Source organism: Dasypus novemcinctus, chromosome 2 (assembly GCF_030445035.2).
Source record: "Dasypus novemcinctus isolate mDasNov1 chromosome 2, mDasNov1.1.hap2, whole genome shotgun sequence".
NCBI classification, from domain to species: Eukaryota; Metazoa; Chordata; class Mammalia; order Cingulata; family Dasypodidae; genus Dasypus; species Dasypus novemcinctus.
In genome coordinates this window covers 197,689,687-197,761,775 of record NC_080674.1, presented here as the reverse complement: position 1 = coordinate 197,761,775, position 72,089 = coordinate 197,689,687, and the positions used below count along the sequence as shown (strand labels likewise).

General features: G+C 42.0%; 1 protein-coding gene across 4 annotated transcripts; it reads left to right on the top strand.

The window, feature by feature from the left end:
* The first annotated feature begins 27,990 nt into the window (after window positions 1-27,990).
* ZNF678 (zinc finger protein 678) lies at window positions 27,991-60,087 on the top strand. 4 transcript variants are annotated; one of them, XM_004458094.5, is made up of 7 exons: window positions 27,991-28,079; window positions 41,010-41,097; window positions 42,752-42,878; window positions 50,499-50,594; window positions 51,111-51,193; window positions 51,649-52,955; window positions 59,964-60,087. In XM_004458094.5, exons 2-6 carry the CDS (start codon window positions 41,086-41,088, stop codon window positions 52,951-52,953), a joined length of 1,623 nt encoding a protein of 540 aa, XP_004458151.1. In that variant the 5' UTR covers window positions 27,991-28,079; window positions 41,010-41,085; the 3' UTR covers window positions 52,954-52,955; window positions 59,964-60,087. The 4 variants fall into 4 exon arrangements, with proteins under 4 accessions (XP_004458151.1, XP_004458153.1, XP_004458152.1 ...); XM_004458096.5 differs by lacking the exon at window positions 59,964-60,087 and adding an exon at window positions 54,870-56,977; XM_004458095.5 differs by lacking the exon at window positions 59,964-60,087 and adding an exon at window positions 55,457-55,590.
* Window positions 60,088-72,089: the final 12,002 nt, after the last annotated feature.

Here is a 72,089-nt window from a genome sequence, read left to right as displayed (position 1 = left end):
TTTTATTGATTTTGTAAAAATATTACATTAAAAAAAAATATGAGGTCCCATTCAACCCCACCACCCCCACCCCACCACTCCCCCCCCCCCCCCCAGCAACATTCACTCCCATCATCATGACACATCCATTGCATTTGATAAGTATATCTTTGGGAATCTCTGCACCTCATGGTCAATGGTCCACATCATGGCCCATACTCTCCCCCATTCCATCCAGTGGGCCCTGGGAGGATTTACAATGTCCGGTGATTGCCCCTGAAGCACCATCCAGGGCAACTCCAAGTCCCAAAGGCGCCTCCACATCTCATCTCTTCCTGCCATTCCCCATACCCATCAGCCACCATGTCCACTTTTCCCACTCCAATGCCACCTTTTCTCTGTGGACCTTGGATTGGTTGTGTCTGTTGCACCTCTATGTCAAGAGGAGGCTCAGATTCCACATGGATACTGGATGCAATCCTCCTGCTTTCAGTTGTAGGCACTCTAGGCTCCATGGTGTGGTGGTTGTCCTTCTTCAACTCCATCTTAGCTGAGTGAGGTAAGTCCAATAAATCAGATTGTAGGAGCTGAAGTCTGTTGAGGTCAGGGCCTGGCTATCACACTGTCAGTCCAGAGATTCAAATCCCCTAAATATATCTTAAACCCCAACACCAACTACAATTCCAGTAAAGTAGCATGAAAGTCTTATGAAAAGAGATCCCATCTGAGTCCAGTTTCATCACACAGAAACACCAGCTCCAAAGAAGGGCCATCTGACATGGCAGTGAACCCCATCTGCCATGACCATAGAGCCCATGGGTCTCTTTAGTCCTCAAAGGAACCAATACCTGGGGTTGTATCTACTTTATCTGTCTCTTAGACTCTGCTCAGTTGTGCATAAGGGCAATCCTTCTGACAGCCATCTAATATATTTTTAATCTCACTCATTGTGTCTTTCATCTCCATAAGCTCTGTTATTTTTCTATCTGAGGTTTCAAATTTTTCTTTGTACTTGCCCAGTATCTTCTTACTGTCTTTTATTTCTTTCACCATGTTGTCCTTCAACTCCATGATTTGATTTAGGAGATTTGTATGAACATCACTGATGAATTGTTTCAAGTCCTGTGTCTCATCTGGAGCTTTGATTTATTTCTTTGCCTGAGTCATATCTTACTTTTCCTTAGATGCCTTGTGGTTTTTTGCTGATGTCTGGACATCTGATTATGATACTGAATTTACTCTGATTTTCAGTTCCTCTTTCTTGTCTAGGGATTTACTATTAGGTAGCTGTGTGCTACAACCGTTCTTTAATTCTTGGTTCAACTTGTTCTACATCTTTAGGATTGCCCCTGTTTAATTCTCAAACTTTAGCTAAGGACCCAGTAATGGGGTGCAGGTCAGTTTCCAAGGGCCTTGGAGAGGGGGGCAGTAAAGGCACCCAATTGCCCCTTTTATTTATTTCTTACTATAGCTCCCTTCTTTACCTACACTTTTTGGTCTGCCAGCAGATGGCATTTTGTTGCAAACCTCAGCTCAGACACTAGGGGGAAATGGACTCATCATAACGCTGCCCATTTCACAAGTAATGTCCTCAGGGCAGGTCAAGCCTCCCAAACTTTCTTAGAAGCTGCTCACATCCCTTGCCTGGCCACACCCTCCCACTCTCTGAGTTTTCAGCAACCAGCCCAAGGCAGTAGGTCCAGAGGGTGTTTGAGAAAGCAAATTATCTTTAGCTCCCTGCTGGCTCTCAGGGCAAACAATGACACAGTCCCACCCAGTCTGAAAGTGTGTGACCCCTCCAAAGCAGCAGACCAAGTTCTTTGGCCAAAACATGAATTTCTTGTAGGCTGTGTCCCTCCCTCTCCCCTTAGTTGGGGAAGATGACCCTTAGTCTGCCAGGGGCTGGAAGACCCGATGCTGTTTGCTCTGAAGAAGGTGGGGATAGGTACCCACAGCTCCTGCTGCAGTTTAACTCATGGGATTTTTCCAGCCAGCCAAGGCTGCTTTCCTTTATACCTCTCCCTTCTCTAGATGGTATCTAGCTTTCCCCTGGTATCCTAAGCCCTACTACAGTTTTCCAGAGAGTTTTTGCTTGTCTTGTAGCTACTTTTCTGGGAGAGAAGTGAGCTCTCTGCATCTCTAATCCTCCATCTTCCCAGAAGTCTCTGTTGAATTTATCTTGTTTCTTTGAATGGGCCATCATTTACTGTTTATTTGTCTTTTAAATTTTTGCTGCACACTATACAACAAAGACTGAAAAAAGCTTTCCATTTTTCACCATTGAGTATAATACTAGTTACTGGTTTTTCATGCACTTTACCATGTTGAGAAATCTTCCTTCTATTACTATCCTTTGGAGTATTTGTACCAGGAAAGGATGCTGTATTTTGTCAAATGCCATTTCTGCATCAATCAAGAGGATCATGTGATTTTTCTTCTTCAATTTATTAATGTGGTTTATAAAACTAATTGATTTTCTTGTGTTGGATCATCCTTGCAAACCTGGGATAAAACCCATGATATTATGGTGTACAATTCTTTTAATGTGCTTTTGGATTCCCTTTGCAGTATTTTGAGGATTTTTGCACTTACATTCATTAGAGAAATTGTTCTGTAATTTTCTTTTTTCATAACATCTTTATCTGGTTTTGGTATTAGTGTGATTTTGGCTTCATAGAATGAGTTTGGTAACATTCATTCCTGTTTGATTTTTTGGAAGAGATCTTCTTCAAATAATTGGTAGAATTCACCTGTGAAGCCCTCTGGTTCTGGGCTTTTCATCTTTGGGAGGTTTTTGATGACTGTTTCAATCTCTTTATTTGTGATTGGTTTGTTGAGGTCTTCTATTTCTTCTAGGGTCAGTGTAGGTAGTTTGTGTGTTTCTAGGAATTTGTCCATCTCCTCTACATTGTCTAGTTTTTTGGCATACAGTTGTTCATAGTATCCCTTTATGATCTCTCTCTTATTTCTGTGAGGTCATTGGTAATGTCCCCTCTCTCATTTCTAATTGTATTTATTTGCCTCTTCTCTTTTCTTTGTCAGTCTAGCTAAAGGTTTGTTGATTTTGTTTATCTTCTGAAAGAACCATCTTCTGTTTTTTTAAATTCTTTCTATTGTTTTTTTGTTCTCAATTTCATTTCAACTTTTTTGATTTGAAAAAGAGGATTGTGAAGGCAAGAAGAAAAAAGCAATGCATCACAGCATCACATACAATGGAACCTCAATAGGACTAACTGCTGATCTCTCATCAGAAATCATGGAGGCAAGAAGAAAGTGGTATGATATATTTAAGATACTGAAAGAGATAAACTGCCAGTCAACAATTCTTTATCTGGCAAAACTGCCCTTCAAAAATGAGGGCAAGGGAAGCGGACTTGGCCCAATGGATAGGGCATCCGTCTACCACATGGGAGGTCCACGGTTCAAACCCCGGGCCTCCTTGACCTGTGTGGAGCTGACCCATGTGCAGTGCTGATGCGTACAAGGAGTGCCCTGCCACCCAGGGGTGTCCCCCATGTAAGGGGAGCCCCACACACAAGGAGTGTGCCCTGTAAGGAGAGCTGCCTGGCACAAAAGAAAGTGCAGCCTGCCCAAGAATGGCACCACACACACACAGAGCTGACACAACAAGATGACGCAAAAAAAAAGAAACACAGATTCCCGGTGCCACTGATAAGGATGGAAGCGGTCACAGAAGAACACACAGCGAATGGACACAGAGAGCAGGCAACTTGGGTGGGGAGAAAAATAAATAAATTTTTAAAATGAGGGAAAAAAAAAAAAACAAAGAAAGAAAAAACACAGAAACAAAAAATAAAAATTTTAAAAGTGGAGGAGGTATAACTAAGTGGTTGTATACCTGCTTCACATGTATGAGGTCTCAGGTTCAATACATGTTACATCCTGAAAAATGTTTTAAAAATAAAAACAAGAAATAAAAGAAACTAATACAAAGTCTTCACAAACAAAAACTGAGAGTATGTTACCAAAACACCGCATTTACAAGAGATATTAATTTCTTTGGTTCAACTCATTCTAAGTCTTTAAAATTACCCAGCATAAGTTATCAAAATAGGTCAGGGAGTCCCTAATGGGGTGCAAATCTGCTCCAGGTTGTCTGGAATGAGATACTCCTAAAAGCAATTTTTCTCCTTGCAGTTTCCCAGCTGACCAGAAGCTGTGCCCTTTGGTGAACCCTTCCATAGAGGTTTCTCTTTCAACCTCCAATTGCCCATGATTCTGGTCTGGCCAGAGCCGAGATTAAAGTGGGCTCTGCTGTCCAAATTCACGGAAGAGAACCCACTCTCCACCTCCTTCTGTACCCTCCCTCTTCCCAGGGAGGAAGACATCTGTTTCCCTCTCACTTGGCTTCAGCGAGCCATAGGTTTTATCAAGGCTGCTCACCTTGAGGATGGGGGATAGTTGCCTTTCCCTGCTGTAGGGGAGAGCACGTTACAGTTTTCATTTCAGCTTCTTTGTCTCTCTGTCCATTGCCCTACTGGAGGATGCACAGCACTCTGCTGATCTGCAGATTCCCAAAGCAGCTCCCTCAGAGAGATTTTTGCTCTTCCTTCATTGTTTTTGGGAGAGACTTGAGTTCTGTTTACCTACTCTGACAACATCTTCCCAGATGTCCCTCTTTTTACAGAATCTTAACCAGGAGTAAATTACATATCAAGAGACTGCTTTCTTTCACATCCATTAGAAGAAACTCCTCATCCATTTAAATTTCATCATGAGATTGCAGCACTTCAGTCACATCTTCAGTCTCTACTTCTAATTCTAGTCCTCTTGCTATTTCCACCACATCTGCAGTTACTTTCTTCACTGAAGTCTTGAACCCTTCAATGTCATCCACGAGGGTTCAAGTAAACTTCTTCCAAACTCCTGTGAATGTTGATATTTTGTCCTCCTCCCATGAGTCACAAATATTCTTAATGGCATCTAGAATGATAAATCCTTTCTTGAAGGTTTTCAATTGACTTTGCCCAGATTCATCAATGGAATAATTATCTATGGCAGCTATAGCCTTACAAAATTATTTCTAAAATAATAAAACTTAAAAAGTCAAAATGACTCTGATTTAGTCAGCCAAAAGAGTTCTGATGCAAAGTACCAGAAATATGTTGACTTTTATAAAGGGTATATATTTGGTGTAAAAGTTTACCACTTTTTAAAAGAGTCCAATTCAATGTTGCTTTCTCACCAAAGTCAGTTGCCATGTGTTGAAGCAAGACGGTCGCTGATCTCTGCCTGGTCTCTCCAATGTAGGCTATTGGTAAAATTGCTCATCTCTCCCCATGGCTTTAGCTATTTGAGCCTTCTCCTTTCTGTCACATGAGAAAGGTCTCTCCTCTGGCACCAATGGAGATCTCTCTCTTCCTGTATGTCTTCTTGAGTGAGTATCTGTTTCTATCAACCCACCAAGGGTTTGGGAACTCAACCTCATGCCCTACTGAATCAAAAGCCCTATATTGATTTTATCAAGTAAATGTAAATCCTTTGCATTTAATACAGTCAAAGGATATCACACCCAGAGGAACAGATTAGTTAACAAGCATAATCTTTCTTTTTTGGGAATTCACATAAATAATCTAAAACTGTCAGACTCCTTGGTCCATGGGCTGTAGAATGAATTTTACATTAGCAGGCATGAAAACGACATTCATCTCGTTTTACATCTCCATCAGAACTCTTAGCTGACCAGATGCATTGTCAATGAGCAGCAATATTTCAAAAGGACTTTTTTTTTCTGAGCAAGTCTCAACAGTGGGCTTAAAATAACCAGTAAACCATGTTGTAAACAGATGTGTTGCCATTCAGGCTTTGTTGTTCCACTTATAAAGCATACACAGTGACACTTCACATTACTCTTTAAGGATGAGTATTGGCTTCAACTTAAAGTCACCAGCTGCATTAGCCCCTAACAAGAGAGTCAGCTGACCCTTTGAAATTTTGAAGCCAGGTATTAACTTCTCTTCTCTAGTTATGTAAGTCCTAGATGACATCTTCTTCCAATATATGCTAGATTTTCTGGATAACTTGCTGAGGCATCTATATCAACACTTGCTCCTTCACCTCACACTTTTATATTATGGAGATTGCTTCTTTCCCGAAACCTCATGAACCAACCACTGCTTGCCTCACTTTCCTTCTGTAGCTTCCTCACTTCTTTCAGCCTACATAGAATTAAAGACAGTTGGGGCCTTGCTGTGGATTAGGTTTTGGCTTAAGGGAATGTTGTGACTAGCTTGATCTTCCATGCAGACCACTCAAACCTTCTCCATGTCAACAATAAATATTGTTTTTGCTTTATTTTCATTCATGCATTCACTGGAGTAGCACTCTTAATTTCCTTCAAGAAGTTTTCCTTTGCGTTCTTAACTTGGCTGAACTTTTGGTGCAAGAGACCTAGCTTTTGGCTTAATTTTGTTTCTGACATGCCTTCCACACTAAGTTTAATCATTTCTAGCTTCCGATTTAAAGTGAGAGACATGAGGCTCTTCCTTTCACTTGAACATTTAGAGGCCATTGTAGGGATATAAATTGGTTTAATTTAAATATTGTTGTGTCTCAGGGAAAAGGAAGGCCTGAGGATAGGCACTGATCACAAATCACCATAACAGATATAAAAATAATGAAAACATTTAAAATATTGTGAAAATTGCCAAAATGTCACAGAGACATGAAGTGAGCACATGCTGTTGGAAAAATGGTTGGTGCTAATAGACTTGCTCAACACAGGGTTGCCACAAACCTTCAGTTTGTAAAAAAATGCTTTTGTCTACTAAGTGCAGTAAAGTGAAGCCAAATAAAACACGTGTACCTAGATATGTAATAAGGCTTACAGCGTTCCATTTTGTTACATATATTAATGAGGCCCAGCATTTTCTTCCTCTAAATCATGTACTATATTCCAGGTCACTTATTATTTATTTAATCATAAGTTAACCACTTCTTTTTTTCTCCTTATGGTAGCATATATGTAACAGAAAATTTCCCATTTTAACCATAAGTGTACAATTTCATGTCATTAATTGCTTTTACAATGTCTTGCTGACATTCCCACCTTCCCTTACCAAAATTTTTTTATCACCCAAACTAGAAATTATTTACCCATTAAGCAATAACTCCCTCTTCTGCCTTGCTCCAGCTCCTGATAACCTCTAACCTACTCTCTTTTCCTCATATGAATTTCCTTTTTCTTATATTTCATATAATTGTAATCATACAATATTTTTCCTTTGAGTCTGGCTTATTCTACTTAGCATGATGTTTTCATGGTTCATACATGTTGTATCATGTACTGTAACTTTATTTCTTTTTGTGGCTGAATTATATTCTAATGTGTGGTAGTTTGAGTCTGTATGTACCCCAGAAAATCATGTTCTTAAAGCTGGTCCATACCTGTGGGTGTGAATGTATTGTGAGTAAGACCTTTTGCTTAGTTGCTTCAGTAAGGCATGGCCCAAAAGGGTCTTATCCTCTTACTGGTGTCTTTTATAAACAGATCGAATATGGAAAGAGAGACAGAGAGAAGCCCACAGATGCAGAGAGAGAAAGCCCCAGAAGTCAGCACTGGAAGCAATGCGACCTGGAAGAGAGGGGAGAGGCCAGGAGTGCCTCCATGTGTCTTGCCATATGACAGTGTCCAGGGTCACATAGTCAGTCTTCAGGAAGAAAGCATTGCCTAATGATGCCTTGATTTGGACATTTTCACATCCTCAGACCTGTAAGCTTGAAAACTAATAAATCCCTACTGTTAAAGGCCGGCCCATTTCAGGTATACTGCAATTTGGCAGCCTAGCAAAATAAAGCACATTATATAGATATACTACATTTAGTAACTTAATTGTGCCTTCAGGGTCTTATTGAGCAGGATCTCATGTATACTGCTTTTCATGCCCAGCTTTATGGCGTTTTTGATAACTCAGTAAATGGGCTGTAGTAGTAATCCCAAATAAAGGATATGTTTCCTTGAAAAACTAGAGAGTTTAACTAGGCATAATGCCTTGTTTTTAGTTGTAGAAGGCACCAGATGCAAAAGCTTTATCCTTTATCTTAGAAAGGAAATGTTGATGTGCTCCATACCACTGGATGCCTAGAAATTTCACAGAGATGAATTTTTGTTGGATTTGTTTCCCATCCTCTGACATGTAAATGTCTTACCAATAAAATTAGGGTAGTTGCTACTTTTTGGTCACTAGGTCCAGTCAGCATAATATTCTCAATGTAATGGACCAGGGCAATGTCTTTTGGAAAGGTGATCATGGTCACTATTGACTAGATTATGAAATAGGGCTGAAGAGTTTATATATCCCAGAGGTAGGTCATTGAAGATATACTAGTGGGATTTCCAGGTGAAACCTGAGTGTTTCTAGTGGTCTTTACTAACAGATATGGGAGAAAAATTTTTTGCGAAATCAATAGCTGAATACTGGGTTCCCGTGAATGTGTTGATTTGCTAAAGCAATGCTGTCACATCTAGAACAGCAACTGCAATTGGAGTCACCACAAGGCTAAATTTATGATAATCCACTGTCATCCTTCAAGATCCATCTGTTTTCTACACAGGCTAAATAGTAGTTGAATGGGCATGTGTTGGGGGATCACTACCCCTGCATCCTTCTATTCCTTGCTTTTGGTACTAATCTCTGTAATCCCTCCAGGAATGTGGTATTGCTTTTAGTTTACTATTTTACCAGGTAGATCCAGTTCTAGAGGCTTCGACTTGGCTTTCCTACCATAATAACCCTCACTCCCGAGGTCAGGAACCAATACGAGGATTTTGCTACTTGCTAAGTATGTCTATTCCAATTTTGCATTCTGTAACTGGGGAAAGAACCACAGAATATGTTTGGGGACCTACTGGACCCACTATGAGATGAATCTGAGCTAAAACTCCATTTATCACTTGACCTCTATAAGCCCCTACTCTGACTGGTGGACCATAGTGATGGTTGGGATCTCCTAGAGGTAGTGTCAGATTAGAGCCCCTGTCCAGTAATCATGAAGTATGTGATCATTTTCTTTTTCCAAATGCACATGGTAAAAGGCCATAGCCGCAGAGCTCCTCTGGGGAGATAGTGCAGCTCTAATAAATTTCTTCCTCATATTTGTGGTGAAAGGTTTATCATCTGGACACTCTCAGTGTGGGTATATGTATTTTCACATGTCCCTAAGCTTTTCTACTTCTTCCTTTGTATTATGCTGGCATTTCCACTTCATTCAGGGTAGTCCACCTTTTGGTTCATGTTTCAACTAACCAAAGTTGGTTGAGCTACAACACTGAATCCAAAATCTCTCATAGTGGGCCTGTATCAATAAACACAGTGAATTCAACCTTATGTTCCTTCCACCATTTTACTACATGCTTAATATGCATTCCTATGCATAGTCCCCTGATTTCTTTCTGTATAAATCAGAAAACTTATGCAGTTCTTTTGGACTATAGTATACCTCCTCATGGATCACACTTTGTACCTTACTATTCAGGTCCTATTGGGACTTAAGTGTAATTAGAGTTCTGGAAGCATGGAGGGGTGGTGGATGGATCAGGAGAGGAATTAGCAGTGTCTTGTGAATAATCTCTCTCAGGGAACTCCATTACAGTTTCTTCTGGTATAACAGGGTTAATCTTAGAGATGTGAGGGTCATTTTCTCAGGGCAGTCAACTGATATTTACATGGCAATCAGTTGTGGCGGCTTGAAGTTATGTTTCCAGAAAAGTATGTTCTTACTCTTAATTCATTCCTGTGTGTGTGATCTCATTGTAAATAGGACCTTTTGATGCGGTTACTGCAGTTGTGTGGTCCAACTGAATCAGACTGGGCTTTAATTCAGATTACTAGAGTCTTTCATAAACAAAGTGACAGTCAGATGGAAAGAGAAGCCACAGGGAGCAACCAGAAGCTGGAGTTCAAAGGAAGCTGGAAGAGAATCAAGAAGACATCAACATTGTGCAATGCCATGTGACAGAACATACAAAAATCCCAAAGATTGCCAGGCAGCCCATAGATACCAACCCTGGCAAGAAGCAAGCTTTCCAACCTCTGTAGCTGTGAGTCAATACATTTCCATGTTTGTTTGATTTTTAGCAGCTAGGAAACTAAAACAGCAGGGTTAATCCCAGATGGAGGTGAAATGGTTTATTCCTCAGAGGAGGCCATTACAGATTTTTTCTGGTAAAGAAGACTCTGAAGAATCTAGGGGTCCAATGTCCCAACCATCATCATGATCCCTATATATGTGCCTATCACAACTGAAGGATCCCACTCCTTCCCAATCAACGCCATCACTTTAACAGAAGATACCCTGCATGGTCGGGAAGTCAATGTGCATTTTAATTCAGGTACTCACATGATGAGACTCTGCATTTAGTTTTCATAAATCTCAACTCTATTGCTTTAAGAAATAAGAGTTGAGACATGTAAGCACGACCCCTCTAATGACCTCCTGACTCATTTTGAAGTCTCTTAGTCATATAAACTCATTTGTCTTTACCATCTCCCCCTTTTATTCAAGGTCTTTTTCTAGTTGCATCTCCTGCTGGTGATTGGTAGTAATCCCTCGGAACCAGGGAGGCTCATCCCTGGGAGTTATGTCCCATGCTGGGGGGAAGGTAATGCATTTGCATGCTGAGTTTGGCTTAGAGAGTGGCCACATTTGAGCAACATGGAGGCTCTCAGGAGGTAACCTTTAGGCATCCTGCAGCTCTAGGCCTAGTTCATATTTCAGGCACACAGGGTCATAAGCATAGTCATCAGTATCAAGGGCTGGGCCCATCATTGGACCTTCCTTCTTCACTGGCTTTTGCCCTTGTACTTCAGGGACTGTTGCTGTTCCATTGGGGAACATGACAGAGATGCCCAGGATGGGAACTCAACACTTTCTCAGTTATTGTGTGTAACTCTACCCACTGTGACAATATAGATATCCAAACATATCTATATACCCTATTTGCATGCCCTGAGAACTCTCTCCCACCCATTCCCCATCAATGACACCACACATCAGTGTTCCTCCCCTGCCATAGTTGAACCCATCTGTGATACAACCCCAGGTAGTGGTGCTGAGGACTACAGAGATACCCAGTTTCTACAGTTATGGCAGATGGCTCTGGAGTTCAGTGCCTTGCCAGTGGGCTCTACTTTGGAATTTGTGCTCCTGAGTGTGATGGAGCTGGACTCAGATGTGACCTCTCTACACATGCCTCTTCTGTCACTTTTACTGAACTGTGGTTGATGTTGGGGTTCGTGTATGCTCATGAGACTTGAATCTCTGTACTGTCCATGTGCCACCTGGGCCCTGAGCCTCAACAGAGTTGCAACACCTACTCTCTGGTTCATTGGACTTACCCAGGTCAGCTGACAGGAAGGTGAGGATGGTCAACTACCACACCAGGGAATTGAGAGAGTCTACAGCTGTAAGCAGGAGAATCACATCCATCAGTTATGTGGGATCTAAACCCCTTCTCAATTTAGAGGTGGAGTGGACATCACCATCCCAGGGCCTGCAGGATGGAGGAATAAAATATGGATTAGAGTGGGCTTATTGATATTCTACTATAAAACTAAGTGGCTCTAGCAATGGAAGAAAATGTGTCATTGATGTGGAGACAGAGGCCATGGGAGTTGCTGAGGCCAGGGAGAGGGAAGGTGAGGTATGATATTGGGGCATTTTCAGGACTTGGAGTTGTCCTGAATGATACTGCAGGGAGAGATGCAGGATATTATATATCCACCATAACCCACTGAATGAACTGGGGGAGAGTGTAAACTACAATGTAAACTATAATCCATGTGGTGTAGCAGTGCTCCAAAATGTCTTCATCAAATGCAATGAATGTGCCATGGTGATGAAAGAGGTTGTTGATGTAGGAGGAGTTTGGGGGGTGGGGAATAGGGTATAGGGGAACCTCTTATATTTTTATTTTATGTTATTTTTATTTCTTTCCCCCTCCCTGTTGCCCCCTGTTGTCTGCTCTCTTGTGTCCATTTGCTGTATATTCTCTGCTTGAGTTCTCAGTGGAACTGGGAATTTGTGTGTCTTTTTTGTTGCATCATCTTGCTGCATCAGCTCTCCATGTGTGCAGTGCCACTCCTGGGCGGGCTGCTCTTTTTCAGGCAGGCAGCTCTTCTTGCAGGGTGCACTCCTTGCATGTGGGGCTCCCCTACTTGGGGGACACCCCTGTGTGGCATCGCACTCCTTGCACATGGCAGCACTGCACGTGGGCCAGATCACCACACATGCCAGTAGACCTTAGGTTTGAACCCTGGACTTCTTATACAGTAGGTGGATGCTCTATCAGTTTTGCCACATCTACTTTCCTTATATATATTTTTTTTTTGTGATATATTTTATTTTAGTTTTTTTTTTAAGATTTATTTATTTTATTTCTCTCCCCTTCCTCCCCCTGCCCCCCAGTTGTCTGTTCTCTGTGTCTATTTGCTGCATGTTCTTCTTTGTTCGCTTCTGTTGTTGTCAGTGGCACGGGAATCTGTGTTTCTTTTTGTTGCGTCATCTTGTTGTGTCAGCTCTCCATGTGTGTGGCGCCACTCCTGGGCAGGTTGCACTTTTTTTCGCACTGGGCGGCTCTCGTTAAGGGGCGCGCTCCTTGCGTGTGAGGCTCCCCTACATGGGAGACACCCCTGCGTAGCAGGGCACTCCTTGCATCCATCAGCACTGCACATGGGCCAGCTCCACACGGGTCAAGGAGGCCTGAGGTTTGAACCGTGGACCTCCCATGTGGTAGATGGACGCCCTAACCACTGGGCCAAGTCTGTTTCCCTCCTTATATTTTTTAATATAACATTTTGTGTAACCTATTTATCTTTTAAAAAAAAAGACAATAAAAAAAAGAAATAAGAGTTTTAAGGGCATGTCAGTCATTTGATGCTTGAGCTAGGAATTTGTAGTTTTGAGCTCATTTTTTTCTTTAACAACTTTGTCCAGCATATTTAGGAACAATCAGCTAGCTTCACCATACTTTTTAACGTCACAAAAATCTGATAAGATGTCAAATACCCTGCCATCCTGAGCCTTGTCTCTTATAAGCATTTGAGTAGGAGTAGCCAATGGTGATATTTTGTGTATCTCCATGCTTATCACACCATGAACTATCAGTGTCCTCTTGATCATTGGAAATAAAGTTGTTAGTCCCTTTATTTTTTTAAATAATTTTATTTTTAAAAGATACTTAGATTACATGAAAGTTACACCAAAAATATAGGGATTCTCATATGCCCCATTCCCCCATCTCCCACACCCTTCCACATAAAGAACATCCTTCATTACTGTGGCACATTCATGGCAATTGATAAATGCATCCTGGCACATTGCTGCTGAGCATGGACCACAGTTCACATTGTGTAGTTTACACTCTCTCCCACATAATTCTAATTCTGCATGTTATGGGAAGATATAAAATGGCCTATATCTGTCTTTGCAATGTCATTCAGGACAATTCCTAAGTCCTAAAAAGTCCCCCGTATTACATCTGTTTTTCCCTCTTCCTGCCCCTAAAGCCTCCAGTGGCCACTGCCTCGATCAATGTAATTTTTTTCATTACCAGAATCATAGTAAGTCTATAGTAGAATATCAGTAAGTCTACTCAAGTCATTCCCCAGTCCTGTGGATTCTGGGAATGGCGATGTCTTTTTCATGTCTAATTGAGTGAGAGCTTTGATCCCATAGAGCTGGTGGATGGGACTCTCTTGCTTGCAGTTGTAGACTCTCTCATTTCCTTGGTATGGTGGTTTTCAATCCTCACCTTGTTAGTTGTCCTGGGTGAGTCCAGTGAAATGGAGAGTAGGTGTTGCAACTCCCCTGAGGCTTCAGGCCCAGCTGGCACATGGACAGCCAAAGATTCCAGTCTCTTAAACATACACCTACAAACTCCAGCACCAACTAAAGGTTCAAATAGAAGGGACAGATGGGCCATATGTAGGGAAGTCCTAATTGAGTCCAACTCTGTGACTCTCAGGAGCACAAACTCCAAAGCAGGGTCCACTGGCAAGGCACCAAATTCTGGAGCTATTTTCCATTGCCATAGGACCTGATTGTCTCCAGAGCCCTCAGAAACCCCACTATTTGGGGTAGTATCCACTTTGGCAGTCTATGAGATCCTGCTGAGATGTGCATAAGTGTTACCACTGGGATGACCGACTCACTTTGAAGTCTCTTAGCCATATAAACTCATTTGTCTTTACTTTTTCCGCCTTTCATTTGAAGTCATTTTCCAGTTGCATTGCTAGTTGGTGCTTGGTAGTAATCCCTTGGTGCCAGGGAGGCTCATCCCCGGCAATCATGTCCTATGCTGGGGGAAAAGTAATGCATTTATGTGCTGAGTTTGGCTTAGAGAAAGTCCACATTTGAGTAACAAGGAGGCTCTCAGGAGGCAACTCTTAGGCACCCCACAATACTAGGCTAAGTTTCAATTTCAAGAGCAAGTCTCATAAGAATAGTTGTCAATATCAAGGGCCGATCAATGGACCATCCTCCTTCACCAGTCATTGCCCATGCACTTGGGGGACTGTTGCTGCTCCATTAGAGAATGTGGCAGAACTCTCCAGGATGGGAATTCAATAGTCTCTTGGTTATTGTGTGAGTCTCCACCCACTGTGACAATGCCCTATGAATTTGAACACATTTATATACCTTATATGTATGCCTAGGTGAACTTCCTCCCTTGTATCCCCCATCAGTTAGTCCATTTAAATCTAATCAGATTGGAGAATCGATTCCAAAAACTTCATAATCAATTTGGAAATCTCATCCTTATGATTCTGTTTCTCAAGAATCACTCTTAGTTCCCAAATCTATATTATTCAGGGATCAGGGCTCTCCAGAGAAGCCAAACCTACAGGATACACACATATGCACACACACATATTCACCCACACATAAATAAATATACATATATATGTATATTTATGTAAATATTAAGAAATATATTATGGGAAATGACTCACACAACCATGAGGATAGGCAAGCCAAAATCTGTAAGGAAGGTAGGCTGCAAGCTGGAAACTCCTGTGATGGTAAAGCTGAGTTTCCCAGGAGAAGCTGAATGAAGTAGAGAACTCCCTTTTGACTTTTGAAATCCTTAATTCTTAATTTTAAGGCTTCCCACTGATGGGATGACCTCCCCATATTGCTGAGGGAAATCTCCCTTGTTGATTGCAAATGCAATCAGCCCTGAATACAATCAACTGATTATAGATATATATCCATCTATGAAATACCCTCACAATGAGAATCAGACTAGTCTGTGCCTGACCAAACAACTGGACACCATAATCTAGTTGAGTTGATAATACATGGTAATTCTATGTTCAACACTGTGGGGAACCAACAAATTGTATTTTACACAATGGCTTCCCCATTTTACATTCCCACCAACTATGTACAAGCATTTCAATTTCTCCACATCCTCACAAACATTTGTTAGTTTTTGTTTTTTTTTAATAATAGCTATCCTAGCACATATTATATGAAGTGTTTTCTCATTGTGGTTTTGATTTGCATTTCCTCGAACATATTTTTGTATGTTTAATTGGTCAGTTGTATAAATATATATATATATATATAAACTTTCTTTTGAGAAATGGCTATTGAAGTCCTTTGACCATTTTTAAATTTTTTTTTAAAGATTTATTTATTTAATTCCGCCCCCCCCAACCCCCGCCCCGGTTGTCTGTTCTCTGTGTCTATTTGCTGCATCTTGTTTCTTTGTACGCTTCTGTTGTCATCAGTGGCACGGGAAGCGTGGGCGGCGCCATTCCTGGACAGGCTGCACTTTCTTTCCCGCTGGGCGGCTCTCCTTCCAAGCGCACTCCTTGTGCGTGGGGCTCCCCTATGCGGGGGACACCCCTGCGTGGCAGGGCACTCCTTGAGCACATCAGCACTGCGCATGGGCCAGCTCCACATGGGTCAAGGAGGCCCGGGGTTTGAACCGTGGACCTCCCATGTGGTAGACGGACACCCTAACCACAGGGCCAAGTCCGTTTCCCACCATTTTTAAATTGTATTGTTTGTTTATTGTTGTTCAATTGTAGATGTTCTTTATGTATTCTTGATATTAAATCCTTATTAGATATTTGTTTACAACTATTTTTTCCCATTCTGTGGATTCTCTTTTTACTTTCTTGATAATGTCCTTTGAAATACATAAGTTTTTTATTTTGATCAAGTGCATTTTATCCATTTTTTCTTTTGTTGTTCATGCTCTTAGTGTCACATCTGAAAAAACCACTGCCAAATCCATGGACATGAAGATTTTCCCCTATGTTTTCTGCATCACTCTTATTTGTCCCAGAAAAGCAAAAATTCTTATACTGCTCCAGCATAGCACTGTGGAAAAAATTAGAAAAGGTGTTCAGTGGATACTGAATGACTGAAGATATTCCATTAGGTTATAACATTGATCTAATTAAAATGTTGATAAGTTATCTTTGTTTCAGAGTTTGAACAGAAAACGTAAACCAACTTGCAAGGAGAAAACCTATAAACGTGTTCCACCTATAAAAGTGTCACAAAAAAGGAAGATTATTTGAGCTTTGAAGTCTGAGATAGTCAGGTAATTACCCTCATTTTTCATAGATCCTTGTTAAAATCTTAACATTCTAGAAAGGATTGTCTGCACTGCCAAAAACTGCCAGCAAAACCAAGTTGCTTCATGCTTAAAAGCCACAAGAATGGCTTCATAATGTGTTGACTTCTGGACTTTGAAATACCTGCTTTGCAGCCTTGCAGCATTCCAAGTTGAAGAGCCCTTTAGTATTCACGGAGACTTCTAGAATGCCTTCATACACCTCCAGACAATGATTCAGGAAGCTGTAGTCTATCCTGATGGAGACCTCTCCTCTAGACGGTTCTGCAGTCTGGAAATTAAGTTTCAGTTGCAGCTTACTACTTCAAAGTTTAAACTCAGATCAGAAAGCAGCACTTGTAGACTCCAGAAAGTCCTCTTTTCATTGTAAAAGATGATGTTAACCGCACTCAGCTTTGTTTTACACCATATGGGTGTAGCCTTCACCAAGACTTGCAGTAAGCTTGGCATCCCCTAGGGCTCTTAACTCCACACTCTATACTAGAAAGTTGAGTCATTCTTTAAAAATGCTTGGGCATGCCCAAGTGCTGATTTTCTTCGTGGGCTCCACCCTGTAACACATATGTAGTCAAGAAAATGGCCCTCAACCTGTCTTTCCCCATCTGACAGCTCAGCATGAAGCACCCATCCCGTTGGGTGAGCTTCCTAGGGAGAACCTTCCTTCTGTTATAGAAGGTGCCTTGTCTTAATAAATACTAAACTTCACAGATCTAGTGCTTCAGTGCAGGAGAATCTGGGCAATGCTGAACTATTCCAAGGACTGTTTTGAAGCTTTTCAGTGGTAGGGGAATTCACTAAGTGCCAACATACTAATTACATACATTTTCCTTTCTAGCTGCTTGAGGTTCCCTCTCTAATAAATGGTTTGGCCTTTGCCAGGGTGGCAGGTGCTTCTGTAAGTTTACAGAGTCCCTGTAAATTAGGAAAAACAGTTGTCATCTTAAGTAATGGCATGATATATCTTTTTATATATGTGTGTATGTATATATGTATGTATATATCTATTTATAGGAGCAGAATGGTAGCTATCTCTTCTAACTTTAAATTAGGACTGCTGGGGATAAATCACCATCAAAGAGATCATGATTTAACATAATGCCAATTCTTCAACGTTCTTAAGAGTAAACAATCCAAATTCTAGACTGAGAAAGAACAAAGCAGACATTTATTGTCATGATCTTGCAGGGCTAGTCTTTGGCAAAACCAAGACCTCACATTCACACAAGGGGTCAAATTTAGGTCTCACTTGGACCTCATCTCCCAGTGAAACAGTGAAGTCCTAATTGTATGTGGGTTAATAGACAATTTATAAAGTGCAATCATTTAAAACACACCACAGTGTTAGCCTCCTTTGAGTAATGGTTTGTTGACTTATTTACTATAGGAGGTCCCAGATTATATTTGGATAGATCATCCCAACCTGCCCCAACCTCCTGGGGGCCCTGGGTTTGATTACGACCACCAGTAGGCGGAGGAAGAAAAGGGATGACTTGGAGGTTAGACGTTTAAGCAGAGGGGACTGCATGGTAGTTCTTCCTCTTCTGTGATTCAGGCCCAGCACCTGGCAGGGGCTCACTCAGAGTCCAGGCCTACAGAGAGGCTGGTCCATGGTGCCTGCCCCAGAGGTAACAATGCAGACATTCTCCCTTAGGTTCTCCATGGATCATAGTTTCAGGGGTAGGGTAGAGACTTGGGAGGGCAGAGGTGAAGCCATGACAGGGGCAGCCAGAGGAAAAAAATGTCAGGCCAGGAGATGAGAGTTTGTCCTATGCCTGGGTAGTGTCAAGCCCCAGGCAGACTCAGAGCTCTAAAGGCAACTAACTCCAACTGTGCCCACATGGGGAAAGGGTGCTGCACTCTGTACATGCTGCCTGCTCCATGGCCATTTTTCCTTTCTTTTTCCTCCTTTTCTCTGTCTCATTTGAAAAATGGCAGGAAAAGAGCACAGTTAACTACAAACCCACTCACTCTGTCCCCAACTCAAATAGGGCCAGGAGAGTGCCCATTCTATGCTGGGCACCCACTAAAGCAATTGCAGGCAGACATACACCATAAAGATAAATAGTTGGTGTTTACCACTTCGAACTTAGTACCTTTGGGGAAGGAGAAGCACTCCATGGGGCAGAGGAAATTCCAGTGGGAAAGTCACAAGAAACAGACTTGTCCTTACAGATAGATCAACCCTTACCTCAGTTTCCATGGTGCAGCCTTTTCCACGATGCTTGATGTCTGGGTTTAGCTCTCTCCGAGCTCTGATGACTTCCTAGAGCAGCCTCAGGGACAAGTCACTTTCCCCCAAGTTAAGGGCCCTACATCTTGATTTTTGCAGCTCACATCCACATCCCTGACTGCATCATGCTGAGCCATTCAGAGCTGGTTCCAAGGCACAGCAGGCCTCCCAATGCAGTCTGGATCCAGGTCATGTGAAGAGAAGACCCCTACCCTCTCCTGGAGTTTGGGTTCTGTGTTTCTAGCCTCCACAGCACCCTACCTCAGAGATCTCCTGGACTTGAAGGAGTCATAGTGTTACTGGATTTTATTTAGGTTCTTGGTTATACTGCAGAAATGAACTTCAAGAGGATGCCAGGAGAGTTAGACCAGTAATTTATTCAGGGAGGGAGAGAAGATAAATGGGAGAAAATAACAGAGCAGGGGTCCCAGGGAGAGAGGAAGGGGGTGAAAAGGGATAAAGAAGACTGATTTACAGGCTACAATTTCCCATTATAGGTTATAAAATCCCCAGGTTTCCTTGCATGGCCACACGACAGAGGGAAAATGGTGAGAGCAGCATGCAGAGGGCAGGAACGAGTCCAGAGGCAAGAGAGCAGAGCGTGTGTGCACTCAGGCCTGTGCCTGCTTTATAAACCATTAATTATTCCACCCCTTTGCTAATGGCAGGGGAGGGGCTCCAGCTGTTTGCTGTTTTGATTGATTACCCCACCCATCAATCCCCCAGTGGGGACCCAATGATAAAGTCCTTGGGAAACATCTGGGGCTTTTCCTGGCTTCCAGAAGAAGTCTTTGTCCTGGATGGCAGAATCCTGGGGGTGGGGTCTTCAGCAGCCTTCTTGGGGGTTACTGATGTCCACGTGGACTCTCTGCCAGGTTCAGTACTGTCTATTGATTCCCTGTCTGACTAGCCTGCTTCACTAGCAGGTGCCAGGTGTATGGCTGAGCAGCAGGATGGAGGCCATCTGCTGCTTCTGCATTCACCCTCCCCCTAGGCTGCAGAAATCTGGGCTTGTGTGCTTTCAGCAGAGCCTGCCCTGCTGCAGGCTTATAAAATGACCTGGTCTTGACCCTCCAGAGAATTAATTTCTAGGCATGTGTATTAGTCAGGGTTCTCCAGGGAAACAGAATCAACAGGAAATATCTGTAAATAGTACGGGATTTTATAAAATTGTCTCGCATGACCGTGGGGATGCATAAGTCCAAATTCCAGAGGAAAGGCAGCAAGCCAAGAAATCCGATGTAAGTCTTTTTGAGCTCCCAGGGAAAACTGGATGGCTGAAGTAGAGATGGGGATTCTCTCTTCCGACTGCTGAAATGATCTCTTCTCCTTTTAAGGCCTTCACCTGACCGGATGAGACTTCTCTCATTGCTGAAGGCAAGCTCCTCAGTTGATTACAGTTATAATCAGCCATAGCTGCAATGAACTGACTGCTACCCAAAATGTCCTCACAATTTAGGCCTGTGCTTGCTTGACCTAACAACTGGGCACAATCATCTGACCAAGTTGACACATGAACCACACATCACAGCAGGTTTTCAAAAAGCCTAAATCGCAGGGTATTTTTTGGAAAACAAAGCAATGATCAGTTTGCTCTTTGGTGGGGTGGGGGGGCTGTTATTGGTAACAGATCTCCAATTATTATTGTAAGGTATCTATTTCTCCTTTCATATTGCCTCATTTTTTGGGCACCATGGTCATGATGGTTTTTATTTCTTCTTGGTGGTATGCCCGTTTTATTAATATATAGTGTCCTTGCTTGTCTCTTCTAAGAGCCTTTGACTTAAAGTCTATTTTGTCCAATATTAGTATAGCTACTCCCAGCTATACTATTTGCATGGAGTGTCTTTTTTTCCAGCCTTTTGCTTTCAACCTATTTATATCTTTGAGTCTAAGGTGAGTCTCTTGTCAACAACATATAGTTGGATCATACTTTTTAATTCATTCTATCAATTTGTGTCTTTTGATTGGGGAGTTTAAGTTATTAACCTTTTTTTTAGTCTCTTATATTCTCTAGAATACTTTCATTGTGGTTACCTTGGGGTTATATTACACAACTTATATCTATAACCTACTAATTTGAAAAGATACCAACTTAGCTTAAATAGCATACACGTTCTAGTCCTATTCCTGTTTCTATAATGACTTTTAAACCAAGCATTCTTTGGTTTGAATGTTTATTCTTTTGGTTAATTCTTTTCAATTAAAAAAAAAAGAAGAATGTGGTCAGCTTTTAAAAGTCTGCAATTATTAATAAATCATGGCTTAGCCCTAATAGCAGAACATTCCTCCCTACTTGCCTCCAGAAAACTGTTTCAGAAATTATTCGTAATATATCTCACTGTAATACTGATAAAACCAAAAACCAAAAAAGTCAATATTTCTATAAACCATCCTCTAAAATAGGTGTGTCTTCTGAGTTATCAATGTTAAGTACAATATAAGCATATAATTTTATTCTACTTAAGTATGTTCTCCTTGAATTTATACGATCATTATATCTACTAAACCTTTAAATAATAAAAAGTGTAAATTTGTGTTTAACAAAATGGAGTTATTTTGATAAACTTTCTTTTAAAAATAATTATGTTTTAAGGATGTGTGAAGACAGTTCAAAGATCTTCTTAGTAATTTAAGATATGCAGGTATGTCAAGTATGCTGAATATGCTTTGTTAAGAAAAAAGAGTATAGATTTATCCTAAAGTAAAATAACTTGTTTTCCCAGATTGACAAGCAGTAATAAATTGATATCCAAAATTATGGAAAGTTTGTAAAAATAAATTTCATTTATCATGGTCAATGCTGACTAAAATGTGATATGCTTATTTATAATATATTTTTTCTTTGAGAACTTTCACATTAAGCCCATATATTAATGTCAAACTAAAGTCTGTTTTCTTTCTAATAAAATAATGAAATTTTTTTTAGATTATCAATCTGCTCTTAGTGAGAAGTTATAAAAAGTTTTTTTTCCATCTGAGTATTCTGCCTAGAAAACAAAAATTCTATATCATACCAAAATACTATCCTTAATAATGTTTATATCAACCGTATCATCCTTTATTGTTTTATTACACAGGACTTCTAACTTAAAAAACAAAAGTCTTGTTTTAACTTTGGTTAAATAAGGAACCAAATATTGTTTCACCATAATCAATTTTCCTGTTTAACCTAATGTTCAAAGCTGACAACTTTTACCATTTGCCTTCTCAAGGTCAAACCCTAAAGAATGTATTTTTTTAAATAACTAACTATCACAAAGTATTTATTCTTTCAGCTTGTTAAAAAAAGAGAGAGAGAGATTCTAAAAACAACTGTTAAGATCTCTTGATATTTTATGAATTGCATGAGAAGTGTGTCCATTTTTTATAAGGGATTTTTTAACATGCTGTTGGTTAAATTTATATGAGTAAAATGTTATTCCTATAAATATTTAAAGATTATATGGAATTCCTAAAAATTTAACAGGGTTCTCACTGTCCATGATATGTCCTGAGACTAATCTGTATATTACACAAAAGTATAGTGTTGTTCATCATAATTTATTCTTAGAAAAACCACAGTAACAACCAAATTTTCTTGTCAATTACACTGTTTTATTCTGCTGCTTCACTGAAAGTACATGCAGTCAGCTGCAAGTCAGAGTTTCATCCTCAGCAACAACAACAAAAAAAGAGTTTATATGAAAAGCAAGGCAAGTATATAAATTATATTCTACCTGTCAATTCATATAACCCTTGTAAAAGTGCAAAGGTAGAACAAGGTCAAATACCTTGATTGATAGGGCCCTTTTAGACATCTTCAAATAAACTTTATACAGCAATATACTTCTATTAGATGGTAGTGTTCTAGATAGATAAAAGCTCTTCCATATCACAAGGCTTCTACCCTCACACTAGTTAAAAACTATTAAACTCCCACTTGAGAAACTCTGCTTTTCTCTCAAACAGAGAAACCTATTGAAACTGCCATCTACTAACCCATTTGCCAAAGTAGCCCCTCCTTTACTTGCTTGCAGAAGTTTCCATTTCCTTTTTCTTAGGACTCCCATCTCTTCATGTTTATTCATGAGGCTTGCTTCACCACAAGATCAGTTCCTGTTTTCCTCTTTCCCTGTAGCACCTGCTAAAGCCGGTGTTAACCGGTTCAAACCACAAGGGCTTGTGCAGACAGAAGAAGCCCTGACCTGAAGCTACCTATACCTCATTATAATTATAATAGTAAAAAATCACATCCACTCATCACGCTATGCCTCCGCTTTTTAACATATGATGCATGTTAAGTAGCATAATTTATAACAGCACATGCTGCACTTAATCCTGCCCCTTGACACCATCTTCTCACCGCATCCTGAGTCACTCATCTAGACAAACCCCCTCCTAACTAAATCAAAACCCCAAACCTTTGTAACTCTGAGAGACAAATCTGAACTCCCCTAAACTCCTGTCTCCTGCTGGGCTGGCCTTGCAATAAACTCTACTCTCAAAATCTTGGTGTCAAGAATTGGCTCCAATGTGCATTGGGCAATAACCCCACTTGGGTGGTAGTACAATGAAAATAAACTCTGAAATATATGAGCCCTGCCTCATAAATGAAAATAGGCTAAAAAGCCAAGCCTTCAGTCTTAAAGCTTGCACGTACAAAACTTATTTCTGTAATGACAAAGTTAAGCCTAGTTATTATAACTAATGCCTAAGAATCACTCCCTGGAAATCTTCTTGTTGCTCAGATATGGCCCCTCTCTAAGCCAAGAGCAAATAAACTCACTACCTTCCCCCCTACATGGGACTCCCACGGATGAGCCTCCTGGCACTGAGGGATTAATGCCAAGTGTTGATCAGCGATGCATTTGGAGAAAGATCTTGATCAAAAGGGGGAAATGTTTTAAAAAAACAAAATCAAAATTCAGTTCTATGACTGTGAGATGGCTAACGGAGTCAGGAGGTCATTCTGGAAGTTACTCTTATGCAGGTCTCAGCCAGATACCATGAAGTGCCACAGTACGGAAAGCCTCAAGTCACACACTGTTCCCCCAATCCCTAGGGACATCCAGACACCATAAACAAGCCACATGGCTACAGAAAAGCAACAGCCCCTCTGAGAGCTCTATCACACGGTTGTATTCACTTGTGATCTTTTCTTTACATCTGTCCTCTTCAATTTACTTGTTAAATTTATTTCTCAAAGATTTTAAAGATTCTGGATTGTTCCTATGCTGACAGAAACTCTGAAGCCCAAAGATACCAGCCCCTCCAAGGGCAACAACCTAGAACTCACAAGAAAAAAAAAAAATGCACCCATCTACAAGCACAGCAGTTTCCTTCCTCATCCCCATATCAACGACCCTAATCAGCCAGAAGCAGCTAGCATGGTCAGCTTAGCTGAGGGAAACCCAGTATGTGGCTTGTCTCTTGCCAGTCCTGGTAGGCTCTGCTGCTCCTATTTCTTCCCAATTTCAGCTGCAAGCTATCAGGCAAATGGTTCATCCCTCCCTGGGGCCTCATCTCCTTGAGCCTCCCCTTTCCATCACATGGCAGCATCAAAAATGGTAGCGCTCTGTTTTCCAGTTTGTGTCCAGTTTTTATTGGACCCAGCAAGAGGGTGGAGACTCAACTTGAGTCATTGCCTCACTGACATAGTCCAGTTGAAAAGGTTGCTCACATCCATAGGAGTGGATCAGCCAACAAACATAATCTTTCTCTTTTGAGGATTCAAAAAATAATTTCCGACTGCCACAATTCCCATCTATGCATGCCCCCGTTTTCATGTCTGAACTGTAGTCCTCCCGTCACCTAACAATTTGTGAACACCAAATGAATTTCAGTCCCGAAACATCTCAGCCATTAATAGATCTCTATTAGCATGTTCTCAGTGGTGACCCTGCTTGCTCCCATTTTCCAGGAAAGAATGAAAATCTCCCTTCTTTCAAGGTGAGATTTGGGGTGGAGATAGGTGTCCATGTGTCCTTATAAAAGGAACCCAGCTTTGCAGGTGGATGCATCAGTTTTCCCTTTCCTGTGATCATTCAACATATGGGATATTTATCTCCAGAAGGCAGCTTATGGTATTATATTTGATATACACTAGTTAGGTGTCTGAGCTCAGGCAGAAGCTGAAGACTTCCGTGAAGGCTGTTTAGTGCAGGTTTCAGAACAGGTTCTAACCCTGTCTGGAGTCTCCAGTGGATGGTTTCCTGTGGAATAGGAGACTAAGTCATACTTTAAGACCTTGTGTTTTGCCTTTGTTCCTAAATCTGATAATTGATTTTAATCACTTTTTTCAAATGCAGAGATACTGGAAGGTAGGAGTTCAGCTTAGATCTTGTGATACAGCCCCAGGCTCTTCTCCATTTCTTTAGCTATTCCAGCCCTAGGCTGCAGGATGAAAACTAAAGGGTATTTGAGAACACTGAACAAGAGGGCCAACCCAGCCCCTCATTTTTTCTAACCTAGAGAACATCCCCAAATCTTTTGAGAATTGACTTAGAGTGACACATTTTACTTTATGTTTTCTTTGAGAGTGTCCAAGTCAAAGGAATGTTGAGAAATTTGTTTTTGGCATTGTAGAGTTTATAGTTGAAACACTGAAGTTTAGTGATAAGGACCAAGGCCTAGCATAAAATTATTTTGACTCTTCTGGGTTATAGGCCCAATATACTCCTACTGCAACACTCTGCTGTAAGTGCAGGTTTTTATACGAAATCTTCAAGTGAAAAGATTCATTCTCACTTTCCCAGCTGTTTCTTACAGGAAATCCGTAGTCTAATTACAAGCATCTAGAGCAGTAACATGGTCAAGGGATTTAATTTGTCTTGTCACTGTTACAAGGTGGAAGATATAAAAACATTGACGAACTCCACAAATGGTACCTCTGAATTAAGAATTGTCGTAAAATGAATTGAGGAGGAGCTCTTATTTGCCAAATTAATTTAAAACTAAGTCACATTTGTGTTTTTTTGTTGTTGCTATTTTAAAATCAGAATAGATCATAGCAAAGGTAACTGGGAACACAGCTATTATTCTCAGCTGTTTACTTGGTGCCCACATGAACCTCATTGTCCTCCTGTTTCTATACAGGAGGTGACAGAGAGGCAGAGGGAGCTGAAGACACTCCAGACTCCAGACACTGGGACAGGTGGAGACCCACACTAAGGCAGTCCAGCTCCTAAGACCCTCGATGACGCCTTGTAGGATGTAGACATCATGTATCCCAAGGTGCTCAAGGATGGGTCAGCCTTTCAGCAACAGAGTTCATTTTTCTGGTGTAAAAAAAATTTTCAGTTCCAATTAATTTGTTAGTTTTTCAGTTCCCAGCATTGGGACAGTGTTACCTTACCACGTAGGAGCTTATGGGAGAAAATCACAAAGATGAAATAGAAAAGTGCTTCTACACTGCTTCCTTAGAAATCCCCCACTGTGAGCTCCTGCAGGGATTCTTTGGGACAGGTTCCTTGGAGCATATGGGCGGGGCCTCGACCACTGCTTGTGCTGGAGGAGCCCCTGCTGGGCCCCACCCCTGCTGCTCCCCCGCCCCAGGCTGGGAACACTGGCTTGGCCCAGCACCGCTTCTGGCTGGTGGTGTGGTCCTGGACAGGTGGTCTTCCGAGAGCAGAGGTCTTAACTTTTTTGTTCCATGGACCACTCTGTCAATAAGCTGAAAACCACAGACCCCTTCTCAGAATGTAGCTACAGTTTTATTGTTTTTTTAAAGATTTATTTACTCCCCCCCCCCCCCCCCCCCCCGTGTCCATTCACTGTGTGTTCTGTGTCCGCTTGCATTCTTGGTGGCACTGGGTATCTGTGTCTCTTTTTTTTCTTGCGTCATCTTGCTGCGTCAGCTGTGTGTGTGTGTGTGGTGTCTCTCCTGGGTGAGCTGCACTTTTTCACGGGGCAGCTCAATGCGGGGTGCACTCCTTGAAGTGGGGCTCCGCTACGCGGGGGAGACCCCTGCATGGCATGGCACTCCTTGCACGGGGCAGCACTGCGCATGGGCCAGCTCACCACATGGGCCAGGAGGCCCTGGGTTCGAACCCTGGACCTCCTGTATGGTAGGTGGACACTATCAGTTGAGCCTCTTCCAGGTCCCTACAGATAGTTTTATGACACTCACATCGGCGTATCTTTCAATTAAATTCCAGGATTATTCAAAATGACGTTTTGCGAATTTCCCATAATTTCAATACCTGATAAGCTATACAGCTCAACATCTATTCCAATGGTCATTTTTGGCAAACATTTAGAAATTCGAGTTTTCCCACTGCGTTATAAAACCATCTTGGCCATCCTTACCAACCTTTTTGCAGGCAGTTACCACTGCACTCAGAACCTGCGACATCAAAATAAAAATCATACTGAGTCCACACTATACTGTGTATTATTTAATAAATATATCACACTCACACCAACAGAGCCTCACACAATTAAGAAGCTCTGTCCCAGAGCCCCAGTAAGCTCAGCCACACACAGTGGATATCTCCAGACTGTAGAGCGGAGGGAGGAGCGAGGAGAAGGGAATTCTAGTGGGTGGGGTCTGCGGGGAGTCACTTGGGGGTCGCTGACACGCTTCGTCGTGCTTCGGGAGCTTTATCTGAGGCTTTCCCAGGTGCGCGGGGGTGGAGAGGACAGCCCTGGTCGTGGGGTCGCTGTGCACAGAGGAGTGTGGAAGAAGAGGAGCCGGCCGTCCTCCTCAGGCCGAGACTTCCTGCCTGACTCCACTCGACTCCGCGGGAGGCACTTCCGGGGGCTCGGGCCCTGCACTGAGGAGCCTGAAGCCTCTCAGCGACACAGAGGCGTGGGCCCGCGTGCGCGGAAGAGCCAGAAGCCCCCTGCCCCGCGCCCGGGGCCCTCGGGCGCCCCCTCCCCCGCCGGGGACCTCCCCGGAAACTTCCCGGGACGCCCCCGGGGCTGCGGGCGGGCGGCGACGTGCACCGTGAGCGAGAAGCGCCCTGAGCGCGGCGGCGTGGGGAGGGCGCTGAGCCGCGGCTGCCTCGGCGAGGCGTGTGAAGGAGCGGGCGAGGACCTCCTGCCCTTCCCGGGGCTCTGCGAGGCGTTCTCCACCTTCTCGTGGAGTGTTTTAGCGAGACTTATTTGACCTGATATCCATTTAGTGAGAGGGTTACCAGCACGAAATCTGGCATAATGCGGGGCTTTATAGAGACTCAGGATTGTTCTTGGAGACAATTCTAAAACAGCAGAGAAAGGGGAAAAGCATATCCAGCGCTGAAACGAATATGCAAAATATTGGAACCTTCCAATTGGGTAAGTTGGGGACAGGTCCTGACTGAGCCACGTTGCAGCCCGAGGGGAAAGGGAAAATGGTGCTCCTTTTGTCTGTGCTTTTATTAATTTTTTGCCTGTTGTTTTTATCCTGAAACACTAAGATTGTTGGGAAGGATGTTGAAAAAATTTTAAGTACGAGTATTAAAACTCCCAACTTATTTTAATAAATGTCTTTTTCACCTTTAAAAATCAAAATTTTTATCATTTTAATTTCTTAGTTTTAGTGGAAGCAAACATGAGCCCTTGGGGAAATTACAGAATGAGCTGTATGACAACGAAAGCATTTATTTGGGGTCTTAGAATTGCAATTCCGGGAAAACAGATTCAGGTAGCAACCCAAACTGTGTCCCGTCTTGGGGCTTCCAAAGCCATGAGTTTTTAAGGGAAAAATTAAGTTTGTAAAGAATCATGATGGAATATTTAGGGCTTTCCAAATATCTGTCAAGTTAGACAGTTTCTTGATTAACTTGTAGTTGTTGCATGGCATCCAGATGTCTTCAGAAACGTTTTGCTTTTTGTTTTGCATACCTTGGCAGTTTGGGTTATCAGGTTGTGACTTGTTTCAGAGTACCTTTCTGAATGCCTCCCGACGACTCCATTTTAAATTTCTTAGCCATAGTAGCTCCATTTTGTTTTATTTATTTTCTCACTTGTCAGTAAAATTTTTGAAAAATACTTCAGTCATCCTTTTTCTCTATGTATTTATACATATCACTTCCAAATTTGGATAAGTTTGCACAAAGTAAATTTCTTGCATTAAGAGAAGTCAGTTTTTGAAGATCAAACCACAATGGTGATTAGTACCTTCTTTAAGCATACTGCTTAAAGCTAGGATGAAATTTGTTAAGAGCCAAGTCAGTAACTGCTTTTTTGTAAATTAGATATATTCATTAAAACTAAATTTCACCTGTTAAAAATTCCAAATCTGAAAGCACTTAAATTTTGCATATTTCCATTTGAATGGCAGTATTAGCACATCTATAATCTAAATTTTTAGATGCCTCTTTCCCGTGGCAATCAATATTTTCCTCTGATAACGAGCCATTTTCAAATTCTTTGCTTTCTTTTTTCTTTTTTCAAATTTGAAAAGAGACAATTTTCTAAATTTTCTGTGCATTGTATTCACATTGTATTCAGTGAATTTTGCACCTAAAAGGCTATCTATGAAACTGAAATCTCATCATGTCACAGTCCTACTTTCACTTTTTAGATGGATTCCCACTGGTCTTAGCACAAGGACTATAGGACTTATAATTAATGGCCTTCAGTACCCTAATGCCCCTTTCAGCTGCTCTTTCCAGTCCAGTCCGCACCATTTGCCTGCAGTGCATTCTGCTCTCACTTTTTGGGAGGAGCAGGCTCTGTTTTCTCATGGTTTTATGCATGAATCCTTTAAACTAATTTGTATTCCAGGCAGATTTTCTAAGACTTTGTCCAGGCAAATCCTTAAGGTTTCAGGTAACATACTTGTTCTTTCCAAGAGTTTTTCCTATCTCCATGACGCCCTTCGGTATTATGTACATAAGTTTACCTTACCTTATCATTTTACTCTAAATTATCTCTCCTAAACTAAATTTAAACTCCAAAGGGCAGATGATTGATAGTTTGATGTACCAATATAATACCACTCCCTGGTACTACCCTGTCTCAAACTGATGATCATTTGCCTCTGGAATGTTACAGAATAGCACTAGAAAGATGAAGGCTAACATGAAAATATGAGTTACAGAATGAAAACATAGAAAGATAATTCATGAACACATAAAATACCTGCTATTAAATACCCACTGTAACTTTTTTTTCAGAACAGTGACTTTTAAAGAGTAAATCTATAAGAAGGCTTGTTGTGTTCCTAGGAATTTGTAATATGTTGGCATACAATTTTATTTGCTCTTCATTTTCTAGTTCTTTCAGGTGAAAATTTATGTTACTGATTTGAGATGTTTTTTTTTTCTCCCTCCTTCCCTCCCACCCTGCTGTTTTTGCTGTCTGTGTCCATTCACTGTGTGATCTATGCCTATTTCTCTCTTTTGTTGTCTCGTTTTTCTCCTCTAGGATTAACCGGGATTTGATTCTGGGGAACTCTGATGTGGAGAGAGGTTAGGTTCCCTGTCACTTGCACCACCTCGGTTCCTGGTTTCTGTTGCGTCTCGCCTTGACTCTCCCATTCGTTTCTCTCTTTGTTGCTTGTAATCTTTCTGTGTGGTTTACCACATGGGCAAGCCTTTTCCAGGAGGTCCCAGGGATTGAACCTGGTCCTCCCATATTGTAGATGGATGAGCAATCACTTGGTCGACATCTGCCTCCCATAGTTGTTCTTTTAAGATGTAGGTGTTTATCGTTATACAGTTCTCTATGAGCAAGCAATCCTTTTAAGTATTGATATATTGTCTGTTCATTTCTGTTTGTCTCAATGTGTTTTCTAAATTCCTTTGTGATTTATATGGTAACCCACTGGTTATTTAAGAGTTAGTTGTTTAATTTCCACATATTTGTAAATTTTCCAGTTGCCCTTCTGCTACTGATTGTTAGTTTCATTCCATTTTGGTCCAAGAAGATGCTTATTTCAGTGTTTTACATACACTGAGGAATTACATATGGTCTAACCTGGGGAATGTGCCATGTGTACTTGAGAAGAATGTGTATTCTGCTGGGTCTAGTTTATAGGGTTGTATAAAACCTCTGTGTCCATATTGACCTTTTGTTATTTGTTCTATCCATTCTTGAGTTGGGAAATTGAAGTTTCCATCTATCACTGCTGAACTCTATGTTTTTCCCTTCAATTCTGTGGTTTTTTTCCTCCATATATTTTTGTGTAGTTTTTCCATGCATATCTCTTTATAATTGTTATATTTTCTTGATAGATTCACTTTGACATTGTTAAATGACCATGTTGCAAAATGGTTATCCATTATTGTCTTGGTAGACATTTAAATTTTGGGATATTATGAATCAAGATATTGTGGATATTCATGTACAAGTCATTAAATGCTAACAGGCTTTTATCCTATTTCGTTTTTTATTTCATCTCTTTTTTGAAAAAAAAAGTCCTTATTATATACACGTTTTCATTTTCCCTGGTGAATACCTGGGGATAAAAAAGATTAATAACATGGCAGTTTTCTTTCAAATTCTTTTCTTTTTTTTAACAGCTGTGTTTTGGTATAATTTACATGACCTAAAATTTATTTACCTATTTAATTATACAATTGATTTTTTGTTGCTGTTGTTTTTAATGGTATGGAGTTAAGAAACCTTCACCACTGCCCAATTTTCCCTCTGATCCTCCTCTAATTTACTCCATAAAGTACATTTGACTTTCTTACTTGCTCTTTTTTTAAAATTTTTTTTATACTTCAGTGCTTTTATTTTTTATATATATATTTATATTTTTATTCATTTTTTAAAAATATTACATTAAAAAATATGAGGTCCCCATTCACCCCACTGCCCCCACCCCACCACTTCCCCCAAAGCAACACTCTCCCCCATCATCATGACACATCCATTGCATTTAGTGAGTACATCTCTGGGCATCGCTGCACCTCATGGTCAGTGGTCCACATCATAGCCCATACTCTCCCATGTTCCATTCAGTGGGCCATGGGAGGATCTACATTGTCCGGTAATTGTCCCTGCAGCACCACCCAGGACAACCCCAAGTCCCGAAAACGCCTCCACATCTCATCTCTTCCTCCCATTCCCCGCACCCAGCAGCCACCATGGCCACTTTTCCCACACCAATGCCACATTTTCTCTGTGGACCTTGGATTGGTTGTGTCCATTCCACATCTATGTCAAGAGGGGGCTTAGATTCCACTTGGATACTGGATGCAATCCTCCTGCTTTCAGTTGTAGGCACTCTAGGCTCCATGGTGTAGTGGTTGACATTCTTCAACTCCATGTTAGCTGAGTGAGGTAAGTCCAATAAATCAGAGTGTAGGAGTTGAAGTCTGTTGAGGCTCAGGGCCTGGCTATCATATTGTCAGTCCAGAGATTCAAATCCCCTAGATATATCTTAAACCCCAACACCAACTACAATTCCAGTAAAGTAGCGTGAAAGGCTTATGAAAAGAGATCCCATCTGAGTTCAGCTCCATCACGCAGAACCACCAGCCTCCAAGGAAGGGCCAACTGACATGGCAGTGAACCCCATCTGCCATGCCCATAGAACCTGTGAGTCTCTTTAGCCCTCAAAAGGACCAACACCTGGGGTTGTATCTACTTTATCTGTCTCTGAGACTCTGCTCAGGTGTGCATAAGGGCAATCCTTCTGACAACCTCCAGACTCTTTTAGAGACTCATAGCCATATAAATTCATTTCTCCTTTCCATTTCCCCCTTACATTAGGTCAAACAGCATTTTTAACTCCTGTTATTATATGTAGACAGGGATATTCTGCTGGTCCACGTCTTGCTTGTTCTTTATTCTTGACATGCTTCCATCACTTAGCCTTGGGTTAATGACATTCTTTTTAATTTTGTCTGTCCTCACTGTCCTTTCCTTCTCTGTCTCCTCTGTTTTTTCTCCAAAACTTCTAAGCATGAATGTTGTTTTTTAATATTTTCATTCTGAAGCATATATACATCAAAATTTCCCATTTTAACCACATTCAGTATATAATTTAGTGCTGTTAATTACATTCACAATGTTGTGCTACCATCACCACCATCCTTTACCAAAACTTTACAATCAACCCAAACAGAAATTTTGTACAATTTAAGCATTGACTTCCCTTTCCCTATTCCCACCACAGACCCTGATAACATACATCTTAGTGTTCAAATTTCTTTTATGTAATAAAATAAAAGAACTTTAAATGTTTGCTCTCTTTCATTTTTTTAAAAGATTTATTTTTCCCTTTCTCCTCCCCCTCCTCCCTCCACCCTTCCATTTTTGCTGTCTGTGTCCATTCACCGTGTGATCTTCTGTATCTATTTTTCTTTTTGTCTACTCTTCTCATTTTTTCTCCTCTAGGATTCACCAGGATTCAATCCTGGAGACCTCTGATATGGAGAGAGGTTCCCTGTCAGCTGTGCCACCTCAGTTCCTGGTTTCTGCTGTATTTCAGTTTGACTATCCCCCTTTGTCTTTCTTTGGTTGCGACATCATCTTGCTGCTTGACTCACTTGTGTAGGCACTGGCTCACCACGCAGACACTTGGCTTGCCACACAGGCACTTGCGCGGGTAATGGCTTGCTGCACAGTCACGCTTTCTTTTCTTCTTCTTTTTCACCAAGAGACCCCAGGGATCAAACCCAGGTTCTCCCATATGGTAGGCAGAAGCCCTGTCACTTGAGCCACATCCACTTCCCTCTCTTTCATTTTATGAATTATTTTTTTAGGCCTTCATTTATAGGGCCTTAGAAAGAAAAACATATTCATTAGATTTAAATGAGTCAAATTACAAATAGTACTAAGTTAAGCACTGTCATTACTTTTAAAATCTAAGTTTCTAAAAATTTTATCTTTCAGTACAAAAATAATCAGGTTTACATTAACTGCCAGCCAAACTTTATGAATAAAAAACTAAATATTCTTTGTTAAAGAGATCACGAGAAATTCTTCTCATCCTTTTATTTTAAAAAAGCAAATTTTGATCATAATGAATCTAAATAAAAATTCACAAATGACTGAAATTCTGTCAACTCTCAGCCGAATACAACTTAAAAAAAATATTTTAATATTATCTTTTTTTTAAAGATACATGGATCACACAAAATGTTACATCAAAAAATATAAGAGGTTCCCATATACCCCACTATCCACACCCACTCCTCCCACATTGACAGCTTCTTTCATTAGTGTTGTACATTCATTATATTTGATGAATATATTTTGGAGCATTGCTACATAGCATAGATTATAGTTTATGTAGTGGTTTATACTCTCTCCCACTCCATACAATGGGTTATGGCAGGATATATAATTTCCTGCATCTCTCTGTGCAGTATCATTGAAGACAACTCCAAGTCCCGAAAATGCCCCAGTATCACACCTGTTTTTCCCTCTCCCTGCCTTCAGCAACTCCAGTGGCCACTGTCTCCACATCAATGCTATAATTTCTTCCATTGCCAGAGTCACAGTAGTTCTATAGGAGAATGCCAGTAAGTCCACCCTAATCCATATTTTATTCCTCCATCCTGAACACCTTGGGATGGCAATGCCCACTCCACCTCTAAATCAAGAGGGAGCTTAGATCCCACATGGTTGAAGGATGGAATTCTCCTATTTGCAAGCAGGTTCCCTGGTGTGTTGTTTGACCATCCTCACCTTCCTGTTAGCTGACCTGGGTAAGTCCAGTGAAATGGAGAGTATGTGTTAGAACTCAGCTGAGACTCAGGGCTCAGCTGGCACATAGACAGTCCAGAGATTCAAGTCTGCTGAGCATACCCATCGCCAACCATAGCTTCAGTAAAATGACACAAGAAGCATGTGTAGAAAGGTCACATCTGAGTCACACTCTATCACACTCAGGAGCACAGATTCCAAAGTAGGACCCACTGGCAAGGCACTGAACTCCGAAGGGCCTGGGTGTCTCTGTAGTCCTCAGGAGCACCACTACCTGGTGTTGTATCTACTTTGACTGTCTCTGAGGTCCTGCTGAGATGTGTATAAGCATGACCCTTCTGATGACCTCCCAACTCATTTTGAAATCTCTTAGCCATATAAACTCCTTTGTCTTTACCATTTCCCCTTTTTATTCAAGGTCTTCTTCTAGTTACATCACCAGCTGGTTCTTGTTAATAATCCCTAAGTGCCAGGGAGGCTCATCTCCAGGAGTCATGTCCCATGCTGAGGGGAAGGTAATGCATTTACATGTTGAGTTTGACTTAGAGAGTGGCCACATTTGAGCAACATGGAGGCTCTCAGGAGGTAATTTCTAGGTACCCTGCAGCTCTAGGCCTAGTTGAAATTTCCAGCACACAGGCTCTTCTGCTTCTTCAAAGCTGCTGTTATTTGCTGAGAATGTATTTTTGATTTCTTGAGTGGTGCCATTCATCACCATCATATCCGTTATCTTTTTTGTGTATGTTTACAAATTCTTCAGAATGCTTTCCAAGTATTTTTTTTTAAGATTTATTTTTTATTTATTTCTCTCCCTTCCTCTCCTCCCCCAGTTGTTTGCTCTATCAGTCCATTCGCTGTGTGTTCTTCTGTGTCCGCTTGTATTCTTGTCAGCAGCACTGGGATACTGTGTCTCTTTTTGTTGCATCATATTGCTGTGTCAGCTCTCCGTGTGTGTAGCGCCACTCCTGGGTGGGCTGCACTTTTTTCATGCAGGGTGGCTCTCCTTACAGGGTGCACTCCTTGCGCGTGGGGCTCCCCTACACGGGGGAAACCCCTATATGGCAGGGCACTCCTTGCGAGCATCAGCACTGTGTGTGGGCCAGCTTCACCACATGGGTCAGGAGGCCCTGGGTTTGAACCTTGGACCTCCCATGTGGCAGGCGGATGCTCTATCCATTGAGCCAAATCCACTTCCCTCAAGTGTTTTCCTAGTATCCTTAATCTCTTCCCTCACTTCCTTAAGTTGGTCTATGATATATGATTGGAGAGCTTTAATTAGTTGTTCAGTGTTCTGCTCCTCTTCCTGGTTTTTAATTTTTTCATTGGACTGGGCCATGTCTTCCTGATTATTGGTTTGGTTTGTACTTTTTTGTTGCTGTCTGGTAATCATTTTATCTTGATGGTGGGTTCATTCAGCGGATTAGCTTCTCTCTCTAGTCTTAGTTTTTTTTAGGTGCGGTTTTTGCGAGTGTGTTAATTTTTCTCTTTGACACTGTGTTCTTATTCTATTACCTTGTTGTCTAAGTTACCTTGAAGGAAAAAGATTAGGGCCAGGGAAAGCTGAAGAGGTAAGAAAAGAAAAAGTATAATAGTAATATGGTAGTAAATGTTAGCAGAAGAATCATATAAGACCTAGGAGAATAAATGTTAAACTCATGTAAGCAGTGTATAATTATAGGAATAAGAAAGTGGAGTACCTATAATGAAATGGGAAACGGAATATGGAGAAGAATATAGTGTGAATTAAAAGGCTAATGTGATCAGGAGAGAGGGAAAGAGAAAAGAAAGGACAATAAGATAAAGAGTTAATGAAAGACAGAAAACAGAATAGAAGTGTTAGAAATAAAAAGACAGAAAAATTGGGGGCTAAACAAAGAGAGGGAATGTAAGAGCAACAACAGAAGGTGGAAGATAGAAAGATGTAGAAAGGAAAAGAGATAGCATTGGTAGCCAAAGTCAGTACACCCAGAAAAGGGGAGGTTGAGAATGAGGAAGCACAGCAAACAATAAACAAGCCAGCAGCACCTAACTGAAAAAGGAAAGAAGAAAGGGAGGGAGAGAGGGAGGGTTAAAGAGAAAGGAAAGACAAGATAACAAGAAAAAAGCAAAACAAAACAGAAGCTCTCAAGCAAGGAGTCAACCAAGCAATAAAAAAAACCAGACTTCCCTCTTAAGCTCTTATTTAGGGAAAATAAGAGACCCAAGGGAAGCTAATATAAGGATATTATCTATGTTTTCCCTGTCTCAATGTATCCGCTAATATCCCAGTGGGTCACTGCTGTAAGAAGAGCTGGGAACTGAACCAAAGACCTTGCACATTCAAGGCTGAAAGTCCTCCACTGAGCCAAACCCTCCTTCAGGGTCAACCAGCTCCTCAAAAAAAAGTCACCTTCCTGGGACAGGATAGAACTTTGCAGTTGAATAAACTGATTAGGAGTCTGCCTTCCCCCTTTCTCCCTTTCTCACTTCCCTCTCTCCCAGGGCAGCAGGAAGCCCATGTGAGAGCTCCCCTCCAAAATTCAAATGGGACCCTGTTGAACCAAATCATCATGGAAAATAGTAGATTGACTCTCCTCTGCGCCCACACGTAATAAAACTGTTCATCCACCCTTCTGGAGTGCCAGTTGTGAGTTTCTATGGTTCAGAACTCCTGGCTTTGCTGCAACAGATGGACCACAGAAAAATTATGTTCTTAGAATTAGTCCATTTCTGTGGGTATAAACCTATTTTAGTTGGGATCATTTTATTTAGTTACTTCAGTTAAGGGTCTTCTGATTAGGTTAGTTTAGTAAGACATGATCTAGGGTGAGTCACTGAGTCCTTTATAAGAGAATCAAGGGAAGCAGACTTGGCCCAGTGGTTAGGGCGTCCGCCTACCACATGGGAGGTCCGCGGTTCAAACCCCGGGCCTCCTTTACCCATGTGGAGCTGGCCCATGCACAGTGCTGATGCATGCAAGGTGTGCCATGCCACGCAGGGGTGTCCCCCGCATAGGGGAGCCCCATGCGCAAGGAGTGTACCCCGTAAGGAGAGCTGCCCAGCGCAAAAGAAAGTGCAGCCTGCCCAAGAGTGGCGCCGCACACACGGAGAGCTGACACAACAAGACAACACAACAAAAAGACATACAGATTCCCTGTGCCACTGATAAGGATAGACGGGGTCACAGAAGAACACATAGCGAATGGACGCAGAGAGCAGACAACTGGGGGGGAAGGGGAAAGAAATAAAGAAAAAAGAAATCTTAAAAAAAAAAAAATCGAATTTATACAGAGAGAGAAAAAAGTCACAGAATCGGAGAGAAAGCCATGGAAGCCAGAAGATGAAAGCTAGGAAGCCTGGAAGAGAAGGGAGACCATCAGCAGATGTCACCATGTGCCTTGCCATGTGACAAAGGAGTCCAGGATCACTGGCATTCAGTTTTCAGGAAGAAAGCCACTGTGCTGGGAACAGGCTTGCCTTGCTCTGGGTCTTCAAGCAACTGGCTGTGTTCTGAGGCATAGAAACCTTTACAGGAATGATATTTTCTCTCTCTCTTGCCTGTGACTCTTGAGCCCTGGGAAGTACACGTATTTTTAAAAAATTTTTTTAATTTTATTTTAAAGAAGGTTTAGATGACATAAATGTTACATAAATATAGGGCATTCCCATATGCCCTTCCCCCTCCCTCACTTTACCACATTAACATCTTTTATTAGTGTGGTACATTGGTTACAATTGATGAACACATTGGAGCATTACTATTAACTATAGTTTACACTATAGTTTACCCTCTGTCCCGCACAATATTAAAGGTTATGACAAACAAAATGTATAATGGCCTGTATCTGTCATTGCAGTGTCAAGCAGGACAATTCCAATGTCCTGAAAATGCCCCCATGTCACACCTTTTCTTCCCTCTCCCTCCCTTCAGAACCTCTGGTGGCCACTGCCTTTATATCAGTGATTAACGGTTATCAGGTTATAGTCAGTGATGCAAACCTTTGAGTCTCCACAAGGAAAGAGGTTTCTGAGGTTCCCTGTTTTAGAAAATGGGTCAATACATTCGTTCCTTGATGATGATGTTCAGTGAGAAAAAAGCTGCTTCTTAGAGTCTGGGATGCGATGGTGTGTGCGTACAGCCTGCTTCCAAACGTAAGCTGTGCAGCTCTTACCGCTTCTCCAGGAACCTTCCCTCGGAGCTCCCTGCAGTGGGCACAGGGTGGGTGTGCACCGTGCTCCTTCCCCCCGCCCCCCAGCTGGAAGTGGCCTAGGCGCTCCCTGCAGTGGGCACAGGGGTGGGTGTGCACCATACTCCTTCCCCCCACCCCCCGGCTGGAAGTGGCCTAGGAGCTCCCTGCAGTGGGCACAGGGGTGGGTGTGCACCATGCTCCTTCCCCCCGCCCCCCAGCTGGAAGTGGCCTAGGAGCTCCCTGCAGTGGGCACAGGGGTGGGTGTGCACCGTGCTCCTTCCCCCGGCCCCCCAGCTGGAAGTGGCCTAGGAGCTCCCTGCAGTGGGCACAGGGGTGGGTGTGCACCGTGCTCCTTCCCCCGGCCCCCCAGCTGGAAGTGGCCTAGGAGCTCCCTGCAGTGGGCACAGGGGTGGGTGTGCACCATGCTCCTTCCCCCCGCCCCCCAGCTGGAAGTGGCCTAGGAGCTCCCTGCAGTGGGCACAGGGGTGGGTGTGCACCGTGCTCCTTCCCCCGGCCCCCCAGCTGGAAGTGGCCTAGGAGCTCCGTGCAGTGGGCACGGGTGGGTGTGCACCATACTCCTTCCCCCCGCCCCCCAGCTGGAAGTGGCCTAGGAGCTCCCTGCAGTGGGCACAGGGGTGGGTGTGCACCATGCTCCTTCCCCCCGCCCCCCAGCTGGAAGTGGCCTAGGAGCTCCCTGCAGTGGGCACAGGGGTGGGTGTGCACCATACTCCTTCCCCCCACCCCCCAGCTGCAAGTGGCCTAGGAGCTCCCTGCAGTGGGCACAGGGGTGGGTGTGCACCATGCTCCTTCCCCCCGCCCCCCAGCTGGAAGTGGCCTAGGAGCTCCCTGCAGTGGGCACAGGGGTGGGTGTGCACCGTGCTCCTTCCCCCGGCCCCCCAGCTGGAAGTGGCCTAGGAGCTCCGTGCAGTGGGCACGGGTGGGTGTGCACCATACTCCTTCCCCCCGCCCCCCAGCTGGAAGTGGCCTAGGAGCTCCCTGCAGTGGGCACAGGGGTGGGTGTGCACCGTGCTCCTTCCCCCCGCCCCCCAGCTGGAAGTGGCCTAGGAGCTCCCTGCAGTGGGCACAGGGGTGGGTGTGCACCATGCTCCTTCCCCCCGCCCCCCAGCTGGAAGTGGCCTAGGAGCTCCCTGCAGTGGGCACAGGGGTGGGTGTGCACCATGCTCCTTCCCCCCACCCCCCAGCTGCAAGTGGCCTAGGAGCTTCCTGCAGTGGGCACAGGGGTGGGTGTGCACCATGCTCCTTCCCCCCGCTCCCCAGCTGGAAGTGGAACATGCCTTCTTTGGACGTCTTCAGGCCCTTCTCCACCTTGTGGATCAAGGTCTGGTCCAGGTGCACCATGAGCACGAGCTCCTGGTTTCAGTGTGGTCGCCGTGGTCTTCCCTTCCTAGCTGTTCGGCTTGCTTGGAGCTCACCGTGAGCTCAGGTGCGCCGTGCTCCATCCACGTCTGCAGGGGCTCGTGTGCGGTTCTTGCTCAGCAGCCGGGTTAAGTCTTGACCGGATTCAGCACACAAACCTTACACAATCACTGGTGGCTATATCCTTCCAGCCTCACCCTGAGAGCACTGGGGCCACCACCTGGCCCGGCCACACGAGCAGCTTCTGCTCCATGCCGGCATGGTCAGTCTGCGCCCTGCATTCTGCTGGTCCCTGCAGAGGAGCAGTGCAGCTTCAGGCAGCTCCAGGCGGGCGGTGAGGTTGCCGCCTCGGCTGCTCAGGACCTGGCACCCTTACGTCTGATTTGAGTTTGTTTTTTTTTTAAAGGAGATACAGGGGATTGAACCCAGGACCTTGTACAGGGGCTCAACCACTAAGCTACATCCACTCCCTAATGAAAGTTAGTTTTGAATATTTGTTTGTTTTTAGGAGGTACCAGAGATGGAAACCGAAGCCACGTACATGAGAAGTAGGGCACTCAACCACTAGAGTTACATCCGCTCCCCCAATGTAAACATTTATTACAATATATTTCATCAATTATATTTCCTCAATTTAAAAAGTACCACACTAATGCTATTAATACATGTAATAATTGAGAAATAATTAGGACAGCTGTGTGTGAAGGAGGTTGTATATGGGTACCCTGTTTCTGCATAATTTTTCTGTAAATCTACAACTTCTCTAATTTAAAAAAAGTGTCTTGGGAACCAATTTGGCTCAGTGGTTGAATGCCAGCTTCCCACATACAAGGTCCCGGGATCAATCCCTGGCCCCAGTACTTAAAAAAAAAATCTCTGTGTAATGAAATTATTCATATCTTCTTTGCCAGTATGTTGAAGATCGTACTTCTGGCCCTGACAAGGAGGGTCCTCCCTGTATTTCAGTCACAGCCCATTCATGTTCCTGTTGATTAGATGAGGTTAATTCCAGAGACGGCTTGGGATTCACGACAGGTGGGGACTGGAGTCTCATTGATGTCTTCTTTTTCAGTTTGCAGTTTGCTCTTCTGCTTTTCTGGTTGTAATGGAATTGCAGAGGAAGACAGTTGTCAGCTGAGCTCTTGACAATGCAATCATTGGTGAGTAAGGAGTTATCTCTTAACTGAAATTACGTGGTATTCTAAAGGCTTTCAGGAGCTATGCAAGGCTCTGGGATGCAGTTAAGTTGACCTCTGGGATAGTCATGGAAGGTTAGGGGGTCATTAATAAGTCTTCCCCTTTCCAACATTACACTGGGTTGTTCCATGCTCCACTGAGGCTGTTAGTTCACTGAATGGATTTGAGAAGTTTTCTTTTTTTCATCTAGTCCATGGCCATATTGGGGAAATAATGCACTCATTCATTATGAAAGTACCTCTAATTGACTTAGGTGTGTTGTAAAAATAGATGATTGAGATGAATTAAGAGAAGGAGATTACAATCCGTAGGGAAACTGATGTTTCACCAGGTGAATTAAGCAATAAAATTGCTAGGGTGGAGGTCTATGCATTGTTGAGAGGAGCACAAGTGAGGGTTAGATAATAAAAGGAAAACACGAATCATTTATTCATTTTCCCCAATTTTAGTTTTAAGAATTTTGATAGAATGTATTTGCACGTTTTGAAAAACTTAAAAAAGGTAACTACAGTTCTTCCTACCCAGTTATCCCCAGTTGTCCAATTTCCAATTTTCTTTATAACTTTATTCACATTTTATAAACGGAAGCATTGAATAGGAAGTATTGTTTCCTTAATTTTGGTTATGCATTCAGAACAACTATAGGAAGTAAAGTAAAATTTATGTCCCTGTGAAAATGTTTTGAGAATTGGAAGGACAGAGCAAATGAAGAGATTTGTTTTACTCTTGAAAAGATAGGTGAGATGAAGGTAAGAAGAAACCATGAAAACTAGTGTTTGGAGTTCCTGGGAAATTTGAAAGTGGAAGGTCTCGTGTCATCCTAATGTTTTAGGACCATTTTTCAGTATAGCAGTCCCAGGTGTGAAATGTGTCCTGGAAACCATCTATACTTGAATGCTGTGGAGATCTCCTGAGTTATGTGGGCTGGTTCAGGCAGCACCTGCCAGTCTCAAGTGGTGTATGAAATCTGTTTAGTTGTGCAGAATACTGTTCTTTGCTACAAGGTTCTCTGCCACTTTAATAAATAATAGGCTAGTGAGTTGTGTCTTGATACTAAGTACTTTGCACATTATTAGCTCCTTAGATATTTAAAAACTCCTGACATGTTTTTTTTATCTTTAATATTCAATAAAAAACATGTTTTTAAATAATTTCATAGATGAGAGGAAACTGATGTCATCTAGGGAATAATCTAACTGTACTCATGGTTTAAAAGTCATGGCATGGGTATTGATTAACTTGTGATAGGTCTGTATATTGACATGAAATCAGTGGAGGGGTGTTTTCTTTTAATGAATAGTCAAGTGCAAATTGTATAATCTCCATCTGGAAGTCATGATTACCAATTATTGGTAATTTGCCAGCTTTTGCCACACCACATGTTATGTGATATTCCTTTATAATGGAGTTTTTTGTGTTCAGTGTGTGTATGCATCTGTTTGTGTATCTGAAATGCAGATGGCACTTCAACACTGAGAATGATCTGACTGGAACCTAAAAAAGTTTAGCCTTTCCATAGATATACAGTCTCTGCTTCATCAGTGAATATCATTACATGCTACTTGGGACATCGGTAGGGGTGGCCCTGTTTGAACCCAAATGTCTGTGATGTTTTAGGGATCATTGGCTTTTAAAGATGTAGCTATAGACTTCCCCCAAGAAGAGTGGGCTCTCCTGGACACATCCCAGAGAAAACTGTTCAGAGATGTGATGGCAGAGATCATCAGTCACCTGGTTTCAGTCGGTGAGTTTTTTGAAATTTATTTAGCCATTTGTTATCTATTTATGTATCATCTAACATCTGTTCTGGAAATGTTTAGAACAGGTTTTCCATACGTTTTTGGTTTTTTTTCCTAAATTGTATTTTTTTAAAATTGAAAAACAAGTATACAACTCGGAATGGATTTGAGGCAAATTGTGCCATAAGCAGATTTTCTTTATGTGGCTAAACAAAGTTTAAAAAGCAAATAACAATAAAAGGAAACATTTCTGGTACAGGACCAGCAATACCAAAAAAAAAAAAAAATAGTGTACGAGTACCTGGATAATACACCCGTTTTGCAGCAGTGCAACTTTAAGTACATATTGTTGACTGTCCGTAGTCTGTGCAGAGTTACAACTCCACACTTCAATAACAACAGGCTGACAGTTCCTAAAGAAAACTACTTCTAAAAAAAGGCAAAACCCGGATATTCCCTCATTTGACCAACTCCATCTAAGTTTAGATGTTAATTTAAGAAGGGCTTAGATATGATTTTCTCGGCATTTTACTCTCCACCAACACCTGACCCTCTCCTGTGTTCGTATGCTACCCCTCCCTCCCCCCACTTTTGGGCAATGTTACCCATCCGCCCATCCCCAGCCTCCCGCAAACCCGCAAAGCCCCAACCAAAGGCAACCCCTTGCCCCCCTTTTATCTCTTCTTTGTGTTCATACTTACCACCATCTCGTCTTAAATTCCACCCCTGCAGACATCGGCTCACATCCTTCCTCCACCCTCCGATTTCCTGTAAGCCTATCGTTCAGTCTCTTGCTATCTAGGGCAGCTTGGTTATTTCAAATCATTGAGGTCATGTAGTATTTGTCCTTTAATGTCTGGGTTGCTTCACTCAACATAAGGTTCTCAAGATTCATCCATGTTATCACATGTGTTTGTAGTGTGTTTGTTCTTACAGCTGAGTAGTATTCCATTGTGTGTATATACCACATTTTATTGATCCACTCATCTGTTGATGGGCATTTGGGTTGATTCCAACTTTTGGCGATAGTGAACAATGCTGCTATGAACATTGGTGTACATATATCGGTTTGCGTCCTTGTTTTCAGTTCTTCTGGGTATATACCCAGCAGTGGTATTGCTGGGTCATATGGCAAATCTATGGCTAGTTTTTTGAGAAACCGCCATACTGTCCTCCAGAATGGTTGGATCCTTCTGCATTCCCACCAGCAGTGGATGAGTGTTCCCCTTCCTTCACATCCTCTCCAGCACTTGTATTCTTCTGTTTTTTTCATAGCTGCCAATCTTATGGGTGTAAGATGGTACCTCATTGTGGTTTTGATTTGCATTTCCCTGATAGCTAGAGATTTGGAACATTTTTTCATGTGCTTTTTTGCCATTTGTATTTCTTCTTTGGAGAAGTGTCTGTTTAAGTCTTTTTCCCATTTTTTAAATGGGTTGTTTATCTTTTTATTTTCAAGATATAGGAGTTCTTTCTATATGCAAGTTATAAGTTTCTTATCAGATATATGGTTGCCAAATATTTTCTCCCACTGTGTGGGCTCCCTTTTTACTTTCTTGACAAACTATAATAAAGAGGGTTACCTGTTTAGAATGCTCGGAGGGGAGGGTCTGATGCAGGACGGGCTCCAGGGGAATGTCTAAATGCTCATTCTGCCAGAGTGGGTGACACCATGGGGTAGAAACCCAAGTAGTGAGAGTGGGGGTGGACCCACATCCTGGGGAGGACTAATGCCATCAAATAGAGGGAACTGTATCCCTTGAAAGAAAGGGTGGCTCCCAGGGCATTGGGGCAGTTGAGCAAGTTAGACCCTGAACACTATTCCATCTATGTCTGGAAGTGGCTCCTCGGGAAACGGAGGTTGGCTGTCACTGTGGGCACCAAGGTGGAAGGGAAAATGGACGTTAAATGTGTGTAACCAAGGTAAATGGGGGGTAAGAGGAGTTTCGTGAGAGTACACAAGGATGGATATAAAACATGTAATATTACACCATAACATATAGGAGATGACAGACTGATAATGTAAACCATAATGTAAAACATAGGATAACTAAGAATGTAAAAAACTGTGTATCCTAAAGTATGCACCACAATGTAAGCACAGATGTCACCTTGTTTGAAAGCTATTGTCTCAGACTCTGTGCATTACGTTAAGTAAATATGATGTGAATAGGGTGTAAGAATATCGCTGTGGAAGGGAAAAGGTTTTGTGGTGGATGTATGGGAGTGCTGTATACTATATATATGCATTGCTGTGGTCTAGGGCTCCTGTGAAGAGAAGCTCAATAATTAGGGGGGGGGGGAGATAGGATGTAGAATTTTTTCCAAGTCAACACGTATTCTTTATCTAACCTTTAAACCCATCGCTATATGCCATTTCCTAGTAAGGGACCCTGACATTATATTGGGCTTCAAATTTCAGGGAGTTCTGGATCACAGAGTGGTTCAACAAAGGCAGTGGAGGAATACTGGTATGGGATACCATTGACAGGGGATATATGGCTGACAGGGAGCTGTACAGAACATATGTCCAGGGTGCATGGCAATGTTTGGATATACTCATAGTGGCAACAATTAAAAACCACAGCAGGGGGAGTACTGGGTTCCTGGCCAGTGGTGCTCTGTCGTGGTCCCTAGGGGAGCAGCGACAGTCTCCCAGGTGCAGCGGCGGGGACCGGGAGGGAGTGAGGGTTCAACAGTGAGCCCCTGACGCTAATGACTATGCTTGTGAGCTGATAAGCCTAAAATAAGAACAAGGCCTAGAGCAGCATTGTGCCTGGGAATTTCCTCCTGTCAGCCTTCATGTTACTCAAATGTGGCCAGTCTCGAAGCCAAACTCAGCATGTAAATGCAATGCCTTTCCCCCAGCGTGGGACATGACACCCGGGGATGAGCCTCCCTGGCACCAAGGGACCACTATCAACTACCAACTGATGATGCAACTGGAAAATGACCTTATATGGAAGGTTCAACGCGGATCAGAGGAATATCCCTGTCTACATAAAATAACATGACTTTAAAATGCTGTTTGACCTAATGTAAGGGGGAAATGAAAGGGAGAAATGAGTTTATATGGCTACGAGTCTCTAAAAAAGAGTCTGGAGGCTGTCAGAAGGATTGCCCTTATGCACAACTGAGCAGAGTCTGAGAGACAGATAAAGCAGATACAACCCCCAGATATCGGTTCCTTCGAGGGCTAAAGAGACCCATGGGAGTTATGGTCATGGCCGATGGGGTTAACTACCAGGTCAGATGGCCCCTCTTTGGAACTGGTGTTTATGTGTGATGAATCTGGACTCAGATGGGATCTCTCTTCATAAGACTTTCATGCTAATGTGCTGGAGGTGCAGTTAGTGTCGGGGTTTAAGATATATTTAGGGGATTTGAATCTCTGGACTGACAATGTGATAGCCAGGTCCTGAGCCTCAACAGACTCCAGCATCTACAATCTGACCTGGGCTCACCACACTCAGCTAAGATGGAGTTGAAGAAGGACAACCACCACACCATGGAGCCTAGAGTGATTACAACTGAAAGTGGGAGGATTGCATCCAGCATCCATGTGGAATCTGAGCCCCCTCTTGACATAGAGGTGCAATGGACACAACCAATCCAATGTCCACATAGAAAAGGTGGCATTGGATTGAGAAAAGTGGACATGATGGCTGATGGGTATGGGGAAAGGCAGGAAGAGATGAGAGGTAGAGGTGTCTTTGGGACATGGAGCTGCCCTGGATGGTGCTTCAGGGGCAATCACTGGACATTGTAAATCCTCACAGGGCCCACTGGATGGAATGGGGAAGAGTATGGGCCATGATGTGGACCATTGACCACGAGGTGCAGAGGTGCCCAAAGATGTACTTGCCAAATGCAATGGATGTGTCATGATGATGGGAAGGAGTGTTGCTGGGGGGGGAGAGGCGGGGTGGGGGTGGTAGGGTTCAATGGGACCTCATATATATATATTTTTAATGTAATATTATTACAAAGTAAATTAAAAAAAAAAAAAGAAGGGCTTAGACATATTCAGAGTAAGCCATGTGCAACACGTAGCTTGATCAATTTTTTCTAAAATAAGGTTTTAGGACAATGACAGTAAGATAAGGGAAGAAAGCATGAAGGAATGAAGTCCTAATTACTATACATGCATGTTCTTTTGACAATAGGGGGAAACTTTTACAGATAAGTTACAAAGAAAAGACAATTTTGTACAAGAAATTCACGTTTCTGTACAGTGTCTTCACTTTGCTGTCATCTATTTGTACAAACTGTTTATAGTTTACGTGACCATTGCCATCAAATCTTCTTCCTTGATCATTTCATCAAGCTCTTCATTAGTTAACTTCTCTCCAAGGTTTATCATCTTGTGGTGAAGTTCTTCTGTGCGAATATAGCCATTGCCATCCTTATCAAATACACAGAATGTTTCTCTCATTTCTTCTTCACTGTCTGTGTCTTTCATTTCCCATCATAGCAAGAAATTCCGGAAAGTCAGTTGTGCCATTACCATCAGCATCTACTTCATTAATATTGTCCTGTAATTCTACTTCTGTGGGGTTCTACCCAAGACCTCTTTACAGTTCCCAGTTCCTTTGTTGTTGATAGTTCCATCCCTGTCCTTGTCAAATAGTGAAAAAACTTCTTTGAGTTAGTTCTTAAATCTGCTCTTCAGTCAGTTGGTCAGGCATGCTGCAAGCACTACCAGTCTCCCAGACACAATCCTGCATATTATTTTACATTCTTTTTAGGTTCTTTATCATATTTTTATGCTTTTTATTTTTAATTTTAATATTATTTTATGTCATGAACAACTTTCTAAGGCAATTTATTCCTTTATTTATTTCCTATATTTATTCACCCCATTAGAATGTGAACTTTTTGACCATAACTTATCTTTGTTGCTTCTCCATCTCCCAACATTGAGAACAGTGCTGGGAACTCAGTGAATATTTTTGGAACCTATAAGTAAGTGGATTCAGTATTTTCCCATGAATTATTCTGCTTGAGGGACTATGCTGAGGCTTTATACCATAGTGAAAAGAGAAGCATATTATTTTCTTGTGGAAATTATATAGTTTCGGTGGTGATTATGTTCATTGGATTCTTTTTGAAAATAATAACAAATGAATGTGGAGATACAGAATCTCACCCTCTTTGAAAATATGGAGGGATCTGCAGTCTCTTTGAATTTGAGTGTAGGCATATACAACTGAGGTTTTAAGAGTTAGCCTTTTCAGTGGAAGTGTTCCACAAGATTATGCAAAGATGCATATAGGACACATTAACGTACACCAAAAATATATAAAAGTGTATAGGCTAAAATGTAAACCATAATGTAAAACCCAAGTGTAACCATGTTTGAAAGCTATTGTCTCAATATCCGTGCACCAGTTGCAGCAAATATAATATGAACATGTAGAAAGATCATTGCTGGGAAAGGGACAAAGTGTTCGATGCTGGATATGTGGGAGTACCGTATATTGTATATATGAATTACTGTGATCTAAAACTTTTGTGAAAACAAACTTAATAATTAGGAAAAGAAAAAGAAAAGAAAGGAAAGGATGTAGACACTGAGGAAGAAATTGCCTTGCCACTGTACATACAGGGCAACACTTATAGCAGTGATAAAAGGCAAAACATCAAAAACAAAGCTTTTTTATTTTTTAGTATTTTGATACCTCTATTTATTTTTACTTTAATTTTTCTAAATTAGTATGTATTCTATACCTAACCTTTAAACCCATCACTATATTCCATTTTACTATTAATGGAACCTGGTAATATATTAGGTTTCATTTTCGAAGAAGTTTTGGATCGTAGAGAGGTGCAGCTATGGCAGGGGAGGAATACTGGTGTGGGATGTTATTGACAGGGGGCACATGATTGGAAGGGAGTTCTCTAGGGCATGTATACAGGGTACATAAAAATGTTTGGATATTTTCATAGTGGTTACAGTTAAAAACGACAACTGAGGGAGTGCTGAGTTCCTGTTCCTATCCGGGGAGCAGGGGGTTCTATCACATTTCCCAGTGGAACAGCAACAGTCCCTCAGGTGCAGTGGCTAAGACCAATAAAGAGAGATGGTCCAACAATGAGCCCTTGATACTATGACTATGCTTGTGAGCCTGTGTGCCTGAAATAAGAACAAGGCCTAGAGCTGCAGGGTGCCTAAGAGTTACCTCCTGAGAGCCTCTATGTTGCTCAAATGTGGCCAGTCTCAAAGTCAAACTCAGCATGTAAATGCATTATGCTCCCCCCACCATAGGACATGACTCCTGGGGATGAGTCTCTGTGGCACCGAGGGATTACTACAAGTACCAGCTGATGTAACTAGAAAACAACCTTAAATAAAAGGATCAACTCAGAACAGCAGAATATCTCAGCCTACTTGTAATATCAGGTGTCAAAAATGCTTTCTGACCTTGAATAAAAGGGGGAAATTGAAAGAAAAATGAGTTTATATGGCTATGAGTCTCCAAAAAAGAGTTGGGAGGTCATTAGAGGGGTCACTCTTACGCACACTTTAGCAGGGTCCCAGAGACAGCCAAAGTAGATATAAGCCCTGGTAATGGTTCTTCTGAGGGCTACAGAGACCCACAGGTTCTATGGTCATGGCAGATGCAGATCAGCGCCATGTCAGTTGACCCTACTTTGGAGTTGTGTTCCTGAGTCTGATGGGGTTGAACTCAGATGTGATCTTTGTTCACAAGCCTCTCCTGTTACTTTTACCGGACCTGTATTTGGTGCTGGGGTTTGGTGTATGCTCAGGGAACCTGAATCTCTGGACTGTCCATGTGATAGCCAGGCCCTGAGCCTCAACAGACTTGCAACTCCTACCCTCTGGTTTAACGAACTTATTCCAGCCAGCTAACAGGGAGGTGAAGAAGGTCAACCACCATACGAGGGAGCCACGAGTGCCTACAACTGCAAGCAGGAGAATTGCATCCATCATCCGTGTGGAATCTGAGCCCCCTCTAAATATAGAGGTGGAGTGGGCATAACCTTCCCAGGGTCCACAGGATGGAGGAATAGAGTATGGATTAAAGTGGACTTAACCGATATTCTATTCTGAAACTATTGTGAGTAGTAATGGAAGAAAATGTAGCACTAATGAGGAGAAAATGGCCATGGTAGCTGCTGAGCGTAGGGAGAGGGAAGAAGCGATATGATTTGGGGGCATTTTCAGGACTTGGAGTTGTCCTGGGTGATACTGCAGGGACAGATGCTAGACATTGTAGGTCCTGCCATGACCCAGTGGGTGGACTGGGTGAGAGTGTAAACTACAATGTAAACCATTATCCATATGGTGCAGCAGTGCTCCAAAATGTATTCACCAAATGCAAAGAATGTGCCACAATGATGAAAGAGGTTGTTGATGTGGGAGGATTGGGGTGAGGGGAGTGGGGGCTATATGGGGACCTCATTATTTTTTTAATGTAACATTCAAAGAAAATAAAAAAGAGCCCTTTGATGGTGAAGGATTGCCATGATTCTGTGTTCCAGATTCCCTTGACTGACTGTCAGTGTTTACCTTATTCTTTGGTAGCCTGCTATGGACCTAAGTATCCATTGTTATCTTCACAGAACTGAAAAATCTATTTTTATATTTTTCCTGTAAACAGGACTTCAGATCCACAAATCAGATGTGCTTTCCCAATTGGAGCAAGGAAAGGAACTGTGGAGAGAAGGAATAGGATTCTTCCAAAACCAGAGTTCAGGTGATCTCTAGGAAACTGTGCTTTTGTACAAATAGAAATCTGCTCAGTGAGTGATTGGGTTTTGGAAATATCAGTTGCAGAATTCCTTAAGTGAATTATATTTTCAGAAATGTAGGTGAGGATGGTGGGGAAATTTTCCTCACATACGGTCATTTTTCAGTACACTTACCAATCTCTATTTATATGCCTTTGGCTTTAGGGAAATAAATGGATATTCATTTACTGTTTTACTTAAAGTGTCACATAATCGTCCTTATCTTTCTGGTCCTACTCTTTGAATGTTTTCTTTCTCTTTACCCCAACATACTATTTTCTTTTTATTTTTCTCATATTTTAATATTGAAAATCCTTTCTAATTGTCAGTGTCCTATAATGTGTTCTGCTGCTTGGAATATTCCTTAATTTGATATTTGTTCTTCACTAAGGAATATACTCACGGGGATATTTAAGTTTTTTCAACATATTCATTCTCCTAATACTACCCAAATGATTTATTGCTTTTTTCTATTATCTCAGGTAGGAAATGTGGCCTTAAAAAACAAGAACTGATAACCATACAGAATGTCTGGAGAAAAGATGCATCTACCATCATTTCATTGGTAAGCTTCATGGGTGCAAATTTTTGTCTTCAAAATTGATAACTAGGAATGGAATAAATTAGGAATACAATACAATCATCTAAGTAATTAAAGTTGGTATTAAAAGCTAACTGAGCAGAAAGTCTGTGATATTTTGAATTTAGGGAAAAATTAACTTGAACATAGAACCATAAACTGAGTTCTCATAAATGGACAGTTGCATAAACATGGCTCTTATACCTAATACTGAAGCATCATACAATCCTCAAAATTAACCAGATAGCTCTGCAGTTGTGATGCTAGAAAAGATAATGTTTCTGTGTATGTAGGAGAATGATGTGTCTATATAGCTGACATGGGGAGGATTTTAATTGGAGAGTATCACTGAATGGTTATTTGAGAATTCGAATGTAGAGAAAGAGTTAAATGACAGACTGAACATAACTTTTAATCTCTCATCTACTTCCCAAATGCAGAACTCTCACATTCCAAAGAGTCCTTTTATTAAATGTAATGATGTGCAAGAAGAATTCACTCATAGATCCACAGTTTCTCAACATGTGCTAATTCAGAACGGAAAGAAACCCTGTTTCAGCAAACTATTTGGAAAAGCCATCAGTGACCGGTCACCTTTTATTCAATGTAAGCAAGTCCACACTAGAAGTAAATCATATGACTATCATGTAAGTGAGAAAGCCTTTATTCAGTCCTCTGGCCTTAGACGATACAATGGCTCCAACATTGGAGAGAAACCCTATGAATGCCACCTGTGTGGGAAAGCTTTCACACACTGTTCTTCACTTAGACGACATGAGATAACTCATACTGGAGAGAAACCCTATGAATGTCATCGATGTGGAAAAACCTTCACTCATCGTTCTTACCTTAGGCAACATGAGAGAATTCACAATGGAGAGAAATCATATGAATGCCATCTATGTGGGAAAGCCTTTACCCACTGCTCTAGCCTTAGGCAACATGAGAGGATTCACACTGGAGAGAAACCCTATGAATGTCCTCTCTGTGGGAAAGCTTTCACCAACTGTTCTGGCCTTAGACAACATGAGAGTACTCATACCGGAGAGAAACCATATCAGTGTCATCTTTGTGGGAAAGCCTTCACTCAACATTCTACTCTTAGATTACATGAGAGAATTCATACTGGAGAGAAACCATATGAATGCCATCTATGTGGGAAAGCTTTCAGGACATGTTCTTATCTTAGAAACCATGAGAGAACACACACTGGAGAGAAACCCTATGAATGTCATCTATGTGGGAAAGCCTTCATGAATCGTTCCCACCTTAGGCAACATGAAAGGACACACACTGGAGAGAAACCCTATGAATGCCATCTATGTGGAAAAGCCTTCACTCATTCTTCAACTCTTAGGCAACATGAGAAAACTCACAATGGAGAAAAACCATATGAATGCCATCTGTGTGGGAAAGCCTTCACCCACTGTTTTACCCTTAGAGAACATGAGAGGACTCACACTGGAGAGAAACCTTATAAATGTCATCTATGTGGGAAAGCATTCACTGGTTGTTCTGGCCTTAGACAACATGAGAGAACTCATACTGGAGAAAAACCCTATGAATGCCATCTCTGTGGAAAAGCCTTCACTACATGTTCCCATCTTAGAGTTCATGAGAGAACACACACTGGAGAGAAACCTTATGAATGTCATCTATGTGGGAAAGCCTTCACCAATTGTTCTGACCTTAGAAAACACGAGAGAATTCACAATGAGGAGAAACCACATGAATGTGGTCTATGAGGGTAAGCTTTCACTTGTTATGGCCTTAGTCAACATGAGAGAACTCACACTTGAGAGAAACTGTATGAATGTCTTTGTATGAATGGGGAAACCTTACATTTATTTTTGTAAACTTAGACAACATGAGAGAACTCAGATTGCAGGGAAATCCTATAAAAGGCATGTATATGGGAAAGTCAGGAATGGTCTGACCGTAGGTGATATGACAGCACTCACTAAAAATATTCTGTGTATAGGAAAGATTGCAGCCATAGAATTAACCTTTAGTACAGCATGGAACTCACACAACGAAGAAACACTGTGTTTGTAGTCAATATGGAAGAGCATTTCATCATCCTTACTACTTCAGCTATTTTTAGTGAATTCATAATGAAAATAATTCCTACAAATATCAGCTGTGTAGCAAAACCTTTTGTTGATGGTGTGATGATATACAAAATGAGGGAACCAGCAAATATTTGTAGTAAAAGTAGAAAAGTGTTCATCTGTTATTCTAAGTCATAAACAAACCAGAGAAATTCTATGTCTGTAATCTGGAAATGTCTCAATTTATGTTATCCTTTAAATGAAATGAATGAACACAATGGGAAAGAAACACTGTTTTGTAATTAATGTATACAACCATTTAGTGAAGGACCAACCTTGGTGTGCAAAAGAAAATTCAGTGTAGGAGTAACTACTTAAAAAAAATCATGAAAAGTTTCTTTTAGAAGGACAAAATCCCTAGGGGTAATGCTACATAATTTATGCTGGAAAAAGTTACTCAAAGAAAATCATGAGAAATCATTTATTCATACAGCAACACTTGTAGGGCATGTAGGAATTCATATTATTCAAAAAACTCAGGTTCATAAATGAATGGAATTCTTATGTGAGCATTCATTCCTAGTAGCATTACTATTCCTTCAGTGAGGAGGCAATCATCCTGGATTTCACACCAGAAAACTTAGACTAGAAAATATACAATTTATGGTCTTATAAATTATAACTCATCGAAGAATCCAGAGTTTTGAAAAAGCCTTAGGATTGAAAATGTAGCAAAGCAATGTAGGATTGTGGAATGACATGGAAATATTGAATAAAGAGTTTTTTAAGAATATGAAAAATGAGATTTAACTCAGTAGATTAGTATTTGCATATACAGAAGCAACAAAAGTTAATCCTGGAAAATCTATTAGCCAAGTCCTAGTTTTTTAAATGTAGTTCTAAACAGAAACATTTGGATAAGTCAGACAATAATTTCGAATGTAGACTGAAACGTATAGAACAGAAAATTATATGTCTCATTCAGCTTAATATTGCAACTTGTATGTGCATATCAGGGATGTAGACAAATATGTATAAATAAACATACTTTAGAAGTCTGATTGTGCATAAATTCTCCTTTTCAATTGCCATTTAATATTGGCATCAAAACTCAGGAAAGAATTAGAAATTAACATTTAAATAAAACAAAGTGTTTTAGCCCTGGAGAATTATATATACATTAGTAAAATTGGCCAGACTCTGGAATCTGGCAGTGTATTACTCCATATATCAGATTTCCTTATACACATGTGCAGAAGACTAGGGGAAAAATGGTGGAAGACAAGCCTGGGTATCTTGTACTAATTTGTAATTGATAATTATCTGTTTCTAATGTGGCATAATGAGAACCTTGAAGTTTATAATTAATTTGCCCATGTGTTTATGAAGGATTATGCACTGCCCTCATCCATCCCCCTTTATTTATATGCTTTTGTTTGAATATTTCATATTGATGGATGTTCAAGTTCAGTAATCTTGGCTTCTATATGTAATGTCTCTTAACCTCATCCATTGAGTTTACCCATAAAGTATAGTTGCTAAACCTTGTGCTATTGAACTTCTCGATTTTTTTTCATATATTTTAATCATTTCCTTAATTTTGTGTACAGACTGTCTTGGTTTCTAGGCTATTAGAACAAATACCATACAATGGATTGACATAACAACAGAAACTGACTGGATCATGATTTCAGAGGCTGGAAAGAAGCCTTGCTTTCTCCCCAGAGACTCTGGTTTTCTGGTGCTGGCTTGCCATTAATCTTTGGGCTTCCTTGGCTTTCCTGTCACAGATTTTGTACTTAGTATTGTAATTGAAATGAATTAAGGCTTTTGGAATATTGTGATAGAATGAATGCATTTTGCATGCAGAAAGAACGTGCCTCTTTGATGTCCAGAGGGTGCAGAGTTGTGGTTTGAAGCTGTGTGTACTCCAGAAAAACATGTTCTTAAGTTTAATCCATTCTGGTGGGCATGGGTCCATTCCAAGTAGGATCTTTTGATGAGGTTCCTTCTGTTAAGGTGTGAACCAGATCCTTCAGGGTGTACCTTTTTTATTCTAAGATTTTTATTTTATTTATTTATTCCCACCCCCCTTGTTTTTGTGCTCACTGTCTGCTCTCTGTGTCTATCTGTCATCATCTTGTTGCATCATCATCTAGTTTACCACACCAGCTGCTGTCTTGCTTGTCTTCTTTAGGAGGCACAGGGAACTGAACCCGGGACCTTCCATGAGGTAGGTGGGCACACAACTCCTTGAGCCACATCCCCTTCTCCAGGATGTGTCCTAATCCTATTATTGGCAGACTTTATAAGAGAATGAAATTCATAGAGCAAGAAGCTAAAATCAACAAATACTGGAAGAGAAGAGCAAGACCAGCAATGACCGCCTGTGCCTTGCCATGTGGCAGAGGAGCCAGGGATCGCCAACACCCAGTCTTCAGGAAGAAAGTATCTCATTGATGGTCCCATGATTTGGACATTTTCTCTGATCATTGTTCAAGCCAACTCATTTCATGTATCTCAGCCTAGGAGACAAAACAAAAACACTGCCTAATGGCCACTTCAGGTTGTTTGTGCATCTAAAACATGAGGGAAAAGTGCTGTTCAGTGGCATTTTCTTGTTGCCTCAGACTCGTCTAACTTCGTTCCTTTTTATTGCCGAATAATATTACATTATATGTTTATACCATGTTTTATCCAGTCATCAGTCGATGGACACTTGGGTTGCTTCCATGTTATGGCCATAGTTAATAATGATACTAGAACAATGATAGGGAGATATCTATTTAAGTCCCTGCCTTCAGTTCTATCAGGAAGTACCTAGAAGAGGGATGGCTATACTCCGCTTTCTGAGGAACTGCCACACTGGGCTGCACCATGTTACATTCCCACCAGCATTTTTTAAATTGTTGTTTTTTTTTTAATTGTTGAGTTGTAGGATATTTTTATATGTTTGGATGATCCTCCAGGCAAGGGAAATGTATCTCAGCCAGGATGTGACCACACCATCCTTGGCAGAAGATCTCAAAACCTATAGTGTGTGCCTTGGGGGAGTTTTAGTGGAGTAAATCCATTTATCCTCAGATCCTTAGTGGTGTGGCAGAATGGATTGAAGATGACGGTTAGTATTTAACAGGGATAAGGCTAGACTTACCACTCCCAGACTATCTGTATTAGCTTTAATGAGCTTGGGGGAGACTCCTGTCATTTTTTGGATAAACTTGGAAAAAGAAGCCACTGAGAAAGGAGTACAGTGGCAAGGGAAACTGTAAGATGAAACACTTGGTGTCATATTGGGAATGAAAGAGGGGCTGGATACTTGGGGCCACACTGGGCTGGAAGTCAGCAAATTTACTGGCAGGAATGATTACGTTAGAGGGTTTAAAAGACGACCTGAGATGTGCTCTAACTTTACATGTGAAAAGTAAGTCCGCTCAGGGAAGTGGATGTGGATCAAGCGATTGGGCTTCTGTCTACCATATGGGAGGAACCAGGTTCAATCCCTGGGGACTCCTGGTAAAGGAGTGCCCACGCGGTGAGCCAGGCAAAGAGAGAGAGACGAAGGGGACAGTCAAGGCAAGATGCAGCAGAGACCCAGGAACTGAGGTAGTGCAAGTGACAGGGAACCTCTCTCCACATTGGAGGTCCCCAGGATTGAATCCCTGTGGATCCTGGAGAAGAAAACAAGAAGAAAAGAAAAAAAAAAAAAAAATAGAAATAGACACAGATGATCACACAGCAAATGGACACAGCAAAAACAACAGGGTGGTGGGGGGAGGGAGAGGAAAAAGTCAGTTCATAGTAGTGATCAGGGTCTTAAACGCTACTCCACTGTACTGAGTTCCCTCAAACTTAGAAATGAAAAAGACTTAATTGAGAAATTTTAGAGACTCACAATATTAACTCTTAAGCATGTGATTTCAATGCAGGAAGTAGAGTATTTCCCTGAATATAATGTGGAGAAGGAGTAGTAAGTGAAAATCAGTGAAATCCTACTAATTGCCCTGGGTGAGCAAGCCATGCATGTTGAATTAAAGAGGTAGAGTGTGAATGGAGTGATAGTTGTATGGCACAAAGTAAATAGGCAAAGCATGGAAGGGAATAGCATTGACTTGTGGTACAGGTGTGAATTGAATAGCACACACGTGCAACAAGTGAAAGTTGTAACCACACTGTCATTTAACTACCATAAACACTAGCTGCTTGTGGCTTAACCCCCACCCCCTCCCTCTCCACCCAAATCCACCTTTTTGCATACCTTTTTAGTGACATTTATCCATCAGTACAATATTCACAATGTGCATTTAAACATCCACACTTTGCAATCCATTCTACATCACTTTTTTTTTAAGATTTATTCCCTCCCACACACACACCCTCATTGTTCATGGTTGCTTTCTGCACTCTGTGTCCATTTGCTGTGTGCTTTCTGTGCCTGCTTGTGTTCTCTTTAGGAGACACTGGGAACTGAACCTGGACCTCCCATGTAGGAGAGAGGTGCTTGATCGCTTGAGCCACCTCAGCTCCCTGGTTTGTTGTGTCTCTCGCCTTTCCTCTTTGTGTCTCTTTGTTGCATCATCTTGTTGTGTCAGCTCACCTTGCCTGTCTGTCTCATCAGCTTACCTTCTGTAGGAGGCATCAGAAACTGAACCCGGCACCTCCCATGTGGTAGGCGGAAGCCCAATCGCTTGAGCTGCATCCGCTAACTGTACATTGCTCTTTTGACGCACATTGTGGCCACATTTTAAAACAGGATGGACCCCTATGTAAAATTTGGTTCAGAAAATGGATAATGCCTCATATGCACCAAGAGGGTATGAAAAGTTTGTTACTCATATAATGAGGCTTTCTAGGGAGAGCAGGACAGGGTTTTCAAGCAAGTCCCAAAATTATTTGAAAGGGTAAGGAAAGGCTTGAGACTTTAGTGATTATTAGAGATTTGGGCTGGGATGAGATAGTCAGCATCTTGCATGACTTGAAAGTCCATCTGGTGGCAAAGGGGTGAGCAACCAGGCTTTCTTGCAAACTTGCCCAGATGTGGGGCAGAAGGGAAAGATGGAAGGTTGAGGCTTAAAATATGTCAACAATGAAACACCCAATAATGGAGTCATAGACTTTAATACAATCCATTCCTGGTACTTGATGACTGAAATATACCATGTTCAATTTAATTAATTTGAACTTAAGTAAGCCGTTAGAATGCTCTTTGAAACCTGCAGACTGAAGCGTATATGGAAGGTAACAATTCTGTTGACAGTCTTCTTGAAGAACCCAGAGGTGCATGTTCTGAAAAGTGGAATGGGTGCCTTGGTCAGTATTGAAAATGTCTGAAACTACAATGTGGATAAGGAATGTCTTGGTAAGACCATGTATTGTGGCTTTAGCTTGTGTAAGGATATATGTGACCCTGAATTTATACTTTCAGAATCTTCTGAGACAAATTATTCCTAAAGTCCTTTATCCCAAAGAAGGCAACCTGGGGGTAATAAATTATTATTACTGTCATTGGATGATCCGGACAGCCAGACCGTTGACAGTGGCCCAAGAGTCTGTAAAAATGTACAGATGGGGCTTACTGTTGGCTAAGGAATATAGTAACTAAGGTGACTGCTGGAAGATTGGCCAATCTTCAAGGTCATATTGATCCTTGGGTCCTGTCCTTGCTCTAGGACATCCCAGTTAAACGATGAAAAGCAGTAGCTTTCTAGTGACCTCAATGATGTGTGATCATGGTTATTCCATCTGTAAAGTATATGCACTCCCTTCACTCTTCACTCAGTTGATTCCAAGGTGTCTAGGAAAGGGGTAACTTCCTTCGGCACCATGGCATCTCAAATGGGACTACTGAGGACAACTTCTTTTGCCGGTAGGATATGCTAGAGGGCCCACAATTGGCTACATACTATAGCAAGGAAGCCACAGTGACTGTTGAAGTTTCAGGTGCTGCTTCATGACTCATGGTATATTGGACATTTGGATACAAAGGGCCATGCGTTCAGGGCCTGTAAGAGCCTCTGTTTCCATGAGAGTTAAATATGTAGCCAGTAACTGCCACTCTAATGGCGTGCCGCATAGGACCTGGAGGACAGTTTCTTGCATCATCAGGTCATGGGCAACTTTTTATGGTCATGATGAGTACCTGTTTTTGTGTGCTTGAGCCTTTGAGCCATACTGTATCAGTTTGACTCCTAGGGGACTGGAGATCGTTTGGTATGCCGTCACTGGTTTTAGTTACGCTATGTGACTAACACTTAGTTAAAACTCTTTACACCAATGATTGAGTGAGCTCCCCTGGTTGGCAATGCTTCTCACGTATTTTCACATCCGTTAGTAAAAGCTGCTGGGAGCAATATACCAGAAATGGGTTGGCTTTTATATTGGGAAATTATTATGTTAAAAGCTTACAGTTCTGAGGCAGTGAAAATATCCAAATCAGGCATCCTCAGACGCTGTCTCACCAAAGGTAGGTTGCTGGCGATCCTGGACTCCTGCCGTGTGGCAGAAGACACACTGGTGGTTCTGCTTGTCTGGGTTCTCTGCCTTTGCAACTTCCTTCTCCCCAGGCTCAGCTGTGGGCTATCAGGTATATGGCTCATCTCTCCTCTCTCTTTCAGGCCTCACTCTCGGCCTCTCAGGGTTTCTCTGTCTCTGCCACTTTTGACTGTGTGTCTCTGTGTCTGTGGCTTTTTCTCTAATTTTTAAAGGACTCCAGCAAGAGGACTAAGGCGGGCCCCACCTCACTGAAGTATCCAATCAGAGGCCTCCAACTGAAACTAATTCTATCAAGGGGTCCCATACCCATAGGGTGGATTAGCTTCAAGCATATCATCTCTTCTGGGATCCACAATGATTTTCACACTCACCACATTGCTGAGCGATTAACTGCTGTATTAATCTGTATCCTTTCACTGTAATAAACCATAACTGTGGGTATAATAGCTTTCCTGAGTTCTGTCAGTCCTTTTATTGAGTCACTAAACCTGAGGGTGGTCTTGGAGACTCCAAACTTAGTCTTGAATGAGTGTCAAATGGATCTTCTTAGAGAAAGATGCCATCGATGTAGTCTTCTATCTGGGCTCCTGGACAAAGATGGGTTCCAAGATCTTGCCTGCCTAAGTGTATTGTGTCTCTGTAAAGATGAAGGTGGACTGCAACCGCGAGGTTGTTGAAAGAGATACGGAACAGAACATAATACCCAAATCTATAATAGCAAAATATGTACAAGTTGCTGATTGGAGTCAGAAATTTCAATGATACTGTACATGAGGGCCTTAAAGGATGGGACCATAACATTAAGGTTGTGGTGGTCCACCATGAGGCACTATTCATTCTTTCCAAGATTAAAAATGGGTCAGGGAGCAGATATGGCTCAAGCAGTTGGGTGCTTTCCTGTACACACAGGAGGTCCCGGGTTTGGTTCCCGGTGCCTCCTAAAAAAATGATGAGCAGACACGGAGCAGACAGTGAGCACAAATAACGAGGTGGGGAGGAGAAATAAGTACATAAAATAAATCTTTAAAAAAAAAAAAGGAGTGGGTTAAATGGGACTGTTAAATGCAGCAGCATTAGGAATAATTACTCCTCCAAATATGTCTTGTTTCAATCCTTTAGGGGCTGTTTTGATTTACATTGGTTTGTATCAATTATTTAAACTGGAAAGAGGTGGGGTTGATAGTCCTTGAGCCTCCACTTGTTAAATAATTTGTAAGTGCTAAAGAGTTAATTTATTATTTGGGTCAGAGCATCCATGTGCATCACGGGATATTTTAGAACAATGGATGTTGTGACTGACCATGGGGCATTTTGGTTAGGCACTCACTCTGATGGTTCTAGTGAGGCACACCTATTTATCCTCTATTTTTTTTGTTCAGTAGCTCCCCTAAGACTATAGGGGGTATGTTGTTTTTGTTTAATGGGATCATCTGGTATAACTAATTTGTGCCCCATTATTAAGACCTTAAAGGGTTGCTAGTAAAGGCATCTCAGCAGATGTTGAAATTAATTCAGAACTTGTGTTGTAGAGGGGCAAAAGCTCATCAGCACCCTTTTATCACATTTCTGAATAAATTCTTTTAGTAAAATTTGGATTTCCAGTTGGGGCAAATTGTGGACCTTTATTTCAGGTTTTTGTTTCCTCTCACTAAATTGAGGATTTTAGGTTTTTATTGTTTGTTTCTGGGTAGACTTCATGTTGTGGATGAAGTACACTACCTACCTCAGATTTCTGCTCAGATTTGTGTTTTTTTTCCTCCAGACACCGTCAAATCGGTATCATGATTGGGGACTCTCCCGTGGCCATGGTTGCTTTAAGGACCTCATGTTTTAATTGGGTTTGAATTAATACCTTTTCTGTGCATAGGGCTGCCATGGGAGTTTTTTCCCTGTAATTCTGAGGATTGGGATCTTTGTTGCAATAGAGGCATAGGCAAGAGCAGTAGCAGCAGAGGCATGTTGTGACATCCTAGTGAACATTCTAGAGATCCATTTGCCATTAGGAGTGGGGATCTCAGAATTCAAATGTCATATGTTTGCTCTTTAAATAGTGGTGGCTCTTCCTCCACATGAAAAGCCACCCAATGGACCCATATATCACACAGTAGAGTCTTTCCTCTGATCATTCTATAAAATTGGGCCAATACTAGATTAGAACCCTCCACCAACCATTCTCAGGGCAAGGGTTTTTCTTCTGAGCCTAGAATCAATCACAGACACACATCTGGGTTGAGACAATCAATCCTGGGCCGCTTTAAGGTGGGTACCAATGCCACTCTCCTATCCCTAAGTGCCAACTAATTATCAAATCTTCCTACTTAGGTTGGTGCCATCTATAACAGAAGTTTGTTGGCACCCAGCAAATGAAGCATAAAGCAACATAGCTCAAAGTGCAAGCTAGCTTGTAGGCTGCAGAGCTATTTAGCAAGCCAAAGCAGGAAAAGAAAGAACTACATTGATGATAGCCATTTCCTAGACCATCAGCTTTCTGCACCAATTGAAGCCACCACAAAGAAATAGAAGGGACCTGCACCCAAAATATGGTTCAGATGTTGAACCACATATTTACATAATAAAAGGATAAGATTTATTCCTCACATAATGACGCTGTCAGGGGAGAGCAGGGCAAACATCCCAATTGGGAGAGCATGAAAAGGTGATCGGTTTGGGGTTTGTATGGTGGTTAGGAGGTAGGGCCAGGGTGAGGGTTCCAGTGCATAGTCAGGGGCTTGGGTGATTCAAACCCTCTCATTGGTGCCAAAGAATGGCGCAACCATGATTTTTAATCATCTTGCCCAGATGTGAGGCAGAAGGGGAAGAAACAGGGTGAAGCTTAAAAGATGTCAGCAGTCACACATCAAAAAATGGAATTATACTATTATACCTACTCAGTCCTCTTCATCCATCACTCCATGCACATAAAAAACTGTGCTGTAGCTTCAATTCTGCTCACTCATCCTGCACCATTCAGAATATACTATATGCACTCCTGCTCTGTAATCCAACTTTCACTCTGCACACATGTGCTACTCAAACTCAACTCTGTTCTATTCAAGATGTATCTGTTGCACAATCACACTGTTCCCCTGGTACACCCACTCTATGCCATTCAACTATGACTACTGGTATATCCACTCTCTGCTATTCACTTAAAATCCTTGTACAAGCAAGGTAAGAAAACAGATAAATGGGACCTCTGCAAAATTAAAAACTTTGTACCCCAAAGAGTTTATCATGAAAGGAAAAAACAAACTATACAATGGGAGAAAATATTTGGAAAGCACATATTCAAAAAAGGTTTAATATCCAGAATATATAAAGAAATCCTTCAACTTAACAACAAAAAAGACAACCCAATTTAAAAATGGGCAGAAGACTTGAATAGACATTTCTCCAGAGAAGACATAGCATTGGCCAGAAAGCTCTTGAAAAGTTACTCAGTATCATTCACCATCAGGGAAATGAAAACCAAAACCACACAGACATGCCATTTTACACCATTAGAAGGAATGCTATTTAAAAAACAAACCAAAACATAAAAACAGGAAACAAGTGTTGGAAAGAATGCAAAGAAATAGGAAAACTCATTCATTGTTGGTATCAATGTAAAATGGTGCCACCACTGTGGAAGACAGTTTAGGGGTTCCTCATAAAGCTAAGTATAGAAATAACATCATCTGATAACTGCACTATTTGATATATACCCAAAAGAATTTAAAGCCTTGACTTGAACAGTTATTTGTATACCATTGTTCATAGCAACATTATTCATGATTGCCAAAAGATGGAGGCAACCCAAGTGTCCATTGACAGATGAAAAGCTAAATAAAATGTAGTACATACATGCAATGGAATATTATTCAGCCATAAAAATGAATGAATTCCTGATAGGTGCAACTACATGGATGAGCCTTGAAATTTGTTGAGTGAAATAAGCCAGACAATAAGTACAAATATTGTATGAGCTCACTGATTTGAAACAATTAAAATAACCAAACTCTGAGTCAGAATCTAGAATATAGGTTATCAGGGGATGAGGTGGATATAGGGAATGGGAATTTTAAGGCTTAAAATGTGCAGCATGCCTATTTGGAATGATGGAAATGTTTTGGAATTGAATGGTGGTGATGGTAGCACAACACTGTGGAATTAATAGCACTGAAATATATATCTGAGTGTGATTAAAAGGGGAAATGTTAGATTGCATATATGGCAACAGAATTTTTAAAAATCCATGGAACTACAAGACACAAGCATTGACCCTAATTTAAACCATGGACTATAATTAATCATACAATTTTTAAAATGTGCTGTCATCAATTGTAACAAATGTTCCACACCAGTGCAAGGTGTTAATATGGTGGTATATGCATGATTGTACTGTAACCCCACACCTTCTCTAATAAAGAAAAAAAATTTCGTGTATATCGTCCGTAAATGATCCCCTACTTCAAAACATTGTACCCTGTCTCTGCTACCATCCACCTTCACTTGAGTACATTCAACAGTCACTCATTACACACTCACTGTGGACTATTTAGTTTAAACTCCATGTACTCCTGCTGTGTCTTGATTTGTCTTCATTTGGTTAACTTGAATTGAAATGTTACATTTGAGATCTCTACGTGACTCTGAGCTTTTTTTCACACATACTACTGTCATAAAGAGTGTGACTCCACTTTTTCTGTTTACCCCTTAAAAGCATTGAAGTTCCCTTCTCTGCCTCTCCACCACATATTGGCTCACTCATCAGAAAACTATATGGTCCAATAGGTGTATTTTTTCTTTTTAAATGTCAAAAGACAGGTTGGGAAGCAGACTTGGCCCAGTGGTTAGGGCTTCCCTCTACCACATGGGAGGCCCGCGGTTCAAGCCCCAGGCCGTCTTGACCTGTGTGGAGCTGGCCCACGCGCAGTGCTGATGCACGCAAGGAGTGCCCTGCCACACGGGTGTTCCCCGCGTAGGGGAGCCCCACGCGCAAGGAGTGCGCCCCATAAGGAGAGCCGCCCAGCACAAAAGAAAGTTCAGCCTGCCCAGGAATGGTGCCGCACACATGGAGAGCTGACACAAGATGATGCAACAAAAAGAAACACAGATTCCCGTGCAGCTGACAACAACAGAAGCGGACAAAGAAGAACACGCAGCAAATAGACACAGAGAACAGACAACCAGGGCGGGGGGAAGGGGAGAGAAATAAATAAATCTTTAAAAAAAAAAGACAGGTTTTATTTGATTTTATGGCTGAAAATCATCAACTGATTGATAGTTTACTGATAAAATACGGACCCCATGGGGTACCTGCTTGAAAAAGCAAATATTTTTAAGTTCGTCTGAGGTTTTCTGTAACATTATGTTTAAGCTGAAAATCTTTTAAAAATAAAAGGTGGCTTTGTTACTTATAACTTACAGAATGTCCAAAGGCTTGCATAGAAATATTAGACAATGTTGCATATGATAAATAACCATGGAGCAGTTAGAAAAGTGAGGTAATCTTGTGATCAGAAAGATCTCTAAGATACACTTAAAAAGTATCAGAATGTTACAGTAAGTGCATTTTTTTTTGTTTTTTTATGATGATAATTGCATTTCATTATTTATGGCTGTGTAGGCTCACACACTAGATTTTTTCAAGTTGGCAAACAATGACAGATTATTTTTCCCTTAGAACTATAACCACACATACCCAGACAGTATGAATATATGGTTGAACTAACAATACATATCACTTTTATCAATTAAATAATAAAACAAATTATCAACCATCCAAATACTAAGTTACACAGCTCAAAAAGCATGTAAAATATTAGATGTCTGCTGAATTCATTAGTGGAAGAGGTTGGGAAGAAGGGGAAAAAAATCACACTTCAAACAAAAATAATAGCTGGTAAACAACTTCCAATGGATAGAGAAATAATTACAAGAATTTCAGAAATTTTACAATTAAGAATTATTGTAGGTACCATAACAAAGCATCTCTAACTTTAAAAAGATATTTACTAAATTAAAGAGCATATTCTACATGTTCTGCACAAGACAATAGCAACGTTTTATTAAAAATATTTAATGGCTCCTCCCATTCATTTCTTAGGCCCTCCTGGTTAAGTTGCACCCCAAAGTGCAAATATTAAATTAATTGTAAGGCTTTTTGTCTGGAGACATTAAAAACACATGTGCTTCTGTACAATGCAGATTTTCAAAATGGAGGTTTTCTCTAAGGTCACAAAATGAGATTTATAGGTAGACATTAATCATTTCTAGGTAAAATCCCAACAAAATTCAATGGTTGTGCAAACCTGGTGTGTACTGGTACAAATGTGGGAGATGTAAACACAAAGTGAACAGGCAAATAACCATATAAAGCCCTACCTTCTATGTTTGAAATGACTGAAGGAATAAACCATATAAGGTCTAGAGTGTTTGTAGTTCCTGGGATTTTAAGTTCTGTATAATACTGAAAATATACAAGTATTGTGCTGCGTATTTTGCACCTAATCTCTCAAAATCTCTTAAATATTTGTAAGATCCTGGCATGGAATAGATTTAAAGAAAACTTACAACTCAGTACTGCATGATTTTAGGAAAGGTCAATTGTTACAAATCATAAGCCCATTTTAAATGCTGACCAGCAAGAATCCTTTGCTAAGAGTCCAAATAGGCTGATTGTAAACCATAGAGGTTATAATTCTGTCAAACTTGTGGCATGGTAAAACTGCTTTTCAGTACTCCAGTGGCAGCTCATTAGTCTTCTTCACCAACATGTTGGCTAATATATGTATGACAAATTAGGCCCTCTCGCAAGTTCCACCATTGCCCAAAGTGCCTCCTGAAAAATTTCCCATCTCCCTCAGGAGGAAGAAACCAGCCCTGGTCAGCCAAAGACGTTTAGACAGTGCCCCTGAGCCCAGCGGCAGTCCCATGGAGGTCCTAGCCATTGCAAACACCTCCAGAAAAGTTTTTCTAATTCCCTCTCTGGGGGGCAGGACTGGCCAGGGATGGACAGAGAGCCCTGGGGAGTGGGGGTCAGCCTCAGCCAGGTCCTGTCTCAGATTCCAAATGAGCTTCTTGAAAATTTGTGTAAGTGTCCTACCGGTGTGGGGGACCAGCCTGGGCCAGGCAGTGAGTCCTGAGGGGCATGTCCGGGTTCACATCGTGGTTCCATTTTGAACCTGGTTTTTGGATGTGCTTCTTAAAGATCTTTCTGGGTAAACAACCCTGGCTGTTCAGTGAGGCCATGGGAAAGCACTGGGCAAGGCTGTGGGTTTGCATAGTTTCCTGTTACTGGAAGTACATCCCAAAAAAGTTTTTAAAGTTCCCCTGTAGAGGCCAAGAGGAGCCCCAGCTAGACAGGAGGAAGCAGAAGGCCGGTGGCCTGCAGCACTGGGTGGGATCCAGTGTTAGGATGTGCCAATCTAAAACTTCTTTTAAGTCCCCCTCTTTGGAGGGGACCTACTCAAGGTGAACAGAGAGACCTGAGAAAATCACCTATGACCAGCTCTCCCCCTCAGTTTACTTCTTCCTTCTACTTCTTCCTTTTGCTTTCTCCTGACCTCCCTTCGATTTTCCTTTCTGACCACCCCTTTCCTCTAATTTCTGTCTTTTTCCTTCCCTCGTTTTTCTGCCTCTGTCTTCTCTCTGCTCATGCCTTTCCTCACTTCTTCCTCCTCTTTCTCTCCAACTCCCTACTTCCTTCTCCCATCTCTTCACTCCTCATTATACCTCCCTTCCCCTCTTCAGTTCCTTTCTCTCCCCCAGTTTACCTCTCCTCAGTGTCAGGTCACCTCCTGTCCCTTCACCTCCCTTTGCTCAAGTCACCTCAGTTCAGCTCCCTTGTATTTGTCCTGGATTGCTACCTGCCCTGTCACTGCACCACAGCCCACTCCTCCCTTCTTGACCAACGTCCTTACTGGATCGCCCCCCACCAGCCTCCAGTACCCTGTCCCTGGGAACTATCTCAAACTTCTGCCAAACCTGTAATGGCCACTTCCCCAGATTCTTCCCTCCTAGCCTGTGAGCAGATATTCCTACCACTCTGAGACTCCCCTTCCTCCACTAGAGGAGCCGTAATTTCAGCTCCTCACCAGCATCAGCTGTCTGATGTTTATGAGGACTGCGTCACCACCCGCGCCCTTGGGGTGACCCCACAAATGTCATCAACCTCACTTGCCAGGTTTCTCAGAAGGCCAGTCTCCTGGGTAGCAAGTTCATAGGGGCAACTCTGCCCTTATAGACATGAATTTTCCTTGAATATTACCCCAATGCTTCTGAAATGATCCTGCAGAGCACAGCAGTTCATCCCAAGATACACCCTACACCTGCTCCAGATCGGTTCTGAGCTAGGCACCTACCAGTCTCCCCAGGAGTGCCACAAGAGAAGGACTAGGTCCCCAACATAGCTGCCCACAAGATACATCTTTAGCGGGGCAAAGTCCCTTAACCATTGAGCTACCAGATAAACCCCTTTTATTATTAATTTAATATAACATTCCCAACCAATATGAATGTTTTCATGAAAGGGTTATCCCCTGCTTTGTCCCCGAGGATGGGACAATCCAGACTTCCACTGCTCCACCCCATCCCACTTCTAATACACATACACTAACCTAAACCTCAGGGGAAATGCTCCCAGATCAACTGGGCTGGCTTGTGCTCTTTCCAAACCGAACAGGATTCCAAAGCCAAGGCCAATTAACTAATCATCCCTAGGTAAGGCTGAGATATCATTGTTTATAAGAATCTTCACAAGGAATTTTATTCTGAACCAGGGTGGAAAAATGTCAAGTCATGTGTGAGGATGGTGAACAACAAATTCAACATCTAGGTACCTTCAAGGGAACACAGGCTGTGAACAGGCAGAGGTTGTTGGGGGTGATAACAGTGGATAACAAGGGACCAAGCCAGTGATTTGGGTACCAACTCTGGCAACAGACCCCATGAGTTCTAATCACCATTACCATCTTGTGACCTTGTCACTGTACCCTTCTGTGCCTTAGTTTCCTCAGCTCTAAAGTAGAGATAAGATTCATACCATTATTTTAGAGTTGGTATGAGTATTAATGAGTTACTACTGTATATGCTATGCTGTTATAGGCTGGAGGCATCTTATGAGTGGAAATAGAGAAGCTCTGTAATATTTTATGAATTAACTTGAGAGTTGAGTACACCATAATCATCATATGAAATATTGCTAGGCTACAACATTTATTAATAGTTTAAAAGAATATAATTTCCCATTATGTTGTAATTATTTTAGCTGAGACTGTGGTCCACAGTAGATCTAGAGAGTTCCTGGTGGTTCACCCAGGAATAGCCCTCTCAGTCCTACTGAGTCTCCAGGAAGTGAGGGGCAAGACCTGGGTGCCTCCTCTTAGAGGGACCTGTTCTCATGATGGCACTCTCCAGAAACAAAGCCCAAACTCCTCTTGGGAGTAGAGTTCAGAGCTCACATCCCAGAGGGATAGATCTCCATATAAATTACCCTACATATGTCAGGCATAGATAAGTGCCAAGAAGAAATTATAAAGCAGGAAGGGGATGACTTCCAGGACACAAGGGAAGGACCAAAGCTCCTTCTCGGCAACAATTCCAAGGCAGAAACATGAGATGGTGTATGCTTCTCCTGCACTTGTTGGCAGCCTCTCCTGGCCCCATTTCCTGCCTGTATCACCGCCCTTTCCATCCTCTCAATTCCTTTGCCCTGGTCCTTTCCCCTCTCCCTGCATGCTCTTCATTCACTCCTGGACTCAGTTCCCTCCCAGACTCCTAACTGCTCCCTGCCTCGCCTTTCTTTTCCTTCTTCCTTCTCTTCTTTGTACCCCACACTCTGACCAGTGTTCATCCCTTCTCTCCATCTACCCACCTCAGTTTCCCTCCACGGCCCACCCTGGTTATGCTGGATTACCTGCTATTGCCCCTTCCATTCCCCTTGCCTGCATGCTCTTATCATGAAGAACTCATACCCCATCAAGGGGGTCACTGAATCTCAGGGCTCCCCTCCCTGATTCCCCATACCCAGCCTCAGTTTATCTTGTCCTCCCTACTCTCAGAACTGGTGGCACTCCATACCTCATCCAACCACCTCTCCCTACCCTTTGTCAGCCTGCTGGGGTGCCCTCCATCTGTTCCAGCCCTTCAGGTGGTCTGGTCTCCACTTCTCACAGCATGGTCTCCCTTCTTGGGGCTCATCCTCTGCTCTGCCCCCAGGCTACAAGTTGCCTTCTCCTTGCTCAGACAGTTTAATCTCACTCTGCACTGCACAGAACCCCCTGTGCTGGAAGCTCTTATCTCTCATGAGCTGTGACCCTGAGTCCACTTCTTTCCTTCACAAGTTAGAACAGCTCCCAACAGGTCCTGATGGCCTTAGTGTCACCTGCAGAAATCTTGGGACCCTCACTCTCATTCAGTTACCCAGGATCCTGGTCTAGTGGAAGTGGCCATGATCTTGTCTGTGGCGAGGCAGGGCATGCTAGGAGTGTCTAAGGGGAATGACCTGAACCTTTAAGGGTGGTTTCCCATTCCTTACTCTGCCCTTGAGCCCCTTGTGCCCACCCTACCCTCTGATCAAGCTGGAAAAGTCTCTTGTCTCCTTTTATTGCACTTGGGCCAGAAACCGGCCACTGCCCACGTTGGCCACAGAATGGGCCCTTCTTTATTGCCTTTGTGACCTCTGAGAGGGCCAAGCTCAAACTCTGACCACCCCAGACCCTTTTCCACTGCCTTTTTGAAGGGTACTGCACCAAACTTCTTGGACTGGGCCACACATCAAGATCTGCTCCCTGTCAGGAAGGAAGAAATTCCAACACCTGATAACTCCAAGTTCATCGACATCTTGTAAATTGTGGTCTGATTAGTCAAACCCTAGTGCGTCCATAGACACTGAAACCCCATAGATTATCCCCAAGGAGAAAGAGTCAGTGAGCGGATTATCACACTGTGTCCAAGCACCTCCTCCCCTGACCCCTGAATCCCACATTGTGAAAACAACACAGGCTGTGTGGTCAAAGACTGATATCTAAGCTGCCTTATGAGGTCTTGGAGATGCATCTTAAGAGCAGACTATGAAGGGTCATGTGGCGAGATTGGAGGGGGCAACTATGCTAACAAAGGGAATTTCCACATCCTTCAGCCTGGGGAAATGGGTAGTCGGTTTCAGACTGCCCAGGAGAAGAAGGGCTTCATGTGGGAAAATGAAATTTAAAAATCCCACTGTCTTGACAGCATCAAGAAATCATTCATGGCATCAAAGGTATACTGGTCATAAGTGTATTCACACATTGTCTCCTAAATAAAATTCATACTCGAGAGAATGATTGATAGTTTCACAACTTGTCTGAAGTGGATTTGAAGAGTTTAGTCTCTTTGGTAGAATTTAATGTTTTATTTTACTGGCATATTTTGACATGGTCCTGTTAAAATATATTTTCAAATAATTATAGAGGGAAGCGGATGTGGCTCAAGCGATTGGGCTCCCATCTATCATATCAGAGGTGCAGGGTTCAATTCCTGGGGCCCCCTGGTGAAGGCAAGCTGACCCTCATGGCAAGGTGACCTGAGCAGAGAGCTGGCCCACGTGGAGTGCTGTCCCACATGGAGTGCTGTCCTGCATGCAGTGCTGACCCTCACAGGAGTGTTGACCTGCATGGAGTGCTGGCCCATGTGCAGAGCTGGCACAGCAAGATGATACAACAAAAAGACACACAGAGGAAAGACAATAAGAGACACAGGAGACCAGTGAGCTGAGGTGGCACAAGAGAATGATCGCCTCTCTCCCACTCCAGAAAGTCCCAGGATTGGTTCCTGGTGCTGCCTAAAGAGAAGACAAGCAGACACAGAGAACACACAGCGAAGGGACACAGAGATCAGAGAGCAAGCACAAAACAATGGGGGTGGGGGGGGGGGTGGGGGGGCAGGAATAAATCTTTTTTTAAAAATTATAGAATTTATAGATCTTTAGAAAAATCGTAATGAGCATATAAAGAACTTCTGATCACCTCACACTATATTTGCCCCAAACACAAAATACTCCAGTGCATGTTTCCCCAAAACAGGGACATTCCCCTTCAGAATCACACAAATTGAAATCAGGAAATCAAAATGGCTTCAATATTATGAAACATTTCATACACACTGTATTAGGGTTCTCTAGGGAAGCAGAACCACAAGCTATTTGTAAATATGATATTTATAAAACTGTCTCATAGAACTATGGAGATGCAAAAGTCCAAATTTCATAGAGCAGGCTGCAAGCTGCAAACTCTAAGGACAGTTTTTGATAGATTCCCCAGGAGAAGCTGGCTGGCTGGCTAAAGTAGAGATGAAAATTCTCTCTTCTGGCTGCTGAA

Excerpts from the sequence above, each read along its gene's own strand:
- ZNF678 (XM_004458094.5), top strand. Across the intron at positions 42,879-50,498 it reads CAGTCACCTGGTTTCAGTCG|GACTTCAGATCCACAAATCA; the intron begins GTGAGTTTTTTG and ends TCCTGTAAACAG. Across the intron at positions 51,194-51,648 it reads CATCTACCATCATTTCATTG|AACTCTCACATTCCAAAGAG; the intron begins GTAAGCTTCATG and ends TCCCAAATGCAG.